The sequence below is a fragment of the Magnolia sinica genome, chromosome 1, assembly GCF_029962835.1.
Source record: "Magnolia sinica isolate HGM2019 chromosome 1, MsV1, whole genome shotgun sequence".
In the NCBI taxonomy this organism is placed as follows: domain Eukaryota; kingdom Viridiplantae; phylum Streptophyta; class Magnoliopsida; order Magnoliales; family Magnoliaceae; genus Magnolia; species Magnolia sinica.
The window spans coordinates 56,145,181-56,217,269 of NC_080573.1; the positions used below are offsets into that span (position 1 = coordinate 56,145,181).

General features: G+C 38.7%; 1 protein-coding gene and 1 long non-coding RNA gene across 2 annotated transcripts; both read right to left on the reverse strand.

Annotated features, from left to right (window-relative positions):
• Positions 1–37,589: 37,589 nt before the first annotated feature.
• Positions 37,590–38,855, reverse strand: LOC131244016 (uncharacterized). The gene is made up of 4 exons (XR_009170248.1): positions 38,789–38,855; positions 38,458–38,498; positions 38,035–38,087; positions 37,590–37,944 (listed from the first exon to the last, which is right to left on the reverse strand). It is a non-coding gene; the product is annotated as an uncharacterized LOC131244016 (long non-coding RNA).
• Positions 38,856–39,192: 337 nt separating this feature from the next.
• LOC131246541 (uncharacterized) lies at positions 39,193–52,961 on the reverse strand. Its single transcript, XM_058246776.1, has 8 exons — positions 52,850–52,961; positions 52,488–52,731; positions 52,004–52,047; positions 51,754–51,914; positions 39,771–39,864; positions 39,543–39,632; positions 39,336–39,462; positions 39,193–39,260 (listed from the first exon to the last, which is right to left on the reverse strand). Exons 1-8 carry the CDS (start codon positions 52,943–52,945, stop codon positions 39,193–39,195), a joined length of 924 nt encoding a protein of 307 aa, XP_058102759.1. The 5' UTR covers positions 52,946–52,961.
• Between the last annotated feature and the right edge of the window lie 19,128 nt (positions 52,962–72,089).

The window sequence follows — 72,089 nt, forward strand, 5'->3', positions numbered from 1 at the left end:
TCATATCAAGCATACATATGATGCGTATGGGCATGAATCATGAAGTTATACTAAGCATGTTATATGGTGATGAACTATCCTCACAACAAAGATGGGCCTAGACGACCTACACATAATAAGTATGGGCCTACCAATGGGCCCTAAGGAGAGTCATAATGTAGACATTTAACCCACATTATCCTTACAATGTGGACGTCAAACTATCATTGCTCCTAAGGTATGGCTCTCTATAAATATCATTATACAAACCATGGTGCAATCACACATTGCAATGGACCTTAAGTACATCCCGTTGGGCCTCGACCCATGGGCCTTAGATACATCAAATGGGCCGCATTACATGGGCCTTATATTCATCAAGTGGGCCACATCAATGGGCCACACCAATGGGCCTTATGTACATTGCAATGGGTTATAACCCATGGGCCTTGAATACATCATAATGGGCCCTCATATTGCAAGTGGGCCACATCACATGGGCCATATGCATAACAGATGGGCTACACCAATGGGCCCCATGTATATCAAATGGGCCACACCCAAATATAAGTGGTGACGATGATTTCCACCATTAAAAATTCCTAAGGCCCATGATAACAATTATTTCCCATCCAATCTGATCATAAGGTCACACTGACCTGAATTTAGAGGAAAAGCAAATATCATATTGGTCCAAACTTGGTGGCCTAAGGGTTTTAATGGTGCACGTTCAAACCTGATAATGTGGTCCACCTTATCCTAGATCTGTCTCATTTTGATCTCAAGCCTTAAAATTATCTGTCAAAATGGTTAGACAGTTTGGATGTAACACATGCATCAGGGTGGTTCCATATATGGACAGCGAGGGTGAAACAGGTGGGGACCACATAACTTGGTGACGTCATGTACACCATCTATATAGCTGGTGTGTGGCACTCTAGCCAACCTGCTTCATAAGGTGGGTCCACATGTGTGGCCCACCATAACATTTATTTTCCATCCAACGTTGATAAGGTCACACAGACCTGGATGAAGAGGAAAAACAAATTTCCTAATGACCCAAAAATTATGTGACAACCCAAAAGGGTTCCAATGGTAGACATTTAATCAACACTGTTTCCTATGATGTGGCTCACCTGAGTCTGTATATGGCTGATTTTAAAGGGGGGCCCACCGTTTGAAAAGGGGCTCACCTACTACATGGTGTGGACGTTTAACACACGTCATAGTGGGGCCCACGGCTGGGACCCTGCCCATCCATCCACAGCTGGGAGAGCAGCAGGACGCTGCTACACGTCCTCTAACGTCACCGGCAGTGCCTGCTACCTCTTACATATATATTTTTTTTTGAAAAAAAATAGTATTTTTGAGGTTTTTCATAGGTGGGGCCCACATCAGGGAAATTTGACCCAGCCATTGATTTCTACGGCTCATGATAGGCTAAATGAGCCCAATATTCAAGGTATTTTAGTGTATAAAAATATTAGGGTGGATTTCAATGGTAGAAAATACTGTTTTCTATACTATGGCCCTCCAGATAGTCAGATTAGCTTCATTTTTCAGCTCAACGCCTAAAATGAGTTGGGAAATAGGATGGATGGTGTGGATTGAATTCATACATCAAGGTGGAGCCTACACGAGTACCCACCCAAAAGCCATTTTGTTCCTGTTACTATTCGTACACCTCACTGTCTATTCAAGCTTCACGGTGTGGCCCTGTCCAATGTCCTTGGACGCTGGACGGTTTGAATATAACACATATGCAAGGTGGGCCCTAATTGCAGACGTGCTGCCTAGGTGGGCCACCTAATGGTTGGATGGTAGTACACACATCAAGGTGGGGTCCATCCTAGTGGGCCACACAATTGCATAATCATATAAAAGAAAGAGAGAGAGAGAGAGATGTGTGATGGAGGGACCCTGGTACTATGGGCCCTCCCTTCCATGATCTATAACATACATTAAGTGGGTCTCATTACATGTGGGGCCTACCGATCAAAATCAACGTTGGAGACCCTTTCTCCACCAAAATGCAATGGTTTAGATGACCCTATTCATGCAAGGAAAATAGACATCATGATGGGTTCATGGAGAATGGGCCCATCATGGAACGATCGTGAGGATCAAGGTGGACCATCAGCCACATCTAGGGTCCAAAGTGAGATCCATATCATCAATCGGTAGGCCTCACTTGGCCCATCATAAAAACTTAAAAATCTAGCCTATAAAGCACCCACCGTTTAATCTTCTTGGTCTGATGGAACGCCAATCTCCTTGTGTTTCACTTTGATGGATGATGATGAGAAAGGAATGGCTAGGATGGTGGATTTTGGGAGAGGAAGTGGGCCACACACACCACACTTTCTCACATGGAAGGGCTTGGACGTCCACTCTTTTGCTTGGAAATTTTTTGTTGCTTGGGGATTATTAAGAGAAAGAGAGAGAGAGAGGGGGGTGGTTGTAAGAGAGGTGATGGGTGATGGATGTGAGGTGAGTGATGGGTGAGGTGAGAGATTTGTTGACTTTTGGGGTAGATTGCTTGACTTGTGGAGAAAGAAAGCATGGGTTATGTACTTGACATGAGGTGATTGATTGATTGTGTGATTGATTGATGGGATATGTTGTAGAGATTCTCTTGGGATTGCAAATGCGCGGTGTTTTTCCTCGAACTGAACACAGGTCCACATCTCTTGACTAGGGTATCAGATCAGTGTGCAAGACGTGGTGTTGGAACGCGGTGATGGTGCGGTCAGAATGGTATAAGTCTCGGATTAAGCTGACTCAAATCTACGGATACGACTTAGGGTCACGCGCAAACATTAATTATAGGTCACAGGTTGTCGAAATTCAATGAGAAGGATCACAGGAGTCAACGGAATAGTACGGACTAGGATATGGGTCTTACACATTTGATCAGACCTGATGTGATATATGAGGCCCGTTGTTGAGGCTTACCTTGTTTTGATGTATGAGGACCATTGTTGAGGCCCACCTTGATGTATATGAGGCCCATGTGATGTAGCCCATTTGACATATTTGAGGCCCATGGGTCGAGGCCCAATGAGAAGTATATAAGGTCCATTGCATTGTGTGATTCCACCATGATTTGTGTAATGATATTTATGGTGGGCCGTGCCTTAGGAGCAATGATGATTTGACGTCCACATTGTAAGAATAATGTTGGTTAATTGTCCACATTATAACTCTCCCTAGGGCCCATTGATAGGCCCATACTTGTTGTGTGTAGGCCATTTAGGCCCATCTTCATTGTGAGGATAGTTCATCACCTTATAACATGCTTACTATAATTCCATAACTCTTGCCCATACACATCATATGTATGCTTTATATGAGTAGTGACTGATAATAGCATATGCCATTGGGCAAACCATTCATGGGACTCCTTATCAGATGGAGTGCCCCACATTATCACATGGTACGCGCAGGATTGTTGCATGACTGGACGGTGTGACTCATACATTTCGCATGTGTGACATGATCATTGTACACCCTAGCGACATCAAGGTCGTGGCCTCCACAGGCACATCGTGGATGGCCGTATTGGATACCGAAAATACTTGGTTCTAGCACTGTAGGCACTTAGGATGTCCTTGGGTGAAAGTCCCAGAACTTTTTTGGTACTAGGAGATGCTCCAACTTCTAGACCGAGTGGAAACACAAGCATATGAGTGCCGAATACTAGTAGGCCACATCTCCCATTGTGTCATAGTCGGTTGGAACGGAGTGTGGCCTTATCCGCCTGAGTGAGGGGCTTGTAAGCTAGGCTGAGTTTGACCAGCTCATAAATGAGTTCGCCATCGATGAGCCGGGTAGGTATTGGCAGACTACTAGTAGATAGTGTGGTCTATTCCACTTATCGGGTTGTATGGCTAGGGAGGCGGCAGTCAGTGTGAAGTGTATTAGACCCCGGTGATATCCCAGAGAGGAACTGTACTAATATATGTACTTGATGATGACTGGTATGCTTATATTGAATCTTGCATATGACATTTGGCTATGTAAGCCTCACATCGCATGGCCTTGGTATGGATAATAGCATTTATGCCTTGCATTGCATAGCCATGGTATGGTTGATAGTATTTATGGACTTACCAATATATTTTCGCATTACTCCGATATTGCATACTTGACATTTGCCTTGTGCACACACTTACACCACCCTCTAAGCTTTTGTAAGCTTATGCATGACCGCTGCGTGTAAGTGTCGTTGGATCGTAGCAGCGCTGAGGCAGGAGTGCGTATCGGATTATTTTAGAGCATTTTGATCACCTTGTATTTCCCTTTCCGCATTGTACTTAAAGTTTTTGATATAGTAGATATGTGGTGATATTGTTTTGTGACTTGGTTATGCTTGTAGTTATGCTCCATTACAAAAAAAAATTATACTGAAAATCCTCCTTGTAGGATCCCAGGATCGAAATCTGGCATATGAGTGCCGGGATCAAAGAATGGGGTACTACGGAGGCTGTCGGCACCGGATTTGGTGATCGAGAGTTTTGTGAGTCCGTTTTCTGAGTTTGGGGGCGTGACAATGTGTAAAAATGATGCTGATGTTGACACATGACATAAAAGATATTCAAGATACATGTGGAAGGGGTTAGGGTATCTGCTCGTCTTTAAATATTTTTGGTATTTTAATTCTCCTACATAGAGATGAATAGTTGCTCCAGTCACGTTAACCTTAAAGCACACTCTTATAAACAGAATCATATTTGATAAATTGTAACAATTATGTTTTTAGCTAGTTGCATATGGTGAGGCCACGTGGATGGATGATTATTCTCTCTTCTTTCTTCCTGAAATCTATAAATAGCATAAGTAAATTCAAGGGGACCGACTCTATTAACCCAACCACAAACATCACTATCAATCTAGCATAATGCAATGTATCTAGGTTTAATATCACAGCTCTGCAGGAACATGCCCTTAACATAGATTTAGATTTAGTCTGTCCATGTGCACACGTCGGACCGACTTAGGTCTTAGTCAATAATTGTAATCCCCTTCCATTTGTGTTTGCGTGCTAGATTTGAAGGAAAATAGTATCTTAGGAATATGTCCCCTATGATCATACAATGGGCTAATCATAGTCGTAATTCTTGGCATTCTCTACTTTACTCACCAACACACTACTCTTAAAATCACCATGCTACTCTCAGCCATGTGAGCGATCTTGTTGTAGTAGTAATTCATTCACATCTTCTCACTACATCCATCTCTTCTCCTTTTACATTTTCACCATGCAATTATTGCACCTTCAAAAGTCATTGGATTTCCAAGAAAAAAAAGCTCATTGGTTCGTAATTATAAATGCTATGTTGTAAATCTAGCACCCAGAGTTGTCAAATTTTGTTGTGCTAAATCATTTAGAATCTGTATCATGTGTTGATGAGATGAATAGATCAACTTCATGCATTTTAAGGTTGTCCACGTCTTCGTCGAACTTTTCTACGTATTCAAGTTGAAGAATGTTGTCGAAGTTTAAGATTTTAAGCTCAAGTATAAGTACAAGTTCAAGGCTCAAGTTCAAGTTTAATTTTCAAGTTCAGTACCTTAAAAAAACTCAAGAACTCAAGCCCTAGTTCAAGCTCAAGTTTAAGATTTTGAAGACAAGCTTCAAGTATTTCAAGTGAATGAGTTAGCAGAGTGAACGATGTTTCAATTGTTCAAACTCACAAACAAGGTTGGATGACCCTAGATTAACCATAGGTTGTTTCATATTCATTGCATATTTTAAGTGAGTCATTTCATACGTTTATAGTCATTTCCTCGACTAGTCCAATCTTTGGCTTAACTAGTCCAAGATTTGTTATGAATTCTCGACCAGTCGTGGAGACTGCTTGACCAGTCGTGGAGACTGCTCGACTAGTCGAGTGAACAGTGCTTGACCAGTAATGTAGGCTCGACTCAAAGTCTAGCAAGGTTTTTTGGTCCCACTCGACTAGTCGAGCAAGCCACTTGACCAGTCGAGTAATGATCTTATCTTATCGCTCTAGAAATTTTAAAAATTGGTTGGTCCTTCGACCAGTCGAACCGACCCTTAGATCAGTGTAGTGAATGGTATTTTCACCTATAAATAGAGGATGAATTTTTGAGTTTTTCATTCATTACAAGCCAAATCAAGCCATCACTTTGAGAGATAAGTTCCTGCATTTGTTAACATATATTGTGCTCATTTTAGATTTATTTTAATACCTTTTATTATTTGATTTTGTGATCGCCATTCAACTCTATTTCATTAAAGAAGGGAATTGTGATTTACCCTCTTTTGAGATCAAAATCAAATCAAGCTAGCCCGGGTTGATTTAATTTAAAATTAATTTAGACCTAGAAGCCTTTCACTTATGAGATTGGACATTGAACATCTTCGTCTACATCGAATTGGTTCTACCAGGCTTCATCAGAAGAAGAATCTTTAGATAAGTACAATTTAATTTTCTGCATTTTTGTTTGTGAGATTCAGCCAGGAAAAAATCATTGAGGGGTTTTTGTAATTGTGAAGCCCATTTGAAAGACACAATTGTGAAGGTTTTAAGGTGAACATTGGAAAGCCTTATTTAATAATGAAAGCCAATATCCCATGTGCGTGGATATTGGGAGTGGAGTAGTTGTGTGCTTGTTTGCTAATAGTTGGTGTACACACAAATGAACAACTATAATTCTTGGAGTTGTGGTGGATTATTGGATTTGTTTATGTGTGTGAATGTTGTAATTTACTTTATGCACTTGTGGTGAATGGTGTAGCATACTTTATGCACTTGTGGTGAATGTTGTAATAACTTAGTTTATTTCCTTTACCTCTTTATTAGTCTGGGTTTTTGATACTTACAAACATTCTAGTAAGGTTGTCCTGCCATAAGCCTTTGGTTTTTGGTGATAGGTTGTCCTCAGAACTCAATTTGTATCAACCTCTCATGACTAGTGCATTTGAGGTTGCTATTTATTTGTGCTATTTTATTATTTGATTGTGCTATCTATCTTTTTATTCTGCATTTTTTTTAAATTTGGCATAGTCCTATTCACCCCCCCTCTAGGACTTAGAGCTTAGCCTTTTCAAGTAGTATCAGATCCTAATAGCTCCTTTTTATTATTTGGATTTATTTCCTGAGCTAACTGATTTGAGCTTATAAGATGTCAAATTTTGATAGTCTCTCAATTACTAGGCCTCCACCTTTTGATGACTCCAATTATGCCTATTGAAAAACCAGAATGAGGATTTTTTTAGGGTCCATAGATGAGAGCGTGTGGCAAGCAACAGTGACCAAATGGACCCCTCTTACTCATGAAGTAACTGACACTGATGGAACTAAGACTATAAAAGAATCACCATATTTTTTATGGACCACTCTTCAGAAAAATGAGAGTAGTGCCATTGTAAAGGCTTTAAATGCAATCATTTGCACACTATCACTGGATGAATTGAAAAGAATTATATCTTGTGATACTGCAAAGCAAGCCTGAGACATTTTAGAAATGACACACGAGGGTACGACTATAGTCAAGAAATCTAAACTTTAAATCCTCACTAAGCAGTTTGAGGAGATACGTATGGAAGAAAGTGAAACTTTCATGCACTTTTATATTAAGTTAAATGACATAGTCAACTCTATGTGGGGTATTGGTGATAACATCTTAGAAAGTAAAGTCCGTGCAAAGATATTGTACTCATTGCCTGATAGGTTCAATTCTAGGGTGACCGTCATTCAAGAACTTCGTGATACAGATAATATGCGGGTTGAAGAGCTTGTCGGTTCTTTACAAATCTACGAGTTAAATTTTAAGGCTTTTAAAGGTAAGTCCATCGCTCTTAAGTCTTCTAAAAATATTTCTTAAGATAATGCTAGTAATTTTGATTGTGAAAATTCTGAAGATGATATGGCACTATTAGCCAAGAACATATGAGAATTGCTATATAGTTAGTGATTCAAGCTCGTGTTACATGGTCCAGACCGATGAGATCGATTTCGGGAATAAACGCCTAGGACATGTACACAACCATAATCTTTATAGACTGATCAAAGGTGAAGTAATAAGAGGTCTACCCAAGATTAAAAAAATATATAAAATTTATGGTGAATGTCAGATTGGGAAACAAACTAGGAGTGCTCACAAGAAAGTGAACTCCAGTGCCACATTCAAACCCCTTGAACTCCACATGGATCTCATTGGACCTACTAGAATGAAGAGTCGAGGTGGTAAGAAGTATATTATAATAATAGTAGATGACTTTACCAGGTATACATGGGTAGTTTTCATGAGAAAGAAATCTGAAACTCTCGATGAAGTGAATAGGATATTCTAGCGTATCCAAACTGAGAAGGGATCACATGTCTCTAAAATCCATAGTGATCATGGTCCGAATTTGACAATAGCAGTTTTGAGAAGTTCTATAGCGATCATGGTATATCGCATAAATTTTATGCTCCTAAGACACCTCAATAGAATGGGGTTGTTAAAAGAAAAAATCGTGTGCTTCAAGAGATGTATAATGTGATGTTAAATAGCATGAAACTTTCTAAAAATCTTTAGGCTGAAGCAGTGAACACGGCTTGTTATATTATTAACCGTGTATACTAGAAAATCAAATAATAAGACTACATATGAAGTATGGTTCAATAAGAAGCCTACTATTAAATACTTTCGAGTTTTTGTCAGCAAGTGCTATATTCTACGGGACTGAGAAAATTTGGGAAAATTCGACACTAAAAGTGATGAAGGAATTTTTCTAGGGTATGCTCTAAATAGTTGAACGTATTGTGTTCTCAACAAGAGGACTGGTGTAATTCAGGAGTCCATTAATATGGTTATAGATGATCCCCTGAATATACCTGTCTCAAGTTCAGAAGATGATGAAGTCTCTTTGTTTGATAAACCGGACTCTTCATCTAGTCAAAATAATACTAACCTGCGGTCAGTTAAAGACCATCCAACTAATTAAATACTTGGAAACCCTCTCACTAATATGCACACTCATAGACAATTAGAAAACATTTGTAACTATGTGTGCTTCACGTCCCAGATTGAGCCAGAAAACGTAAAAGAAGCACTTGCTGATGAAAACTGGATAATGGCTATGTAAGATGAACTTAATCAATTCGTAAGGAATGATGTATGGTACTTAGCTCCTAGACCTAATGATAAATATATTATTGGAACTAAATGGATTTTTAAAAATAAGTCTGATGAATTAGGTAACATTATAAGAAATAAGGCTAGACTAGTTGTATAAGGGTACACTTAGAAGGCATCGATTATGATGAAACCTTTGCCCCAGTAGCTCGTCTTGAATCTATCAGACTGTTCATATCCATTGCTTGCTACAAAAAATTCAAAATCTATCAAATGGATTTTAAGAGCGCTTTCTTGAATGGTGATTTGCATGAGGAAGTATATGTTGAATAGCCTAAGCGTTTTGAAGATCCTAAACATATTGATCATGTTTATCGCATGAAAAAAGCACTCTATGGATTAAAACAAGCTCCCAGGGCATGGTACAAGAAATTGACTAAGTTTCTACTGAGTCATAACTTTGTAATGGGGATTGTTGATAAGACACTGTTCGTAAAGAAACACAATGATCACATATTGATAGTACAGATATATGTTGATGTCATTATCTATGGATTTACCTGTTCTAACATGTCTATTGAGTTTGCAGATTTAATGAAGTCCAAATTTGAAATGAGCATGGTTGGAGAACTCGACTACTTTTTAGGTCTACAAGTGAAACAACTTGAAGATAGGATCTTTATTTCTCAAACTAAGTATGCTCTAAACTTGGTGAAAAAGTTTAGATTTGAGAGTGGTAAAAACTTTGATACTCGTATGAGTATGACTCTGAAGCTCTCTAAGGATTCGACAGGTAAAAGTATAGATCCTAAGTTGTATCGCAGTATGATAGGTAGTTTATTATATTTAACTGCGAGTCGACCTGATATTGCATTCAGCGTAAGAATTTGTGCTAGGTATCAATCTGACCCTAAAGAATCTCACCTGATTGTTGTTAACCGTATTTTGAGATATGTTGCAAGTTCAACCAATCTTGGCCTTTGGTATCTACTAATACTAATATTCAATTGGCCGGTTATACGGATGCTGATTGGGCTGGTAATATTGATGACCACAAGTTTACCAGTGGTGGATGTTTTTATATCGGGAACTGTCTAATTTCATGGCATAGTAAGAAACAGAGTTTCGTATCGCTTTCCACAGCTGAGGTTGAGTATATTGCAGCTGGTAATGTATGCACTCAACTTGTGTGGATGAAGAAGATGTTAAATGATTATGGATTTGCGTAAGATTCTTTAGTTCTGTATTGCGATAATTCTAGCGCAATCAACATTTCTAAAAATCCAATCCAGCATTCACGAACTAAGCATATTGACATTAGATATCATTATATTCATGAATTAGTGGAAGATAAGATTATTTCATTAGATTATATTCAAACTGAAAATCAACTTGCAGACATTTTCACAAAACCACTTGACAGAAACAGGTTTGCTAAATTGAAAATTAATATTGGTATGTGTAATGTGATCTAAGTAAATTGTGTTTGCTTGTACTATTGTAACACCCCAGGTTCCCGAAACCCGAGTACACTACTCGTGTTCCAAGAATCCGAGCATTAACCATTGAAAACACTCAAATTCCATGTACATTTTTTTTCTTTTTATCAGAGTTAATAAACTAGAGGGACAAAAACAATTAAGTATAAGGGGGAGTCCAAATATACATCACCAAATGTTCTTGTGGTCACCCAAAACCTTATACAAACCAATTTCTTAACCTTTACAAACATAACATTATAAATTAAATGCAAATAAAATCAAGAATAGAGAGTCGCAAGATCATCTGGCTTCTCCCATTCCACATGAATACCAGCATACGCATCCTCTGCATCTCCTGAACACTGAATACGGTTCGATAGCATCAATGGCTATCCAGTGAGTTATAACCCCCAAGATTTATCGTATCATCAAGATAATTAAGCATAGTTTTCATAAATAGCATATAACAATTATTACACAATGATAATCATAGAAATCAGGTGAGGTTCATCAAGTACACATTTATTAAATAAATCACACAAAATAATTTTGTTAAATGCATGGATGTATGCACATGCTCACAGACCTGGGGATGCACATCCAGCTGGTAAATAGTCACCCAAGGAGAACTAATCTCTTGAAAAAATGCTCAAAGGTACGCCCAAGGAGAACTAGCCACCCAAAAAAGACTATCCAACGTGGCCACCCATGGAGAACTAACTACACGAAAAAGACCATATAATATAGATCACTCAAGGAGGACTAAGCACCCGGAAAAGTCCATGCAACAAGGACACCCATAACGATATGAATGCACAAAATAATAATTTACGATCACTTGGTAAAATACTCTATGGTACAACCCATAGTGATCCAAGAAAAGCCCCATGTCTTATATCAACCATCCGGTAAAGTCCGCATGCCATGAAAATGCATGATTAACCTAATCATTATTATTTCAATTTCAAACAATCATTTTAAGAAAGCTCAAAGTCACTATGGGGGGTTTGTCACCCAGGATAAGCCGACAGCTCAGGCATAGTGTCTCATTCCACCATCCATGGCTCATGAGGCTAATGAATAGGATGTTTAAAGGTAACCTATTCAACTAGTGCCAATTATAGTTTAACAAGTTGGACTTATCATCAAAGGATTATTTAATAATAATTCATTAAAGCCACAAGCGCAAATAGCCAATCTGAAGGATGTAAATAAAAGGGATTATCCCAAAAGCCACTTAGGCAACAAACGATCCATAAGATGATAAGTCCACAATAAATGTTTCATTTAATTTATTAGACAAAATGGCTACTAGTTCTAGGACCTCTAATCATTCCATCAAGTGATCATGAATAATAAATTAAATCATGTATGATATTATCAAGATAACACATACATATCTAAAGCATACATTTCAAATCAGGTTAGAGGTATTTAATTTATATCGAATCACATTCATCAATTATCTTAAGGAATCAAAATTAATAAGATATATTAAGTAATTAATGAGATAAATGAGTCAGGATAAATAACAGATCTAATCATCAAGATGTAGAAAAATGTTGAAGGGTAATCCTCACCTTTGGGTCGAATCCCTCTCTTGTTGTTGTTAGATTTACTTATTCTCATTTTGGGGTCGAATCCTACAATAAATCACAAGAATTGCATGATTAGACCACGGCATTACACTCTATAATCGATTAAGTTCAACCTTAATGCTTCAATCAAGTAGAATTTGGATATTCCACCTATGTTTTAGTCTTAGGTTTGACTCTTAGGGATTTTGACTCCCACATTCAACATAAACATAAAAGTTTAGAATAATAAATTAATTTCATTCTTAAAATGATATAAGATGTCTCACCCAGTCGACTCGAATACACTTCTATTTGATTTGGTGAGATTTGGCAAAACCCAAGGGGCGTCGGCATGACTCCTGTTATGACTCACTTCCATGCCTCTGCTCTAACAACACTAGTTAAGCTGACTGGACTCGACCCATGCTAAGCCCGACTAGTCGTTAAAACAGTGGGTCGACTCACTGAGTCAACTTAGCTTGACTCACTCTCCCTCTCTATCTCCTTTTCTTTTCTTTCTTCTCCTCTCTTTCTTCTCCTACTCTTTCCTTCCCACAACTAGACCACGTCTAGTCTTGACCAAACTCGTCAAACTCGAGCAGTTGGATCAACTCGCCATAGTCAACTCAGCTCGACCGGAAACAATGAGATAACAGAACCTACCTCATGTTTCACTTCCTCTTCTTCTCTCTTTCTTACTCTCCATCATCTTCTTCTTCTCCATTCAATTCACATCCATCCACTTCGCTGGTCTCAACAGAACTCAACTTGGTGGAATACAGTGAGTCAGAACGACTCAGTTTCGGACCCAATTCGATTCTTGATTGAGTTTCTCTATAATTTACTAAAGATGCACCATCAATGGAGCATTTGTGATTGGAACGCAATCCGTTGGACGAGAATGGCCTGCAACTGAGTCAAACAGGTTCGGACTCAGCAAGTTACTGAGTCGACTCACCCATCCTACCATTTCTCAAGCTTTTCTTCTTCTCCTACCTTTTCTCTTTTCTGGCTTCCTTCTCTTTTCTCCCCTTGAAACCTTGCGAATAGACCAGGGAAGACTTAGACTTGAACTGTGTCGTCTTGACTCAATGCGACACAACTTACTGATGGTAAGGTGGAAAATGGTGCTACTCTCTCGATTTTCTCTCATTCTCTTACCAGCTTTCCTTTTTCCCAAAAAGGGATGCCTTAAAAGATGGGCTTAAATAGGCTATGCTAACCTATGTCTAGATGTTTCTCTTGCACTAATATGCAAATTAGTTATAGGTTTAGTCGCATAAGCCAACAAGATATGAGATGATTTTATTGTATTCTGTTAGCAAGGCTGCGATCGGACTATTTAGATGATCATCTGAGGCTATGAGCCACCAGATGGATGGTTTAGATCAAGGAATGGGGCCCATTTCCTAAAGATGGGTGTCCACCATTAAACGGAGAAGAGGATGGGGCTGCTCATGGTGGATTTCTATCGGCCCCATCATTCTTCAAACCAATGGCCATTAAAGGTGCAGATAGGTCACAGTGGCCTTGTGGGATCCATCTCTTGAATGACGGATGTGGTTTTTGGGTGGTTTGAGCTAATCCTACGGTTGTGAAAGAAATCTTCCAATGGTGGTTGGAACCCTAATCGTTTCCTGGGAAGCTTCTAGGCTCTAGTTTAGGGCTTACCTGGATGCACGGGATTGGTTAGAGGAGCCGCGTATGGTGAGGGTGGGATTCCACTCTCCACGCCAATAGCCGAGCTGAAACAGAAAAGATTTTGTCGTAATCCTTTCCAGCTAACAAAACCCTATCTTGGAGGGTTGGGATCTCTCGAAATTGAGGGCTGTGATTGTCTGTGACAGTAGCACGTGGCTTGCTAGCTCAACTAAGAGTAGAATTTCCACTTTCGAAACACCGAGTCGCACGCAACTCACTTTGCTGTTGAGATTGTGAGTTCGCAGGTGTATGGATATCGTTGGAACTATTAGGGTCTAGTCGAATTTTTTTAAACAAGATGAACGGCTTGGATTTCTCTAGTGATCGCTTTTAGTGGACCACAGCCAACGTGCATGGATGATGCCCATTCAAATTGGGTTTGGGAGGGAACGAAAGCAGAGAAAAATTTCTCTCTCCTTTTTTTTTTAATATCAATGCTTGGGTCAGTACTCGTCTGACTAGTTGGCTGGTTCAGTGTATTGCAAGTTAATGTGCAGGCTGGTACATACATAACTAGGGTGGGGTCCATTGTAATGTTGGTGAGAAATCTGCTCCATCCATTTGATAATATGGGTCCAATTAGGGCCCTTGGCCAGCAGTCAGGCAGATCCAAGAATCAATGGGCCATAAATATGCATTTTAGCCTTCTAATTATAGATTCTTGTCGATTCTATGGTTAGATCGCATTTGATTTGATCGTCAACGGTCATCAGGGTTTGTAGTCTAATTTTGAGTAGATTGGGCAACCCTATAACTTGATTAAATGGGCAGTTATGCGATTAAATGACTAGATCAATTCATAATTAATCCTCTAAGGTCCAGGGGTCCTTTAAACAATCTAGATGAATCTAATGACTGGTTTTAATGGTCAGACCCTTTATCGAATAATGCAAACTCTAATTCTAATTACTAATCTCACACCCCTCGATTAATTGATAATTTGATGACCGAGTCTTGAAGTCCTACTATAAAATTATTCTAAAATTGATTCCTATTGGTTCTGAGTGTCCTAAATCTTATCTAGGTGGGAAATCTAGCTTTGATTTATAATTAAACAGTTAGATGGTTAGATTTATGGATAAATATTACTCTTAATGTATAGAGTGTAAGTGAACGACTCAAAAAGCTAAGTACTTTTGGTAACACCCGAGTTCTTGAAAGTACGGGGTGTTACAATCTAACCCCTTTAAAGAAAATCTCATCCTCGAGATTTAATAACGCTTATTCCAATTAATAATATTATAAGTTCATTTAGGTGACAATTAATGATAATACATCATCTTTTACTTTTAATTATAGTTCCCCACTCTCTATAATAATATACAGTTTTTTATCTTTAGTGTTCAAGCTAACACGAACGGGTAGTTGTAGTAGGTTTAAGCCCGATACATCGATCCTCTGTCCGCACAAAACAGTGGATTTACTGGTATCATTTTCTAATCCTGGCGATTCTCGATCTTTTGCTTGATCAGGGCATTGAGATTATTGGGACTTGTTAGGATTTAAAATTTGGATTAAACTGCATATGCTTTGCTGAAATATGATTCCATCAATCTGTGATCCCGATTAATTTAGACTTCATGTGATCTTTTATTCTTGTAATAAGAGTGCTCAAAGTTTATGTGAACAGGCCCAATTGATCATCACTCTCCCATCGTGCACCTGGTATTCCTAATGCACTACCTCAAAATTTCAGGGCCTAGAGTTCTATAAGAAAGTTCGAGTTTAATTTTATTTTTTTCTAAATTCATGTAGATTCTCAAATCCATGCTTAGTCTAGGGTTCAAAATTTATCCAAAATTTTGTAAATTCACTTTTAGTACTTCCAACTACTGGAAATCATGAGAAATGTGTCCTCTAGCTATAGAGTTGTATCAGAGGATTTCAAATTGCAATTCCTAGTATGATTCCTTAAGTTTGGGGAAGGTCTATGTCTGATATAATGTTCAATAGGGATGTTAAGGAATGTCCTACGATGCCTAAGTTCATTAAATTTATTGAAGGTCAAAACAATCTCATTATAACTAAAGGAAAATTTTAGAAAAATTTAACTCTAGATTTCTAAGAACCGTTTCTTAGGAGCTAAGTCTAGGGAATATTCTTGTTTGGTCTATGCACAATATAGTGGGTATTTATCCTCCCACAGTACCTAGGTTTAATTCCTAAGTTCAAACTACTATTCTAGTAGCTTATAAGGGCATCCAACTTTTTTGTTTCTAAGTCCAAATGACTCATCCTAGAATTTCAAAGGAGCCTAAGGTTTTAAGTTTCTATGTTCTCAATTCCTCTTGATTCTAAGGGATTTCTATACAAGTTTGAGTGGCTAACCTAATAAATTCTAAATAAACTTAAGTTTGGTTTATGAGTCCAGATAATTAGTAGTTCATAATGGGGACCTAAGTTTAGGTCTCTACATTCTCAAGAATTTCTTCAGGCAGCGTAAGATTCGCTTAAGTTCAAGTATCCAATCTCCAACATTTTAACTTGAGACATTGAAGTTTGTATAAGTTTCCTTCCCAAAGGAAAGGTTTGTCTAGACTCTCTCTCTCTAATACCATCTGTAGCAACTCGGGTTCCCTAAACCTGAGTGGACTACTCGTGTTCTAAGAACCCGAGCATTAACCTTTGAAAACACCCAAATTCCACACACATTTTTTTCTTTTTATCAAAGTTAATAAACTAGCAGGACAGAAACAATTAAGTATAAGAGGGAGTCCAAATATACATCACTAAATGTTCTTGTGGTCACCCAAAAACTTATACAAACCAATGTCTTAACCTTTACAAACATAACAGTATAAATTAAATACAAATAAAATCAAGAATGGAGAGTCGCAAGATCATCTGGCTCCTCCCATTTCACATGAATACCAGCATATGCATCCTTTGCATCTTCTGCACACTGAATACGGCTCGATAGCGTCAATGGCTATCCAGTGAGGTATAACCCCTAAGATTTATCGTATCATCAAGGTAATTAACCATAGTTATCATAGATAGCATATAACAATTATTACACAATGATTATCATGAAAATCAGGTGAGGTTCATCAAGTACGCATTCATTAAATAAATCACACAAAATAATCTTGTTAAATGCATGGATGGATGCACATGCTCACAGACCTAGGGATGCACATATAGCTAGTAAATAGTCACCCAAGGAGAGCTAGTCACCCGAAAAAATACTCAAAGGTACGTCCAAGGAGAACTAGCCACCTGGAAAATACTATGCAACGAGGTTGCCAAAAAAGAACTAGCTACCCGGAAAAGACCATATAATATAAATCACTTAAGGAGAATAGTCTCCCAAAAAAATACACAAAGGTACACCCAAGGAAAACTAACTACCCGAAAAAGACCAAATAATATAGATCGCCCATGGAGAATTAGTAACCCGAAAAAGTACACAAAGGTACACCCAAAGAGAACTAACAACCAGGAATTAATCAATTTACTATCGAATTAATTGACGAATCTACTAAAATCAACTAATAAATTCATGGTTGAACTAGAAGAGTTTATATTAAATTAGAAGACCAAATAATGAGTGGCCTAATAGAAATAATTGATAGATCGGCAGATATAGGTGATTCGATGGTGAAGGAAATTGGTACTTTCATGATCATCTCATTAAGCTCTGAGCAAGTGATTACCTTTTTACTTTCTCAGCAATAACCAAAGTGAATAGATCAAAGGGATTATTGTTAGTGCTATGGTCTCATGCTCCTTTGGTTGTCAAATTTTGTTATGCCAAAACTCTATTTGTGTCTTGTGTTTGTATGTTGTTATATATGTTCTAGACACTACTTCATAAGTGCTTCAAGTTAAGTACAATGATCGACTTTAAGCCAAGTCAAGCCATGTACTATAAACATCAATGTTCAGAGCTACATCAATATAGAGTACAAGACTCAAGTACATTTCAAGACTTAAGAGCAACTCAAGTTGAAGTTTGATGTCAAGCTTTCAAAGATCTCAAGATCAAGCTACATCAAGTAGAGATCTCGAGCTTTGTAAAGTTCAAAGGTCAACAATCATTTGATAGAATAGAGGTTCAATGTCCATATTTCATGTCCCAGGTATGATTGCCCTTAGATTGACCTTAGGGTAGGTCATTTTGGATACATAATTCAAACTGTATGTTTATATATGAATTTGGTCTATTCTAAGACTAGTCCTGGACCTTGTTCGACTAGTCTTAGCACTGGTTTGGCCAGTCCAAGAAACTCCATGACCAGTCCTAAGTTGTTAAAGATTTTCATAATTTTTTGGTTAGCCCACGACCAGTCGTGGGTCCTTGACTCAAACTACAGCGACCATCTCATGCAGTTTACGACCAGTCCTGGGTCATCTATGACCGGTCGTAGGTGGTCCATGACCAGTCGTAGACACCCCACGACCAATCGTAGAATGGTTTTCAAAGATCGCGCTTAAAAATTCAAAATGCCGTTGAAGCTACGACCAGTTAAAGTTTCCTTAAGACCAATCGTAGATGTAATTTTTGCTTCTATAAATTGAGTAAGAATCTCAAAATTTCATAACTCAATTCAAAGAAATTCAAGGCTCCACTCTGAGATAAGTTAGTGTTCATTTTAAGCTACTTTGTGCATAATTAATATTTCCTTTCGTTAGCTTATTTTTATTTGATTTTGATATACATTCCAATCTGATTTGAAAAGGGAAAATTCTATAATTCCTTCTTCTTGGAATTAAAATCAAATAGAGCTAGCCCATTTGATTTAATTTAAAATCAATTAGAACTTAGAACCATTTTAAGTGAGTATTGGACATTGAACGTTGATTCGAACTTCTACTCCGATTGGTTCTTCCGGGCTGCTACGAAAGGAGAAATCCAAGTATTTTACGTTTATGTAAAATTTCTATTCTTTTGGTTTTTGTTTGAGATTCGCCAGAAAAATCTCATTGTGTGGTTATCTGAGGAGAGCCAGAAAACTCAGATAGTGTGGGTTTTTGGATTGTGTAAGCCCAAGTTAAAAAGACACAATTGTGAAGGTTTTAGGTGAACCTGTGAAACCTATTTTGTTAGTGAACGCTAATATCCCCTGTGTGAGGATATTAGGAGTGGAGTAGCATTCTGTGTGGCTGTTGTGAAACAGTTGGTGTACACACAGGCGAACCACTATAATTCTTTGTCTTGTGGTTTGAATGCTTGCTTAAGTTTTATATCTTTTATCATTCAAGTTTGTGGTATGTATGTGTGGATGTGAATGTTGTAAAATTTACATTTCAAGCAAGTGTGTGGAATGTTGCAATAATTTAGATTTAAATTCCTGCAATTTATTTCAATTCCTTACTTTTTATTTATTTCTCTTCAGATTGAGTTTTTGATACAAAGGATGTTCTAGAAATAAGGTTGTCCTGCCATAAACCCTTGGTTTTTATGGTGTAAGGTTGTCCTTAGAACTGAATTCGTATCGACCTCTCAATACTTGTTTATTGAGGTTGATTTTATTTTAGCGTTGTGAATTGATTTATTTTATTTGGCTATCTCTTTATTTTATGTCATTGTTATAATTATAATTTGGCATAATCCTATTCACCCCCCCCCCCTCTAGGACGTATAGCTAGGCCGTTTCAAGTGGTATCAAAGCCTAATAGCTCGATCTTATTACTTTTAAATTGGATTTATTTCCTGAGCTAACGATTTAAGCTATATAAAATATGTCAAAATTTGATAGCTTATCAGTCACTAGGCCTCCACCCTTTGATGGCTCCAACTATGCCTATTGGAAAGTTAGGATGAAGATCTTCCTCAAATCAATGGATGAGAGTGTGTGATGGATGAGAGTGTGTGGCAAGTCACAGTAACTGAATGGAATCCACCTACAAAATCAATGAGGGTAACTCCTTATTTCTCTTGGACCACCCTTCAGAAAGATGAGAGTAGTGCTAATGCAAAAGCAGTAAATGCAATCACTTGTGCACTATCACTAGACGAGTTCAAAAGAATCATATCTTGTGATACTACAAAGCAAGCCTGGGATATATTAGAAATGACACATGAGGGTACTACAATTGTTAAAAAATCTAAAGTCCAACTCCTTATAACCAAATTTGAAGAAATTCATATGGAGGAAAATGAAATGTTTATGGACTTTTACATAAGATTAAATGACATTGTAAACTCAATGTGGGGTCTTGGCGATAAAATCCCAGAAAGTAAAGTGTGTGCAAAGATACTACGTTCTCTTCCTGAACGGTTCAACTCTAAAGTAACCGCGATCCAGGAACTTCGTGATACGGACAATATGAGGGTAGAAGAACTAGTTGGTGCGTTACAAACCTATGAGTTAAACTTTAAAGCTCCTAAAAGTAAATCCATCGCTCTTAAATCTTCTAAATGTATTTCTCAAGAAAACTCGGATTTAGAAAATTATGAAGACGATATGGCTCTTTTAGCGAAAAAGTTTTACAAGATTATCAAAAGCAAGAAAATGATAGATTTTCAAAAATCAAATGATAAGAAAAGATCTAAATCTAAATCTAAAAATTGAAAGTCTTTGAAAGATAGTCAATGTTACAACTGCCAAGAGTATGGGCACTTAGCAAACAAATGTCCTAAAAAGGATAAAATAAAGGAAGGGTATGTTGGCTACTTGAGATGAATCGTCTGATCCTGAAGCTTCTTCTGAATCACAAGATTCTGAAACTGAGTCGAGCAATGAAGTTAAAGCGCTTATGACTCTAGCCAAGTTCACTTTTTTAGATCATGATGATTCAACTAGTGAGGAAAATCTGAACTGTGAATATGAAAATGAAGAGGATCTTCAAGATGCTTATAATGCCCTATACAAGGAAAGTTGTAAAATTGCTGTCAAACTTAAACTTCAAAAAGAAAAGTTTTTTAAACTCAAAGAATGTTTTGAATCACTTGTTTTAGAAAAATCCCAAATTACAGATTGTTTTGAAAAATCAAAATTCGATTTAGAATTCAAAACCTCCCTGATTGAAAATCTGAAATCTAAAAATGAGAAACTTAAAAATGAAGTATCTTCTCTTCTGAGTTTAAAGGACACATGGAGATATGCCTAAGGTGATCCAAAGTTAGAAAAACTATTATCCAGATCAAGAAAATGTGGCAATCGATTCGGGTTGGGCTATGATAAGAATATACCTCCTAAACAAAAGAATACTCCTCCTAAGTTTGTGAAAGGAGAGACCTCAAACTCAAAAGGGAAAAGTACTTATCAAGGTTTTTCTAAAAATATAAAAACTTTTCAAAAACCTAAAAGCAGCTATGTCAACTTTAAAAATCAGAATCGAAACCTACTAGCTGAAAAGATAGTTGATTTACTCAAGGAGCTCTTAAAATCTAACTCAGTAGGTCATTCTTACAACAATAGACAGAAGAGGACCAACTATACTCCTAAACCTAAAACAGTTCTGAAATGGGTTCTTAAAGTTGCCTGCTTGGTTGCCCACAATGTTTTTAAAGCAACAAGCCATTCAAAGTGGTACCTAGATAGTGGATGCTCCAGGCTATGACAGGTGATAAGTCTTTATTCACCGATCTAAAAGATATGACTGATGGGTCAGTCACATTTGGTGATGGTAGCAATTGCAAAATTATTGGTAAAGGTACGGTCTAACTCTATAGCCTCCCTTTATTTAAAGACGTTTTATATGTTGAGGGGCTAAAACACAACCTATTAAGCATATATTAAGTATGCGATAACAACCATAGTGTGAAATTTTCCAATCAAGGTTGTGAAATAATAAACAAAAAAGGTTCTATTATATTAACTGGTCGCAGAACTTCTGAAAACTACTATATTGTAAGCGATGGTAGCTCATCTAATCAATCGTGCTACATGGTCCATACTGAGGAGATAGATTTATGGCATAAACGCCTTGGACATGTACACTACTGGAATTTATACAGATTGAGTGAAGGAGAACTAATTAGAGGTCTACCAAAGTTGCAAAAGGTAGGCAAAATATGTGGTGAATGCCAGTATGGTAAAAAAACTAGGAGCTCTCATAAAAAGGTGAACTCCAATGCCACATCAAGACCACTCGAGTTGCTCTACATGGATCTTGTAGGACTAACCAGAACGGAGAGTCGAGGTGGTAAAAAATACATCTTGGTTATCGTAGATGATTATACCTGATTTACTTAGGTAATGTTTTTAAGGGACAAATCTGAAACCCTTGATGAATTGAAAAAGATCATCAAACAAATCCAAATTGAAAAAGGTTCTCATGTCAGTAAGATCCGTAGTGATCATGGATCTGAATTCAAGAATAGTAGTTTTGAGAAATTCTATAATGATCAGGGAATATTGCATGAATTCTCTGTACCTAAAACACCACAACAAAATGGAATTGTGGAAAGAAAAAATAGAGTGCTTCAAGAAATGGGAAACGTAATGTTAAATAGTATGAATCTCCCTAGAAATCTTTGGGCTGAAGCAATGAATACCGCCTGTTATATTATTAACCGGGTTTATACTTGTAAATCTAATAATAAAACGGCTTACGGACTTTGGTTTGATAAGAAGCCTACTGTCAAATACTTTCGAGTTTTTGGCAGCAAGTGCTATATTTTACGTGACCGTGAAAATTTAGGAAAGTTTGACACTAAAAGTGATGAAGGGATCTTTTTAGGATACTCTTTAAATAGTCGTGCATATTGTGTACTGAACAACAGGACCGGTGTGATTCAAGAGTCCATTAATGTGGTCATTGATAATCAATTGAATACACCTGCCCTTAGTCCAGATAATGATGAAGTTCTTTTAATTAACAAACCAGATAATTCATCAAATCAAGTTAATTCTGAATTAAGGACTGTTAAAGATCATCCAACTACTCAGATTCTTGGAAACCCTCTCACTGGTGTGCGTACTCATAGACAATTAGAAGACATGTAATTATGTATGCTCTACATCCCAAATTGAACCGGCTAATGTAAAAGAAGCTCTTTCTGACAAAAACTGGATAGTTGCCATGCACGAAGAACTTAATCAATTTGTTCGTAATGATGTCTGATATCTCGTTCCTAGACCTAAAGATAAACACATTATCGAAACAAAGTGAATTTTCAAAAATAAGTCTGATGAACTTGGAAATATAATTCGAAATGAGGCAAGACTGGTTGTACAAGGGTACACTCAAATTGAATGTATTGATTACGATGAAACCTTTGCCCCAGTTGCTCACCTTGAATCAATCAGACTTTTTATATCCATTACATGCTATAGAAAATTTAAGATTTATTAAATGAATGTAAAGAGTGCCTTTTTGAATGACGATTTACATGAAGAGGTATATGTTGAATAATCTATAGGGTTTGAAGACTCTAAGTTAACTGATCATATATACCATCTTAAAAAGGCTCTCTATGGTCTAAAACAAGCTCCCAGGGCATAGTATGAGAAAGTGACTAAGTTTTTACTTAGTCATAGTTTTCTAATGGGTAGTGTCGATAAGACGCTTTTTGTTAAGAAACACAACAATGATATTTTAATGGTTCAGATCTATGTTGATGATATTATTTATGGATCAACTTGTACTAACATGACTATTGAGTTTACAGATTTAATGAAATCTAAGTTCAAGATGAGCATGGTTGGGGAATTAAATTATTTCCTAGGGTTGCAAGTAAAACAACAACCTGATGGAATTTTTATTTCTCAAACCAAGTATGCTTTGAACTTGATTAAAAGGTTCGGATTTGAGAATAGTAAGAATTTTGATACTCCCATGAATACAACTTTAAGACTCTTAAAAGACTCTGTAGGTAAAGATGTAGATCCTAAATTGTATCGTAGCATGATTGGCAGTTTACTTTATTTAACTCCTAGTAGACCTGATATTGCTTTTAGTGTTGGTATTTGTGCCAGAGATCAATCTAATCCTAAAGAATCTCATTTAACTATTATTAAGCGAATTATGCGATACATTGCAAGTTCTGCTAATTTGGGTCTTTGGTATCCATATGATATTAGTGTTCAGTTGGCTGTGTATTCAGATGCTGATTAGGCTGGTAATATAGATGATAGAAAATCAACCAGTGGTGGTTATTTTTTATTAGAAATTGCTTGGTTTCTTGGTTTAGTAAGAAGCAAAGTTCTATATCACTTTCCACTGCTGAGGCTGAATACATCGCAACAGGAAATGCATGTACTCAGCTTGTTTGGATGAAATGTATGTTAAGCGATTATGGAATTGCACAGGACTCAATGGTTTTATATTGCGATAATTTCAGTGCAATAAATATTTCTAAAAATCCAATCCAACATTCACGTACCAAGCACATTGACATTAAGTATCATTACATTCATGAATTAGTGGAAGAAAAAAAAATATCAGTGGAATACATTCCAACCGAGACTCTACTTGCTGACATTTTCACTAAACCGCTCGACAAAAGAAGGTTCAATAAATTAAAGTTTGACCTCGGTATGTGTAATTTATATTGAATATTCTTGCATAATTTTAACATATTGTATATATGTTTATGTATTTTTGTGGTTAAATTTTAAATTCGTTGAAAAATGAAATTTTTGGCCGGTACTCGACCAGTCGTGGTGCGACTAGTCGTGTATTTCCCAAGACCATTCGTGGCACGCGCTGACCTCTTTAATTTAGGGAAATCTCTCTTCTTCCTCATTTTCACTTTTCTCTCCAACAAGTCGAACTACGACTAGTCGAACCCTAGTATTCGATTCAACCAGGTTAGAGCATTTTGCTTGTCTTTCTTATAGATTCATGACTTATTTTCTTCAATTTCTTCATTGGAGTAGTTGATTGACCTTTTTGGGGTTTTCTTCTCCATTTGCTTATCTAGAAAAATCCATCTCTACTTCTTTGAGATTTCTTGTTTTTATTCAAAAATCTGGACTCTAGAGGGAAAAAGAAAAATACTAGAGGTCCCTCGTCATCCAGATTAACTCCTATTAGAAGACGCCATCTTCGGTCTCCCGAAGATGATCCACCTTATGTGCGTGATTTGCGTCTGCATAATGTCATTGTGGAAAAAGCCGTTGATTTAGATCACATCGCTCGTTTCGGTCTCCTTCCTCTTCTCCAATCTGTAGGTTGGGATAACATCCTACATTGGGGTGGGGTGGGGCGGTATACCAATCCATTGCCAGAGCATGTTTGCATGCATATCTGAATTTTTTATTGAACAATTAACTTTCTCTATTACTACTAGAGAAGGGCCTTTTCTGTTGATCGTCCTTTAATTTCGGGCCTTATGGATATACCGTTAATGATGATGGTATTCCACCTAGCACTCTAGTTGAAAAAGTTTCTAAATTTGAAAAATGTGTTTATACTAGAGCACTTTGTAACATGGATGCTCAATGGATTCGAACGGGAATGCCCTCACAACCAAATATTTGTTACCCAGATATAGAGTTTTACATCATATCTTTACTTTTAATCTATATCCTCGTTCGAGTAATAACAAAACTGATTGTATTCATGGTTCGTATCTTGTATTTTATCATCATTGGTGTAAATGTTTGTCTGCCCTTCTTTGATATGCCATCCATCACTCAGTTTCATATCCATCCAGGTCATAGTGATCTTCCCTTTGCTTACTTAATGACTGTGTTAGTTACTCACATGCTAGTTGCTATGCCTGTTAGAGAGGCTCCTATCCAACACCTTTTTTTCAAAAACTCCAACTTAAACAAAATGAAGTTGCGATTAGCTGAGGGCCAAGTAGATGTTGGAAAAGGTGGAGCAGCAGGTGTGAATGAAGAAGAGGGTGATAATCTTCCTCTAGACGATGTTAATATGAATGATATATTTGATGAAATAGAATCTGATTTTGGAAATGATCCTGACTTTGTGCCTTTTGGCTTTGATGAAAGATTACGTTCTCTTGAGGAACAAGTGGCTAAAATACGTGTAAGCCAAATTTCTCAATTTGCTTATATGTGTAAGTATATGCGGCGCATTACTAAGGGTTTGCACAAAATTGATCCATTTATTCCTGCTCCTTCAGGATCTGACTGAATGTTTTTATTTATTGGTCTGTAATAACTCATATACTATTTTGCTTTATCTTAGTTTGTCTAACTGTTTTTATTTTTCTTTGGACCTGATTGGTTTTTGATATTTGGATGTTTGGACTTTATTTCATCTCTTGCTTACTTTGCTCTCCTAATTATCATTATTATCCTTGTGTTCTTCCTTTGTCATTTTGTGACAAAAAGGGGGAGAAGACTTTTTGAAGCTAATTGGTTTTGGACTAAGTAGCATTTTTTTATTTTGAATATCTATGTATGCTACTCAGGGGGAGTACCAAGTATAGAGGAGTATAGAGGAGACTTGCCTCTAAATGAATGTGTGTGCTAGTTTATGATAACTGGTGCATGATTATTTGTTGAACATGTTGTGCTTCTCTTATTCTCTTTGAGAGTGTTTTGTCACGAATTTGACAAAGAGGGAGATTGTAAGTGCTATGGTCTCATGCTCCTTTAGTTGTCAAATTTTGTTGTGTCAAAACTCTATTTATGTCTTGTGTTTGTATGTTGTTGCTTCAAGTTAAGTATAATGATCGACTTCAAGTCAAGTCAAGCTATGTACTGTAAACATCAATCTTTAAAGCTACATCAATAAAGAGTACAAGACTCAAGTACATTACAAGACTTAAGAGCTACTCAAGTTGAAGTTTGATGTCAAGCTTTTAAAGATCTCAAGATTAAGCTACATCAAGTAGAGATCTCAAGCTTTGTAAAGTTCAAAGGTCAACAATCATTTGATAGAATGGAGTTTCAATGTCCATACTTCATGTCCCAGGTATGATTGCCCTTAGATTGACCTTAGCGTAGGTCATTTTGGATACATAATTCAAATTGTATGTTTATATATGAATTTGGTCTATTCTAAGACTAGTCCTAGACCTTGTTCGACTAATCCTAACACTGGTTCGACTAATCCAAGAAATTTCACAACCAAACCTAAGTTGTTGAAGATTTTCAGAATTTTTTGGTTAGCCCATGACCAGTCTTAGAGGTCCTTCAACCAGTCGTAGGTGTGTTCACGACTCGAACTTCGACCAGTCGTGGGTCCTCGACTCAAACTACAGCGACCTACTCATGCAGTCTACGACCAGTCCTGGGTCATATACGACTAGTCATAGGTGGTCCACGACCAGTCGTAGACACCCCATGATCAGTCATAGAATGGTTTTCAAAGATCGCGCTTAAAAATTCAAAATGCAGTTGAAGCTACGACCAGTCGTAGGCGTGATTTTTGCTTCTATAAATTGAGCACGAATCTCAGAATTTCATAACTCAATTCAAAGAAATTCAAGGCTCCACTCTGAGATAAGTTAGTGTTCATTTTAAGCTACTTTGTGCATAATTAATAGTTCCTTTTGTTAATTTATTTTTATTTGATTCTGATCTACATTCCAATCTGATTTGAAAAGGGGAAATTCTATAATTCATTTTTCTTGGAATCAAAATCAAATAGAGCTAGTCCATTTGATTTAATTTAAAATCAATTAGAACTTAGAACCATTTTAAGTGAGTATTGGACATTGAACGTTGATTCGAACTTCTACTCCGATTGGTTCTTCCGGGCTTCTACGAAAGGAGAAATCAAGGTATTTTACGTTTATGTAAAATTTCTATTCTTTTAGTTTTTGTTTGAGATTCGCCAGAAAAATCTCATTGTGTGGTTATCTGAGGAGAGACAGAAAACTCAGATAGTGTGGGTTTTTGGATTGTGTAAGCCCAAGTTAAAAAGACACAATTGTGAATGTTTTAGGTGAACCTGTGAAACCTATTTTGTTAGTGAACGCTAATATCCCTTTTGTGAGGATATTAGGAGTGGAGTAGCATTCTATGTGGCTGTTGCGAAACAGTTGGTGTACACACAAGCGAACCACCATAATTCTTTGTCTTGTGGTTTAAATGCTTGCTTATTTTTTTTTTATCTTTCATCATTCAAGTTTGTGGGATATATTTGCGGATGTGAATGTTGTAAAATTTACATTTCAAGCTAGTGTGTGGAATGTTGTAATAATTTAGATTTAAATTCCTGCAATTTATTTCAATTCCTTACCATTTATTTATTTCTCTTCAAATTGAGTTTTTGATACAAAGGATATTCTAGAAATAAGGTTGTCCTACCATAAACCCTTGGTTTTTATGGTGTACGGTTGTCCTTAGAACTGAATTCGTATCAACCTCTCAATAATTGTTTATTGAGGTTGATTTTATTTCAGCATTGTGAATTGATTTATTTTATTTGGCTATCTCTTTATTTTATTCTGTTGTTATAATTATAATTTGGCATAGTCCTATTCTCCCCCCCCACCCCCCCCCCCCCCCCCCCCTCTCTAGGATGTATAGCTAGGCTGCTTCAATTATCCCAAAAGCCACTTAGGCAACAAATGATCCATAAGATGATAAGTCCACAATAAATGTTTCATTTAATTTATTAGACAAAATGACCACTAGTTCTAGGACCTCCAATCATTCCATTAAGTGATCATGAATAATAAATGAAATCATGTATGATATTATCGAGATAGCACATACATATCTAAAGCGTACATTTCAAATCAGGTTAGAGGTATTTAATTTATATCGAATCACATTCATCAATTATCTTAAGGAATCAAAATTAATAAGATATATTAAGTAATTAATGAGATAAATGAGTCAGGATAAATAGCAGATCTAATCATCAAGATGTAGAAAAATCTTGAAGGGTAATCCTCACCTTTGGGTTGAATCCCTCTCTTGTTGTTGTTAGATTTACTTATTCTCATTTTGGGGTAGAATCCTACCATAAATCACAAGAATTACATGATTAGACCACGATATTACACTCTACAATCGATTAAGATCAACCTTAATGCTTCAATCAAGTAGAATTTGGATAATCCACATATGTTTTAGTCTTAGGTTTGACTCTTAGGGATTTTGACTCCCACATTCAACATAATCATAAAAGCTTAGAATAATAAATTAATTTTATTCTTAAAATGATATAAGATGTCTCACCCAGTCGACTTGAATCCACTTCTGTTTGATTTGGTAAGATTTGGCAAAACCCAAGGGGCGTCGGCATGGTTCCTTTTATGACTCACTTCCATGCCTCTGCTATAACAACACTTGTTAAGCTGACTGGACTTGACCCACGTCAGGCCTGACTCGTCATTTAAACAGTGGGTCGACTCACTGTGTCAACTTAGCTTGACTCACTCTCCCTCTCGATCTCTTTTCTTTTCTTTCTTCTCCTCTCTTTCCTTCCTCCTCCGGCTTCTCTGTTTCTCCCTATTGGAAAGTCCAGCAGCTTGCTGGACTCAGCCAAACTCAACTCAAATCAGCAAAAACTTGGACCAACTTCCCACAATCGACTCAGCTCGACCGGAAATAATGAGACAATAGAACCTACCTCACGTTTCACTTCCTCTTCTTCTCTCTTTCTTACTCTCCATCATCTTCTTCTTCTCTTTTGTTTCTTCTTCTCCATTCAATTCACATCCATCCACTTCGCTGGTCTCAACAGAACTCAACTCGGTGGAATACAGTGAGTCAACTCGGCTGCATCGTGGAGTGCCCTAAATGACTCAGTTTCGGACCCAATTCGATTCTCGGTTGAGTTTCTCTGTAACTTACTGGAGACATACCATCAGTGGAGCATTTGTGATCAAAACGCAATTCATTGGATGAGACTGGCCTACAACTGAGTCAAACAGGTTTGGACTCAACAAGTTACTAAGTCGACTCACGCGTCCCACCATTTCTCAAGCTTTTCTTCTTCTCGTACCTTTTCTCTTTTCTGGCTTCCTTCTCTTTTCTCCCCTTGAAACCTTGCGAATAGACCAAGGAAGACTCAGACTCGAACTGCGTCGTCTTGACTCAGTGTGGCAAAACGTGTCGACGGCAAGGTGGAAAACGGTGCTACTCTCTCGATTTTCTCTCATTCTCTTACTGGATTTCCTTTTTCCCAGAAAGGGATGCCCTAAGAGACGGGCTTTAATAGGCCATGCTAACCAATTTCTAGATGTTTCTATTGCCACTAATATGCGGATTAGTTACAGGTTTAGTCACATAAGCTGACAAGATATGAGATGGTTTTATTGTATTCTATTAGCAAGGCTATGATCGGACTATTTGGATGATCATCTGAGGCTATGAGCCACCAGATGGACGGTTTAGATCGAGGAATGGGGCCCATTTCCTAAAGATGGGTGTCCACTCTTAAACAGAGAAGAGGATGGGGCTGCTCATGGTGGATTTCGATCGGCCCCATCATTCTTCAAACCAATGGCCATCAAGGGTGCAGATAGGTCACAGTGGTCTTGTGGGAGCCATCTCTTGAATGATGGATGTGGTTTTTGGGTGGTTTGAGCTAATCCTACGGCTGTGAAGGAAAGCTTCCAACAGTGGTTGGAACCCTAATCGTTTCTTGGGAAGCTTCTAGGTTCTAGTTTAGGGCTTACCTGGATGCACGGGATTGGTTAGAGGAGCCACGTATGGTGAGGATGGGATTCCACTCTCCTCGCCAATAGTCGAGCCGAAATAGAAAAGAATTTGTCCTAATCCTTTCCACCTAGGAAAACCTTATCATGGAGGGTTGAGATCTCTTTTAATGAAGGGCTGTGATTGTCCATAACAGCTGCACATGGCTTGCCAGCTCAACTAAGAGCGGAATTTCCATTTTCGGAACACCCAGCCGCATGCAACTCACTTTGCGGTTGAGATTGTGAGTCCGCAGGTGTATGGATACCGTTGGAACTATCAGGGTTGGGTCAAAATTTTCTTCTGAACAAGATGAATGGCTTGGATTTCTCGAGTGATCACTTTTAGTGGACCAAAGCCAATGTGCATGGATGATGCCCATTCAAATCGGGTTTGGGCGGGAACGAAAGTAGAGGATTTTTTTCTTAAGCAATGCTCAGGTCGGCACTTGTCTAGCCAACTAGCTAGTTCAGTGTACTGCGAGTGCATGTGCATGCTGGTACACACACAACTAAGGTGGGGTCCATTGTACTGCTTATGAGAAATCCGCTCCATCCATTTGATACTAGGGGTCCAATCTGGGCCCTTGGCCAATAGTCAGGCAGATCCAAGTCTCAATGGGGCATACATTTGCATTTTGGCCTTCTAATTGTAGATTCTTGTCGACTCTATGGTTAGATAGCATTTGATTTGATTGTCAACGCTCATCAGGGTTTGTAGTCTAATTTTGAGTAGATGGGGCAACCTTACAACTTGATTAAATGGGTAGTTACGAGATTAAATGACTAGATCGATTCATAATTGATCCTCTAAGGTCCAGGGGTCATTTAAACAATCTAGATGAATCTAATGACTGGTTTTAATGGTCAGACCCTTTATTGAATAATGCAAGCTCTAATTCTAATAACTAATCTCACACCCCTCGATTAATTGATAATTTAATGACCGGGTCTTGAAGTCCTACTATAAAATTATTCTAAAATCAATTCCTATTTGTTTTGAGTGCCCAAATCTTATCTAGGTGGGAAATCTAGCTTTGATTCATAATTAGATAGTCGGATTGTTAGATTTATGGATAAATATTTCTCTTAATGTATAGAGTGTACGTGAACGATTCAAAAAGCTAAGTACTTTTAGTAACACCCGAGTTCTTGAAAGTACGGGGTGGTACAACTATATTTCATGTTTTTTTTTTTGGAATTTTAAAAATAATTTTTTTTTGAAAAAAATGGAAATTTTTGGAGTTGTATGACCATTCGAGTAGCTCTGGTTTGGGGGTTTTAAATGTGGAAAAAGCACTTTTTTCTCCATTCTCTCATCTTCTCCAATAAGCCCTCCTACAACCGGTCGAACTCAACTTTGATTGTAACTTGGTTAGTGCATCTTTTCCATTTTCCTTTTAGATTTAGAATCTTTGCACTTCTATTTCCTTGATTTTGAGGTTTATTTCAAGATTTCTAGTGGTTTCTTTGGTTTTATAGCAAAAAATCTGATTTGGTGAAACCCTTCATTCCTTTCTTATATTCCTTTTGTGTATTTGATGTTTGTTGAGAGGTTTTACTTTGATTTTACTTGGAGTTTATGTGTTGGGATGATGCATGTGGACCCCACCTTAATGATCATCAGCACCGGGGCCCCCTGACCTATGTATTTTATATCCTAGCCATCCATCTGTCGGCCCAACCATGCTGACTATCCATATCGTTCCCCTCCTTGAGGCTGTAGGATGGGCTAACATATTGAATTGGGGCAGTCCTGCATACTGGTCCATTGCACAGGCCATGTATGCATGTATCAGTGACTTCTCTGTTCAAAACTTAACCTTTACTGTGACAACTAGAGAATGTCCAGTTTATGTAGACCATCACTTGATCTCTGGTTTGATGGATATTCTTGTGAATGATGAAGGAATACCTATCTCTACATTAATTGTGAGACCATCTGAATTTGAAAAACATATGCTAACTAGAGTGTTATGTAACATGAATGCAGAATGGAACTCTGGTATTGCGCTCAGTTCTAAAAATATGTTACCCAGATACAGGATTCTTCATCGTATTTTCATTTCAAATGTGTATCCTCGGTTTAGTAACAAAACTGAGTTAACATCTTTCATGGTGTACATTCTTCACTCAATTGTTTTTGGTATTCAAGTGTGTCTTCCGTCTGTTATTTGTTATATCATAATTCAGTTTCGTCTCCATCCTGGCCATAGTAATATTCCTTTTGCATATCTGATGACCGCCTTAGCTATTTATAGTCTTGTGGTCATGCCTATTGGAGAAGCTCCTATTTCCTATCTACCCTTCAACAATTCCAACATTAACAAGATGAATCTGAGGTTGGTACCCGGTCAAGTTGATAGGGATGCTGGAGGAGCTGCTGAAGAAGTTGGAGAGGAAGATGCTTTACCTCCTGATGATGTGAACATGGATGATTTATTTGATAAATTAGAATCTAATTCTGAGGTTGATCCTGACTTTCAGCCATCTGATTTTGATGAACGGTTGAGAACCCTAGAGGAAAAGGTGGAAGGTTTGCATGTATCTCAGGAGACTCAATTCAAGTATATGTGCAAATACCTTAGGCGCATTAACAAGGGATTACATCAAATTGATCCATCTATCCCTGCTCCATCTTCTGGTTCTAACTAGACTTTTTATTTTGAGCATGTATTAACTCTTATCTTGATTTGTACTTAGATAGTACTTAGACTTGTTTTTATTTGCTACTTTATGTGGATATGACTTTAAGCTTCATGATTATATTTTGATGAACATGTTTATATTATTTACTCTCTTATTTCTTATACTTCTCATATCTATTTGATTATATCATCAGATTATATTTCTTTCCTTTGTCATATTGTGAGAAAAAGGGGGAGAAAATGTGGAATGATTTTAATGCTATATGATGATTGATTGATGGGGATGTGTGATTGTGGACAATATGGTGTATTTTTTTTATTATTTATTTTTTGGATTGCACATGTATTTGATTTATATAGGTTCTACATATCACCTCGCCTGGATTGAGGGGGAGTAATGGATTGAGGAGGAGAGTAACTGTTGCACATTGGTGCATGATTCTTTATTGTGCATAATTCTTTATTTGGTAACCGGTGCATGATTCTTTATTTGGTTTTGTCACAAATTTGATAAAGGGGGAGATTGTAAATGCTATATTGTAAATCTAGCACCCAGAGTTATCAAATTTTGTTGTGCCAAATCATTTAGAATCTGTATCATGTGTCGATGAGATGAATAGATCAACTTCGTGCATTTTTAAAGTTGTCCACATCTTTGTCGAACTTTTCTACGTATTTAAGTTAAAAAGCGTTGTCGAAGTTCAAGATTTCAAGCTCAAGTACAAGTTCAAGGCTTAAGTTCAAATTTATTCTTCAACTTTAGTACCGTAAAAGACTCAAGAACTCAAGCCCTAGTTCAAGCTCAAGTTTAAGATTTTGAAGACAAGCTTCAAGTATTTCAAGTGAATGAGTTAGCAGAGCGAACGATGTTTCAATTGTTTAAACTCACAAATAAGGTATGGATGACCCTAGATTGACCATAGGATGAGTCATATTCATTGCATAGTTTATGTGGGTCATTTCATAAGTTTATCGGTCATTTTTCGACCGAAGGGCCTGGGCGAGCTATCAGTAGTTGGTAAGCTATTGTGCTGACAAGCTACTGTGCATGCAGTAGGGGTTGAACTTGTCCCACATCAGAAAATTGTAGGAAGTTGTGGTGGTTATATGTGGAGTTCACACCTTAAGGATACAACGCATTTTGGGGGCAACCCTGAGAACAAAGTCGTGAACCCTCTAGGTAAAGCAAACAATATTGTGTCCTTGGGTGGGTCGTTTCATATGGTATTAAAGTCGATGACGGCTCTGCCCTCTGTGGGGGATACTGTGATGCCCTGTCACTATTGCACATGTGGGTGGGCACACGTGGGCGGACGCTGATGTGGGCGGGGCTTAAATGCCTGGGTGAGCTACTAGTGGTTGGCAGGCTACTGTGTACGCAGTAGGGGTTGAACTTGTCCTAGATCGAAAGAGTTGTCTGAAGTTGTGGTGGTTATATGTAGGATTTTCACCTTGAGGATATAACGCGTTTTGGGGGCAACCCCGAGAACAAAGCCGTGAGCCCTGTGGGCAAAGCGGACAATATTGTGTCCTTGGGTAGGTCATTTCTAGATTGTGTCATATTCATTGCATATTTTATTTGGGTTATTTCATAAGTATATAAGCCATTTCCTCGACTAGTCCTACTCTTTGTTCGACTAGTCCAAGCTCTGACTCAACCAGTCCAAGAGTTTCTCGACCAGTCTAAGGTTTGTTGTGAATTTTCAGAATTTTCTATTGGACCCTCGACCAGTCGTGCAGGCTCGACTCGACCGATCGAGTGAATAGTGCTCGACCATCGTGCAAGCTCGACTTAAAGTCCAAGAAGGTTTTTGGTCCCACTTGACCAATCAAGTGTCGTGTTCGACCAGTCGAGCAAGTCACTCGACCAGTCAAGTAACGATCTTGTCTTATCGCGCCAGAAATCTTAAAATTTGGTTGGTCCTTTGACCAGTTGAACCGACCCTTAGACCAGTCAAGAGAACAGTATTTTCAATTATAAATAGAAGACGAATTTCAGAGTTTTTCATTCATTCCAAGCTAAATCAAGTCATCACTCTAAGAGATAAGTCCCTGCTATATTGTGCTCATTTTAAATTCATTTTAATAGCTTTTGTTATTTGATTTTATGATTATTCAACTCTATTTTATTAAAGAAGGGAATTATGATTTACCCTCTTTTGAGATCAAAATCAAATTAAGCTGGCCCATGTTGATTTAATTTAAAATTAATTTAGACCTAAAACCCTTTCACTTGTGAGACTGGACATTGAATATCTTCGTCTACATCAAATTAGCTCTACCGGGCTTCATCAGAAGAATCTTCAGATAAGTATAATTTAATTTTCTACATTTTGGTTTGTGAGATTCAGCAGGAAAAATTCATTGTGGGGTTTTTGGAATTGTGTAAACCCATTTGAAAGACACAATTGTGAAGGTTTTTAAGTGAACCTTAGAAAACCTTATTTCATATTGAAAGCCAATATCTCGTGGGTGTGGATATTGGGAGTGGAGTAGTTGTGTGGCTATTTGCTAACAGTTGGTGTACACACAAACGAACCAATATATTTCTTGGAGTTATGGTGGATTATTTGATTTGTTTATGCATGTGAATGTTGTAATTTACTTTATGCACTTATGGTGGATAGTGTAATTTACTTTATGCACTTGTGATGAATGTTGTAATAACTTAGTTTATTTCCTTTACCTCTTTATTGGTTCGGATTTTTGAAACTTACAAACATTTTAGTAAGGTTGTCTTGTCATAAGCCATTAGTTTTTTGTGTTAGGTTGTCCCTATAACTCAATTTGTATCAACCTCTCAAGACTAGTGCATTTGAGGTTGCTATTTACTTGTGCTATTTTATTTGATTGTGCCATCATTTTTTGTATATCTTTGTTATTCCGCATTTATTTTTTAATTTGGCATAGTCCTATTTATCCCCCTCCCCCTCAAAGACTTAGAGCTTGGCCTTTTCGCAAATCGGCTAATAGTGCACTTGACAATTGGCTGAATAGACGACTGATCGCGCTCCCAACCTAGCTCCCCTCTATCTCAACGCCAAGGGTTGGTGGTTTCAGTTTGAATTAGACCCAATTGGTTTTGACACGCCCGCAAATCTCATACGTGTACCACATGGTCGAAATTCAGACCAACACCATTTTTTGACACGCTCGGTGAGACAGGTGTGCAGTTGTCAGTTGAACGATTTGATAAAATGAGCAGTCGATCCACAATAAATAGTGATAACGTTGACAAACGAGAACTTCATCAGGGCCTCGAAGCATTCCAAATGCAAGCCGATCCTGGAGTTTCAGAACCAGTGCCTTCGGCTATCTTGGAGGTAGGTTCATCATCGCAAGCTAACTCCCTGGAACAAGTGACGTAGGCACTATGCATGCAAGTTTGCACACCATGTTTTTTTTGAAAAGATAAATCACATCCAGTTACATTCACGAAGGTAACCATTTATGAGAATAAAATTAACTGTATTTATTTTTCTATTTAAAAAAAAACGTACAAATAATTCTTTAATGCCCTCTTAATGGGAGTTTATTGCATTATCACAATTTACAGCGGAAAATAAAGCAATTCGTGTTGTTATCCTTCTTCTTTTCTTTAAGAAAGAATCTTAGAATGATTATCGGTCATATCATCAACTTGTAATTCACCTGCAATACCTGTATGGTTAGAGAGGGTCAATGCCCTACTCATAGTGATGTTCATCCATTAATATTAACAATAATTCAAGAGATTCATAGGAATAATGTGAGGGTTCTGATATGTCTCATACTCCACCACTATGAGTGGTATCAGTATGCGCAACCAATATATATATATATATATATATATATATTGCACGCCTAACAAAGTATGTGCGGTCCATCATACATAGTGATCATCACAATGTGGAATATAATTCATAGAAAATTCGACTCGCCCCACATTTTCACACTACGGAGATTCGCTGGCGTATCCAACGTTAGCGTGGATTTATGCGAACATCTCAAGGCGACACAACAACGCGATTGGAGGATTTACGTGACACGATGTGTTCATGGAGCGACTATTTGCGACATCCAATCTCAAGAAGTGATGTAACACACATGATGATTTACTTACGTCGATTGTGCACTACTCACCAACCCACGAGATTATATGCCGACCAAGAGGGCCGTTACCCGAAACGCATTACATTCACGATAATATATATGAACCACTATATATGAGGCCTATAATACATCACTTGCATCAATAGAGAAATAAGTCGAACCATAAGGGTTTTGGAATTCCAAGACACTTGCCCAAACCATAAAGGAAGGTAGCACAAGGCTAACCTAATAAAGGAGAAGAGTAGCAATAAGCTAAATCAATAAAAGAGGAATAACAAATAGGTTAACTCAACAAAATAAGGGGAGATGAGTAAAAGGTCATCTCAATATAGAGTGGAAGCACGCGTCGCTCTCAAAATTGGCAAAGGACAAAGCTTGTATCCATCACCACACATAAATTAATAAAAATCACTCATAATTAAAATTATACTTTAACCATAATTCCCAAAAGGATAAATAATTTATGGTCGTAAATCAATCAATTGCATGGAAAATCATAGTAATAAGAAAGTATGCAAAAATAAGATAAATCATATCAACTCAAATTAATCCAAGATCATCAATCCCATTCCCCTGTATGTCCAGCTCAGCCAAATACCTATAACCCATATCAAATTTTAGGATCTTCGACAAACAGCATAACTGGCAAAAGATTAAATAAAGGGACCTAGAAATTCTGAAGTATTCAGGTAATAACTGAAGTAGCACAATTTGAATCAGGAGGAAAAACTCTGATTACCCAAATCTGAAAGAATATTATGTTTCAAGAAAAATATCTTCTACCTCACTTGAACATTGGACAAACAAGCTACCTTTTTAAGATAGCTCAACCATAGTGAGAATGTAACATACATACCAGAAATGATGCAAACTTGATTGGCTGTCACCCTTGAAAGCTGTTTTAGAGACCGCTGCATCAAACCTGTCCATAAAGTATATTATCGAGACATTGTGTACATCCAGTAAATGTTGGAAATTACACAAGACCAGTTTTAACTTACATCCCTAGAGTCATTACTGTCAAGACACCTGAAACATCAGCCCCATCTTGAGCCTAGCAGAAAAACATGGTAGACATTTTATGAAGTGGTGAGGATAAAAAATGAATAGTAAAATAGGTGCCACCTTTGCATCAAATCCATCATATTTTACTATTCTTTTTCCATTGATATGGTATTTGGCATGAAAGCAAGCGAAAAGAAAGAAAATTATGCATTCTGCGGAACATTAATCTATTTTTGAGCAGGCCATTCCTTTTTAAGCAACTCATTGGATGGCTGCCGCAGTCTAATCTCCATGATTTTTTTTTTTTCAATTGGCTCATCCACGTGTTATCCCCAAATTAAAATAATAATCCTGATAAACATACACTAGCGCTACATGTACAATAGAGATGTCTTGTACATATAGAGAGAAATAGGTACCTTAGTCGGAGATACATATTATCATTTTGCAAGTCAATCTCCTGCATAGTAAGATGAGAAATAATAAAATCATGAAACAAATTTCTATTTTGGTGTGCATTTGGTTGAATCCAAATATCATAAAATTCATGATATTTAGTATACTGAATGTACTATTAGCAAATGAATGGCATCAGAACTACAAGAACGCTACAAACTACATACCATTAATACTGATGTCATCGTATGCATCTCTGATGGTATCAAACTCATTGATAGGCTACGTTGAATGATAAGAAGTGGGGCCAACCAATGTTGTAATGTAAGAATAGATGTGAGAAATTATAGTTACCCTCTGCTGCATATACTCTATTTCTGCAAAAAGCAGTTCATTCTGGTAGAATTCAAGAACATTGTAGAATCCATGAGAAGAGAGAAACATCAAGAAGAAGAGCTCTAGATGTACAGCCTAAGATGTACAGCCTCATAATTGAATGTTTGGAACCAACCCAATAATGCATAATGAAATCAATATGGTACTCGAGGACCTTTTTTTTAAAGGATGAAATCAATATGGTACTCGAGGACCTAGGAACACTCTGCTCCACAGCAACATTTTTGTGACCGAATGCAGAGAAAGCATTACATTTGTTCTCAGCAGAAGCAATCAGCTGAGTAGAGGCATATGCCTAAAGATTCATGTACTTAGTAGCAAGCAGATGTATTCATAGACTAATGGCTTGTAAGTGTAGCATCTTAATTACAAAGCATACTTACAGGGATTCCCAGAGCAACAGGATTAACTGGAGTATTGAAGGGTTCAGCTGCATCCGTTTTCATGATTTCCTTAATCACCTAGAGAACAAAAGGTCAAGTAGCACTCCCAAATAAGTTCATACCAGCTTCAGAGTTGAAGTCAAGTTCCCTTGGTGCCTCCTTGCACCACTCATCTATCATTGGGTTGAAGTCATATTGCGGTTCAGCCCATGCTATCCAGTCCACTATTGACTTTGCATTCTTCAAGTCCTGAGATAAGTTTTATGCCAAAATATGACTGCTAGCTTACTTCTCATCCAAATCATATTAATATTAAAAACGTGAGTTACCTCTAATATGACCTCCTTGATGCCCTCATGTTGGACTTTAACAACCACCTCCCGCTCATTGTTGAGAGTCGCACGGTGAACTTGCGCTATCTGCATTGCGAAATATTAATGCACAAGAAACTTATTATTCCAGCAACCACTTGCAGTAACTTCAAGAGAATAATTATCTCAATTACATGATGATAACAATACTCGTTGTCATTATCAACTTTAGTCTAAGAATCTTACAGATGCAGTGGCAAGAGGTTCTTCAGAAAAATCTACGAAAAGAGCATCCATGGGCTTCCCCAATTCTTTCTCTATGGTCTGGCAAACTGGGGAACTGGACATTTTATTGGACCTCCCAAATTATATTAGATTTTAAATGAATTGAAAATCGAAAAGCCAAAAGGCAAGAACCCACACTGGTTTTGTTTTGCAAATATCTAGGCCTGGAATTTTGAAAGTTCCAGAAGAGTCAATGGAACTAAACTTCAACCAAACTTCTAATAATATGTAAGGAACTTTAAACTAAGGGGGGGAAAAAAAATATCATCTAACAAGTAGTATGTCATTTAGGGTGTGTCTAGTATACCTAAAATTGCAAATGGACGGGATATCTCAATGGAATGAACCAGCATCCTCTCAGCTCTGAAATCGCAGATGCATGGGATTCTTGGGACTGCATTAACCAGAACCCAAGTTTTGCCACTGCCCAAGATCAATATCAGCACGTTCAAAAGCTTGAAGCTGTAAAGGGGCTAAAAATAGAGTGCCACATTTAAGATTATTCAATGAGTTCACATGTAAAAAGAGAGGTGGAGAGGACATGAATCTCACTTTGAACATAAATGGGTTTCTGTGATAGTCCAAGTGCAGACATATTTGCTCCCAAAATCTGCACTTCATCACGAGCATCTTCAAGGCAGCAAGATTTCTGTAGCATTGCTTGGTTTATCGAATTCAAAAATGATATAGGGGCTTCAATGACTCAAGAAAAAATTTCATATGCTCCACTAACAATGCACCACTAAAATAATTAGCTGGACTCATGTTATCAAGTAATTTGCAGAAGTAATTTATGTCTGAACTTTTCCGTCACTATAAGTCCAAAACAACTAAGCAAACTAAAATCATAAAATGAACATTCAAAACAGCTGGTAGTGCAGGAAATGAAAAGTGTAATGAAATGTCAATGCTTTGATACAAATAGACAAGAGAAGGATAAGATAATGAAAATTTTCACACTGAAATTTCATTAGAACCTCTCATTTGTGCAAAAATCATTGTAGAGCTTGGTATGGGGCACACCTTTTCAATTGTATCAACATTGAAGTCACTATGCCACTTCAGTTTTTTAAATACATATCCTTTGCTTTTTGCATGTTGAAAGCCCCCATTCGAAGAAAACTGTTGGTTTTTAGAGAGAAAAATAATTCTGTTGGAGCATAAAATTTGATTATAAGAAAAGAATCTTGCTCGCTTGCTTTCTCCAAAAACAAAAACAAAAACAAAAAATTGCAAGATGGAAAGCAAAATGCTCTATTGGTGGTAGAACTATTTTGGTAAGACATGTTTTATCAGGTACGACAGTCCATTCACCGTCTACAATTCAGTTCCATTATAGGTTATTTGGTGGATGTGCTTGCGAACTTTCCTTGGCAGGAAAAATATGTATATAAACAGCATTGTTGGAGTTGGAAGCATATGTCTTCTAAGATTTCAACGGGTCTTGGTATTCATCAACCTGTAGATGTTGCATGGTTTACAAGTTAGGAATTATTGGACACTGATGATAAATGAATATTTGTGGGAACAATTCTGGAGTGGGCAAATATGTGAAATCAGTCTTTCAGTGATCCAGAACTTTCATTTCATGGCTTCACATTGGATGGGTGATTGACCCAAAAATGTCCTCCATTGAAAATTCGAAATCCGTTCGACTCAAAGTCCAACAATGATGTATTTAGGATTTTCGGGACGCTCGACCAGTCGAGGGACAGGCTCGACTAATCGAAGGTTATGCAGATGGTACGCAGATTTCGCGCGGACTACGTAAATTTGAGGTGAATTCAAAGAGGTGAGGAAGTGGGGTTTCCTAAACTATAAATATGGGTCCATAGGATCTTTCTAAAGTATTTTAAGGCTTCCTAGAGGTATTTAAAGGGTTTCTAAAAGGGTTCTAGAGTCATCAAAGGGTGTAGCAAGGGTGAGATTCGAGGTTGTTCGAATCGGGTAAGTCCTCTCTCTTTGTAATATTTATTTTCATAGTGAAGATCTATTGTTTTGTGCCGTGGTTTTTTCCTGCAAGGGTTTTCCACGTTAAATCTTTGTGTTCTCTTGTATTTGCTTGGTGCTCTTGGATTGTTATCCTAAATCTAGATTTGTGTAATTCCGTAACACAAATCCCAACAAGTGGTATCAGAGAAATCGTTGAGGCACAAATCTGAATATGTAGGATTAGCAATAATGGGAAGTACTAGGTATGATATTGAGAAGTACTCAGGAAAAAATAATTTTGAGTTATGAAAGATCAAGATGATCAGTTCCTTAACCAAGCAAGGCAAGGATGGTGCTCTTGAGGCTAGAAAGTCTAATATGACTAATAATGAATGGAATACTCTTGATAAGAAGGCATTATCCTCAATCTGTTTATATCTCACGGATAAGGTTCTCTATAATATTTTGAAGAAGAAAACTGCGGCTAGTTTATGGGTGAAGTTAGAGGATATTTATGCGAAAAAATTCTCTGAAAATCACCTACACTTAAAGCGGTAGTGGTATAACTTTAAGATGGCAGAGGGTAGAGATTTGGAAGCTCACATCAGCAACTTTAATAAAATAGTTGGCAAATTGCTGGATATGGAGAAAGTTATCAAAGATGAGAAACAAGCATGTATGTTATTGAATTCTCTTCCGGCATCGTATGAGTCATTTAAGTACACAATGTGTACCATAAATAAAACCCTGAGTGTCGACGTTATTATCTCAACCATTCAAGGGAAGGCCATGAGAAAGCTAAACGGCGACATAGGGACATCTTCTGATACACTAATTACGAGAGGCAAGAATTCTGAGCGAGATACAGAATCTTCAAGACCTAGATCTAAATCCAAGGGCAAGGGCAAAGGAAAACTAAAGTGCTAAAACTGTGGGATGTTTGAACACATGAAGAAGGATTGTACCAATCCTAAAGTGAAAAAAGAAAATTCAGCGGCTTCTTCCAAGGAAGCCAATGTTGTCACATCTGATGAAGAGACAAGTGGTGGTGATGTATTATCTGTGTCCATGATTGGACACTTGCACGAAAATCATGAAGATGAGTGAATCCTCGACATAGGAGCATCATATCACATGACTCCTTATCGGAGTTGGCTGGCCAGTTACAGAGAATGCGATGGTGGACAGGTCTTTATGGGCAATGATAATGCCTGTAATGTTGTGTCTATTGGTACGGTGAGCATCAAGATGTTTGATGGGATGGAGCATACCCTGACTGATATGAGGCACATTCCTGATATGAAGAAAAGTCTGATTTCTCTCAGTGCACTCAAGACTATAGGGTGCAAGTTCACCGGCGTCAATAGTGTCCTTAAAGTAACAAAATGGGCACTTGTGGTTATGAGAGCGCAAAGGCACGAAAACCTTTATAGGTTGATCAGAAGCACTTAAAAGGGTTGAGCGGTAACGAATATTGAAGATTTCATGTTTACACGTATATAGCATGCTCGTCTGGGCCACATGAGCGATCGAGGCATGAAGGTACTATCTGATCATTGTTTGATTTCAGCTTTTAAAAATTTTGATTTAGATATATGAGAGCATTATATATATGATAAACAATCTATATTATCTTTTAAATCTGAAAAATATGTATGTAAAGAAGTGTTTGATTATATGCACTCTGACGTATGGGGCCCATCGTCAAAGGTTTCCGTCGGGAGTCGTCATGGTTTGTTTCATTCATTGATGATTACTGTAGGAAAGTTTGAGTTTACTTCATGAAATGTAAATCTGAAGTTTTCACCATATTCAAACAATGGAAGGTAATGGTGGAAAAATAGTCAATGTGAAAAATAAAGGTTTTAATGATTGATAATGGTGGAGAATTTACTTCTACTGAATTTAATGAATATTACAAGGATGAAGGGATCATTAGGCACACCATAATGTGTCACACGCCCAACAAAACAAAGGTGGTGAACGAATGAATTGTACTCACTTGGAGAGGGCTCGATGCATGTTAAGTAATGCTATTGGGCAAGGACTTATGAACCGAGGCCATTAACACGGCTTACTATTTGGTGAACTGGTCTCCTTCTACAATAATTGAATGTAAAATTTCAGAGGTAGTATGGAGTGGTCATAAGATCGATTACTCAGATTTACGTATATTTGGTTGTGAAGTTTACTCTCATATACTATCGGTTAAGAGAGATAAGCTAGACCATAGAGCCAAAAGTATATTTTTATTGGATATGACATTAGTGTGAAATGTTAAAGGTTATTTAACAAGGTCACATGCAAGGTCATCACTAGTTGTGACGTCGATTCGATGAAAGCTTCATATTTCACAAAAATGATCGGGAGGAACAAAAAGAACCCGAAGGTTAATCGTAGACGCCCGATTGACATAGATGATACTTAAGCAGAGACAGATGTGCGACAGAGGTACATGATTAGGTAGAGCAACCACCTATAAGAAGAAACCCACCTCATGATCGAAGGACCGGCAAGATATAAAGACGACTCTAATATTGCATATCTTTGTAAAACCCGTGTCCCAGTCCGTACCATTCCGCTGGCTTCTACAGTCCTTCCGGTCAAGTTTCGGCAACCTTCGCACCGTATTCGGCGTTTGCGCACGATCCTAAGCCAGGTCCCGTGCACCGACGTTGGCTCGATCCGAAACTTATGTCTTGGCGATCGCGTCATCGCCGCGGTTCCAATGCTGTGACTTACGCACCGAACCGATACCTAGGCAAGAAGATGTCGATTTGCGTTTATTCCGAAGAAATACCGCGCGTTGCGAATTTCGAGGGAATCTCTACAATTAGTCCCATCAATCAACCATTATTGTAAGCCTTACCTCAAAGTACTTCACCCATTCCCTCTTTTTCCAAAAGTCCACCATCTTTCCACCTCACCATTCCTCTTTTTCTCATTTTCAACCTCAACCATCCCTCTTCTCCACCAATTTCAAACTAAACCATACCCCTCATCACTCCTTTCTTACAACCATCACTCCACCCATCCCTCCACCCATTATTTCTATCTCTCCCTCTCATTCTCTAGCAACTTTTCCAAATTCCATGAGAAATTTCACACATCCAACACACTCTCTCAACTTCAAGTGTGGCCCACCCTCTCATCTCCAATCTCAACCATTCATCTTTCATCAACCTCCATTAAAAGTGAAGGTAAGGAGCTAAGGAGTCCAATGGAGAGCTAGGAGAAGAAAGATAAGGTGGGTGATTATCCATTATTTTAAATTTTAGGGCCCACTTGTTGGTGGGACCCATTTGGATGTATGTGATTTAATCAAGAGGGCCCATAGTGGCGGGGTTCCTCTATCTCACCGTGTATCTCTCTCTCTATCTCTCTCTCATTCTTTCTTTGTAATGGTGTGGATCCCACCGATATGTGTTACATCTCCCCCGTCCATCTACATCAGACGGTGTGGCCCATTCTATTATAGGTGATGATCCGCACCCTCCACTGTTGGGATGGGCCCAATGCATCTTTTATATGTATATATATATATATATATATGTATGATATATTTTATATAATATATGTATATAATATATAATATAATATGTACTTATATATATATACAATATAAGATAAATATTAAATGTATCTGTATATATATATTGGTGGGCCACATTCACGTGGGACCCACCACATTTTTTGTGAATATATACAAACCGTCCAGCGTCCCTGGATGCTGGACGTTGCAACAGTGGACTTTAACAAAAAAAAAAAGGAAAGGAGTGGTGGGCCTCTCATGCAGGCCCCACCTTAATGTTTCTATACAATCCAAACCGTCCATTCTCTTCCTCAGGTCACTTAAGGCGTTGAACCGAAAAATGAGATTGATTTGGTTTTCTGGCGGGCCGTGATATAAGAAACAGTATCCCTACCTTTGATTTGCTCCCTGATGCTCCTGTACGTCTGAAAAAGCTCAATATTGGACTCTATGGGTTGGTATCAAGCCACAGAGACCAATGGATGGAGTGGATCGTACTGAAGCGGGCCCCACCTAGGAAAAACCGTAGAAAAACCGATTTTCAAAAAAAAAAAAAAAGAAGAAGAAGCAAGCAGCAGCCGCTGCCGCGGTCGGGCTGGGCTCACGGCCCCAATTGTGGGCCCCACCATGATTCCTTTCGACCATCAGCACCGTGCATTTGATGGGTCCCCTCAGTCCACACGTCCACCCCGAAAATCAATCTTATACGGAACTCAGGTGGGCCATACCATTTAAAATCATGAGAAAACATGCCAAAACATATAAAATCACTTGGTGGGGCCTACGTGAGTTTTGGACGTTCCTGAAAATTGGTCTGGACCGTTAGTCCAGTGGGACACACATAATGGGTGGTCTGGATCAGTGGACCACATCACAGTGGGCCCCCAAATCATGACCCTATGAACATTTTTTTAATAAAATAAAATAAAATAAAATACAAAGGGGTTCCAGTGACCCTGTGACAGGTTGGATGGCAACAGACATCACTGTGGGCCCTACCCACCTATGGTCCACGTGAGTTGTTTGGATGGCAAACAAACATCGTAGTGGGTCCTACTCAAGGTCCACGTGACCTTAGGGATGGATTGGATTGCAAATAAATAAATAAATAAATAAATAAATAAATATTACAGTGGGTAATAAATATTACAGTGGGCCCTATCACATGACCTTATGAATGGATTGGATGGTAAGCAAATAAACATTTCAGTGGGCCATTTTGAAATATATATATATATATATATATGTATAAAATAAATAAATAATAAATATTACAGTGGGCCCTATCACATGACCTTAGGAATAGATTGGTCGATAAATAAATATTACAGTGGGCTCCACCCTGGTCCACATGACCCTATGAATAGTTGGTTGGAGAATAAACATTATAATGGGCCTTAAGTTGGGTGGAAAATAAACATCATATTGGGCCTTAGTATGGGTGGAAAATGAGCATTTTGGTGGGCCCCACTTATGTAAGTATTGTAAACCATACCCTCTATTAGTGTGGGCTCCATCATAATGTATGTGTTTCATCCCACTGTCCAACCGTTTTTGGAGATAATTTAAGGCCCATTATGGAGGCCCATCTTCATGCATTAGTGGTCCTTGTTGAGGCCCACCTTAATTTGTATTAGGTCCATCTTATGAGGCCCATTGAGGCCCACCTTGATATAGATATGGGGCTCATGCTATGTAGCCTATTTGATGTATTTGGGTCCTTGGGTCAAAGCCCAATTAGATGTACAAAAGGCCCATTACAATATGTGATTCATGGAAGGCCATTCCTTGGGAGCGATGTTGGTTTGACGTCCACATTGATAATGTTGGTTAAATGTCCGCATTATAGCTCTCCCTAAGGCCCACTGATAGGCCCAAACTTGTGGTAAGTAGGCCGTCTAGACCCATCTCCATTATACCTAGAACCCATCTCTTATTACATGTTTAGTATAGATGCATGATTCATGATCATTCGCACCATATGTATGCCTGATGTGAGGAGTGACCGATCATAGCATATACCTTTGGATAGACTATTTATGGGCTCCCTGATAGGTGGAGTTGCCTCATATAAGTGCATGGTATATACAGGACTGTTGCATGACTGATAATGTGACTCATGCACTTGCATTTGTGTGATTGCAGTTACTGTATGCCCTAGCGACATCAGGGCCATAGCCTCCATGGACACATCGTGGATGGCTGAGTTGGATACCGGAAATATTTGGTTCTAGCATACGGGCGCCATAGACGTCCCTGGGTGAAAATCCCTAAACCCGATGGTACCAGAGGATGACTCCAATATCGAGACCGAGTGGATATATGAGCGCACGAGGGCCGAATACCAGGAGGCCGCGTCTCCCACTGTGTCGTGGTCGGTTGGAAAGGGGTGTGGCCTTACTCGCCCGAGGGTAGGGGGCAATACTAGGCTGAGTTTGACCAGCTCACGAATGGGTCCGCTATCGACGTGCCGGATAGGTATTGGCAGACTATTGGTCAGGCGGATAGTGAGGTTTCTTACGCTCACTTGGACTGTGCGGCTAGGAGAGCGACAGTGCCATTTGGAGTGTATTGGACCCCGGTGATTATCCAGAATGAGAACTATACTGATACATGTTGAGGTTTGGTATGCTTGAGTTGCATCTTGCATCGCATGGCCGTGTTATGGCCGATAGCATTCATATCTTGCACCGCATAGCCTTGGTACGGCTGATTGCATTCATGTGCTCATCACCATGATTCCGCATCACTCTGACCTTGCATTTTGAGCACGTTTATATTGCGCACACACTTACACCACCCTCTAAGCTTTCTATAAGCTTATGCACGATTGATGCGTGCAGGTGACGCCAGGACGCAGTCGCAGCCATAGTCTGGCCATAGTTGGAGCGTGCAGTCGAGCTTCTGGAGTTTTGTTTCTTTTGTTGCATTGTATTTTCCCTTTCTACCGCATTGTACTCAAAAGTTTTTGATCATAGTGGATTTTGTGGTGGTGTTCTTGTGGTTATTGTTTGTGGGTTATGCTTTTGTTATGCTCATTATGAATCAGACTGATGATTTGAAACCCTCCTTGTAGTATCCCAGGATCGGAACCTGGTGAATGGGTATCGGGATCCGAGAACGGGGTTCTACGGAGGTCGGCGCCGGATTTCGCGATCGGGAATTTTGTGAGCCCGGTTTCGAGTTCGGGGCATGACATATGCCCTCATTACAAATGAGGGTGACTCATCTACTATTCAGAAGGCTCTTAGGAGCCTGATGTAGAAAAGTGAAAGGTGGCTATGGACAATGAGATGGATTCGTTACACAAAACCACACTTGAAAGCTAGTGGAGCTTCTAGTGAGCTGAAAAGTGATCGGATGCAAGTAGTTATTCAAAAGGAAACAGAATAGATACAAAGCTAGATTGGTAGTGAAGGGTTATATTTAGAGAGAAGGAGTTGACTTCACAGAGATATTCATGCGGGTGGTTAAGCGGTATCTATCAGATTCATGGTGGCACTAGTTGCCCAATACGATCTCGAGTGGAACAAATGGATGTTAAGACGCATTCTTGTACGGGAGTTGAAATGAACAGATTTACTTGAAGCAGCAAGAGGGCTACGAAGTTAAAGGGGCAGAGAAAAAAGTTTGCAGGTTAATGAGGTTGTTGTACGGCCTGAAACAGTAGTCTAGGCAGTGGTATAAAAAATTTGATTCTTTCATGTTGAGTTAGAAATTTACTCGGAGTGAATACGATCACGGTATCTATTACAAGACATCGAGTGATGATAGATTCATCATCCTAGTATTGTATGTTAATGATATGTTAATTGCCGGTCATTATATGTTTGAAATCAGCGTATTGAATACTTAGTTATCAAGGACATTTGAGATGAAAGATTTGAGGGCTGCAAAGAAGGTTCTTGGCATAGATATTTATAAAGACAGGAGAAGGAGTAAGCTTTAGTTATCATATGCAGAATACTTTGAAAAAGTGTTGATCAAGTATGAGATTGACTAGGCAAAGCCGGTAAGCGTTCCTCACATGGCTCACTTCATGCTTTCCTCAGAATAATGTACTAAATCAATTAAGGAAAAACAACTTATATCTTATGTGCCTTATTAAAGCACAGTTGGCAGATTTGATGTACACCATGGTCTATACGAGACTAGATATTTCATAGACTAGTGTTGTAAGTAGATACATGTCAAACCCGACAAGCAACATTGGAAAGCGGTGAAATGACTACTTTGATACATTCGAGGTATGAAAGACTACGTCTTAACTTTTGAGAAGACAGGGCAAAGTGGTAGGGTATGTGAATTCCGACTATACACGCAGTGTGGATTCCAGAAAGTCTACTTCAAGATACTCATTTATACTAGTAGGTGGAGCAATCGTTGGATGTCGAAGCTTTAGTCCGTGGTAGCTCTTTCCACGACCGAAGCGGAATATGACAATGACGAAAGCGTTTAAGGAAGATGTTTAGTTAAGAGGCATGATAAATCGGTTGGAACTTTATTAAGAGAACATGCCAGTTAACTATAATAGCGAGAGCGTTATCAATTTAGCTAAAAATTGTATTTATCACTCACGTACTAAACACAATGATGTTCGTCACCATTTTTTCGACGAGTGTTTAAGGAAGGAGGCATAAAACTAGAGAAGATTCACACCAGCATGAATCCGGCAGACATGTTCACCAGGTCGTTCCTATGAAAAAGTTCAAGTTCTGTGCAACTTCTCCGGGCTTGGCGATAATGTGAAAGGAGGACGAAGTGTGCATGAGAAGTATTGATTAAAGCTTTGATATGATGCAAAAATAAGAGAATATGTTAAAAAGCTACATAGTTGAAGATTGAAGACATGGTGGATATTGTTGTCCAAACAAATATCTCAATTTTGGTGTCCGAGGTGCTTGACCGGTCGGGGACTCGGCTCGACTAGTCGAAGGTCCCTGTTCAACTCGAAGTCTACCAACGATGTGTTTGGGATTTTCGGGAGAGGGACTGGCTTGACTAGTCGAAGGTCCCTTCGACTAGTCAAGCCCTCCTTTAACTAGTGGAGGGTTACGTAGATGGAGCGCAGATTCAGCATGTACTGCATAAATTTGATGCAATTTCTAGGGAGGTGCGTAAGTGGAGTTTTTTCATCTATAAATTTGAGTTTCTGGGGCCATTCTAAGGTATTATAAGGCTTCCTAAAGATATTCCAAGGGTTTCTAAAAGGGTTTTAGGGTTATCAAAGGGTATAGCAAGTGTGAGATTTAAGGTTGTTCGAATTGAGTAAGCCTTCTCTCTTTGTAATTTTTATTTTCATAGTGAAGATTTGTCGCTTTGTGTACTGATTTTTTCCCGCAAGGGTTTTCCATGTTAAATATTTGTGTTCTCTCGTGATTGCTTGGTGCTCTTAAATTGCTATCCTAGATCCGCTGGAGAGGGTAAATATATGAAATCAGTTCCAGTTTGTTTGGAAAACAAGGTGCAGACAACTAAGGGAGATGGGTTGGTGTTGCATGCTGATATGAATGCTGTTGTAATTAAGAAACTCCAAATGGATGGTAAGGAAGGGAGAGAAGATTGTTGGTTTGGAGAGGAGTCGTTTGTCAATTTTGTTTCGAACCAAACGTCTATGGAAAATTGGTCATCAAAAGGAATTATGTACAGCCCATATACAACTTATATATGCCATCATCCAAATAAGCAGACCTGTCTGACTTCTAGGCCAGTGCAAATACTTGGAAGTGCCTGCTAGGTGAGAGGAAATTTGCTCAAAAGAGAAACACTCAGGACTGAGCTACTATAGCTTTCATTAAGGCCAACACCATACATATGGGGCCAGTCTTTCAGTGATCCAGAACTTTCATTTCATGGCCTCACATTGGATGGGTGATTGACCCAAGAATGTCCTCTATTGAAAATTCCAATTCAACTAATCAGCGGGTTTTCCTCATTCCATATGTATTGTCAGCTAGTATTACTTACAAGCAGGACCCATCTGTAAGTGTTCTAGATCGCTTCTCTGGACTCACACATGTCCTACAAGAACACATTACCTGCGCGACCAATCTTTAAGTGTTCTAGATAGTTTCATGGATTGGTGATGGATCAAAAATCTCCCCCATAAAAGAATCCCAGCCATCCAACCGTCAGACTTCTTTTCCAATAGAAAACAAAATCAACAGTATTTAAGTAAAAAATGACCAACTTGACCCTTTTAGGTAATAGTTTCTGGCCCAAAACACAAGACACCCCACACCCAACATAGGCGTCTTTATGCCAATGTTAGTGGTTTTGGAATTTTGAGTATTCATGATGTTGAGGTAACTTTTTAAGCAAATACAGATTTACTCGTGATATGGCCTGTTCAACTAATATTTTTCCTGTTTTATAGTTTTGCTACACCAACGAGCTCATAGAAATTCGATTATTTAAGATAGTGAAAAGATTTAAGGTCTCCCAACTTATACTTTTCAATATGTTTGAATTCCTTCTTACCAGTCCAATAGTCCAGACATGGCCTTCCGACCAATCCAGCAGTATAGCATTTGCTGGGTCCCACAAGCCAAAAATGGATCATCCTCGACAATGAGAAACTGCTCGTCGAACTGACATGCCCTCTGCAACTTGAATTTCACATGAACATTTTTTTTATTGATCTAATGAATCACCGACATTAAAATTATATGATCAGATAATTAGGAAGCAAGAATGAAATTCCACATAATTGGGGGATTAGAATAAAAACGTACGGCTCAGCTGGGTCTGTGTTTCCACGTTCTCTGAATCTACCTGCATTAGTAAATTTTCAGAAGTTTAAACCCATATTTATTCATGATTAAATTGTAGAATTATTTCTAGCAGAAAGATTGTTCCATCCAAGCCCACCTGCTCAAGTGTGTTTATTTGCACCAACTATCATGAAATTTACACCATATTAGATTGCTTAATCATTAAATATCATGAGCTTTTGTTTGGTTTGCATTCTATAATCTATTATCTATACCTGTACCAATAATTTATCACACCAAATTTATCTAAATTTGTACCAGAATGATTTTTTTTTTTTTTTTTTTTTACGGGTTTATTATGGATTCCTAGCTGAGCCCAGGTGATGACTTCCAAGAGCTCTTCTAAGGTTCCATACCCACTTGAAATAGGAAAGGAAATAAGAAAACCTAAAGGCTTTAGGAATCTGATTAAATGGGTTATTGAGAGAAGAAGAATAGAACCTGGTAATGCGATGAAAGCGTTGGAATGGCGGGACATCTCTGCCTTCCTTTGATGCATGGTGCGTGTCCTGTCCTGCCTCTCTTGAGCTGGTCTTCGCTCCCACTCTGCAGTATTAGCCATCTCAGCTTCTATCCCTTTGACTTCAGGGATTTTATTAAGATTTTCATCAAGAAGATAGATGCCATCATTGATCAAGAAATTCAGAAAGTTCAAATACACTCCCTTCTCCTCTTCTCTTGCAATCTGAACCAATATGGAGAAAATAAATTCAATGCAGAACTAAGGATTCAGCAGTCTCCAATACTTGCATGCAAAAGCCTGAAAATTTTAAAAAGGGCTGCTATTAAGTAAATAATTTTACCTGCCTCCATGCATTGCAATGGCTAGACACATTCCATAGGTACTTCAGAAGTTCAGCAAAGTTATGGCAAATATTAAACTTGTCATAGAACTGCATGAGGTAAAATCAAATCAAGAAAAAATAAAAATAAATGACAACCATAACTGACGTTCAAGTTGTACAAAGAGCATTATAGTGTTTATACATGTTGAATTTCGATATAATCATAACAGCTTTTTTCAGGGCTGGCATGTTAGAGTTGGGAAACCAAATCCTTGGTTTCTTTACAATAAGGAGACCCAGATGCAAGACTAGCTTACACAAAAAATCTTGCCACAGTTCTAATGAGGTGATTACTGATTAAAAGAACACTTCAGTCACTGAACACGTATATCAAGAACACTGGTAGAGTCTACTTTCAGAGCAAGTTCCTAAAGAACCCAACATATTATACGATGCTACAGATCTAGCAACTTAAAACGAATTTTGTGGCATTATCATCAATATTAAAAAGTAGAGGAATGCAGGCACTTGATTTTAACAGGTTCTGTGATTCATTTAACAGGTACGGAAGCTATTGACTGTCCTTTTGAAATAAAAGGCATGTACATGGCTATGGATGGATTCGTCAAAATATTATGAAAATTATGAGAGAATGAAACTAACAGATGGTTCTCTTATTACTATTATTTTCAATGGTGAGAGACCAAATATATCAATAAAAAATGTAATAGCAACAGGGAACACAGACAACATTCCATATGCTAGAGTACATGTACATTGGCTTCTCATTCGGAAGCTCAGCAATTTGCAACAAACAGCACATACACTGCTCAAATTACAAGCAGGGAGCTGTCTAATTCACTTCCAATATAGACAATTTCCACTGGCATAATGGATCTGCATTAAAGCATAATCGACCCAAATTAGGCCCATAGTTTTGATGGAGGGATTATATTTCACAATGGCTATCTATTAATTTTCAGGCATTGACTAATGTGCATGATTTTGAAGCCTTTTGAATAACAATACCTCTGAGTATAAGAGCATCTATAAGCTTTTTATAGAACATGATTCCAGTAGGATTGACTTCCCTGGTTCTTCCACCTGAGATTGTTTAAGAAAATTAATAACATGTTCTAAAAAAATATAATACTAGTATGAAGTGAAAATTTTCTAACTCACGAGGTAATATTCTTGCCCAAGTAATCGAGAAACGGTAAGCATTTATACCAAGAGAATGCATAAAACTCTATGTCTTCCTACATCGAAAAAATACATCTCGAGTTTAATTGATGAGGTAATCCTCATATAGAAAAGGAAGGGAGATGTTTACCATGTAACGATGGTAATGGTCGTCTGTTGTATCTCCATTTCCTCCATCCACAATGTTTCTTGGATATGGTTGAAGGAAAATATCAAGCCCAAGCAACCCAAAAGAACTCAATACTTTTTAGCAGGGTTATAAAATTCATTGACTCAACTCAAAACTATGCAAAGTGAACTAGCCAGCTATCTAGTCGAGTCACTTTGCAGGTTCAGTAATGACTCACTCAACCCGACTTGATTCAAGTGACTTGTTTCAAGTCTTGATATGTTTTTAGGCCATATATCAAATAAAATTTTGTTGTTATATAGTTCTGTGAATTCCCATGCAATGGTTTGAAAATGATACAACGCATTAAACTTATACTGAAAAAACTATCAAAGTGCTAGGAAATGTATCTCCAAGGTGCAGGGAGCTTTTTCCATCATGAAGTGCAAATGCAAATGAAAGCAAATAAAAACGATGAGGGATTTTGCAAATCTTCCCATGTTTCTTCAAAAAGAATATTCAAATCTGGAGGGTAGATGGAAAAAGTAGTCTCTTGTTAGAATAATCTTTTTTCTTTTAAAGGAAAGATATAGATTCTTCAAAAAACAGAGAAGACGGGAGAAAGGAAAGGCACTTTCCTAGCAATAGAAAAGCAAAAATAAAAAATAAAAAGAAGAAAAGATTGAGTATATTATATGTAGAAGGTGCACATTTCATTAAAAGGAACTAGGGTGGCAAGGATCCACTTGTAGCTTCTCAGGATGCTACCTTACTTGATTTAGGAAATCTAACTGGAATTGGAGTCCTATCCTATCCAATTGGAAAAGAGAGATAATTGAATCTCTAAACTTCTCATGAACCTAATCTCAACGGATGAGAATTGTGAGGATTGGAAGTGATTCCATCACCAAACCATGCCCATGAGACAATGGCAAACAACAGGATATACCAATCACACAACCAATCATAGGAGAATTGTGAAGATTAGGAAGGATTTCATCACCCAACCAAGCCTAAGGGACGATAGTGAACAACGAGATTTACTAATTTCACAATCTCAAATCAGGAAAAGAAGATATTCAAAGCAATTGTAGATCTATTGTAATTTGTCACAACAAAGCATTAAAAAATAAAAATATTCCTTGATAAAGAACTAAAATCCATAAGGTTCAATAAAAACATGAATCAAAGCAAACAAAACATCCCAATCACGCTACAAGATTCATGTAAGACCCTACCTGAGTATCCATTTCATTCCTTTAGGTCCCATGGTCTTACCAGTCGAATCCTGGTGACCTGCGACCTGTGGATTCTGTTTGCAATCATCCTTAAGTCCCACATATAGACCCGACCCAGATTGACTCGAAACCTATGCCATTGCGACTGCATTGGTGTCGCGGTTCCAACGCCGCGTCTCATGCATAATCCGATATGTACATCTCAAGTTATGGGCCGCACATTATATGGGCCATTGATCATACTTGTAGGACCCACCTAGACCCTTACACGTTTCCCCATGTGGGCCTCACCCTAGTGCATTATCTCCCATGCAAGCTAGGAGTCAATCGGTCGAAGCTTTAGACTAGTCGAGGATCACAAAAATTCACTTCAAAACTTCAATTCTCTTCATTCCTCACTTGGTTTTCTTTGATATTTGGCATGTGAATTCTTCACTCTTGGTCTTCTAGGATCCAATCTTTGGCTTGGTGATTCTTGAGCATCAAATCCATGCTTTTAACATTCTTTTCAATATAAGCTCTCAGATTCACCTTGCAATAAAAACATATATAAAATAAACCATTAAAATTATCATGTTCATAAAACCAATATATAAATAAGGGAGAATATGTAATATTTTACACTTAACACACTACCTGGCTGACTCGTGGTTAGGTATAGTAGGCTCCCTATCATCCTGCGGTACAAGTGATGATCCACACTCTTGCCATTTGCATCTTTGGAAAGTTTAAGTGTGGTGCTTATGGGAGTGTGATGTGTACGGCTAGATTCAAGTCCAAATATTTTTATCAATTCCTTTGCATACTTAGACTGGCATATAAAAACCCCATTTGGCATTTGTTTCACTTATAGCCCCAGAAAGTAGTTGAGCTCACCTAATATGCTCATTTCAAATTCAGATTTCACAAGAGTTCAGCAAACTCATGTGCAACATCTTCACAAGTGGAATTAAATACAATCTTATTCACATAAATTTGGGCAATGAGTAAGGCATTACCAGTCTTCTTTGTAAATAGTGTTTTATCAACACTTCCCCTACAAAACTGGTGATCAAGCAAAAATTGCGTCAAGCGCTTGTACCATGCTGGGGCTACCTGTTTAAGACCGTAAAGTGCTTTGCTCAATCAGTACACATGTTAAGGATATTTAAGATCTAGAAATCCTTTTGTTTGTTCTACATATACTTCTTCCTCAAGTATACCATTGAGAAAGGCACTTTTTACGTCCATTTGAAACAATTTAAATTATAGTGCACATGTGATGGACATAAGAATTCGTATGGACTCAAGGCATGCTACGAGGACAAATGTTTCGATTTGTGAATATCCTTGCACTACGAGTCTTGCCTTATTTCTCACTACATTCCCAGATTTATCAAATTTAGATCTTCTTCTAGTTCCAATTCTAGTTCTTTTCAGAATATGTACAAGTTTAGTCCCTGTGGATTTAACCTCGTTCTCACGAGTTATTATTACATCGCGACCCTACACTTGGGGTTGTCACACCTCATTTCTCTCAAAATTTTGTAGTTCATCTTACATAAATCTAATCCAATATTCATCTTGGAGTGCTTCTACAACATTCTTTAGTTCAATTTTTGAGGTGAAGCAGAGATGACCATAAATGCCCTCAAGTTGACATCAAGTTTTCACACCTTCGTTAAGATCTTCAATAATTTGATTGAGAGGATGATCCTTAATGAATGGCATACTACTTGATGGTCGAGGTTTATGAGGAGAGGTGGACTTGTTTTTAGATTTCCCTATTATGCATGGATCCACATCGTCCTCTATATCAATTGAGGGACTACTTTCATCATGAGGTTGATCATCAACAACCAAACTGATAGTTTCTTGAATTGTGAATGTCCTCAAATTGTACAGTTTGTAAGCATGACTGTTTAGTGAATATTCAAGAAGATACCATCGTCACTTTTAAAGTCAAATTTACTTCGTTGTTCTCTGTCTCTAAGAATGTAACATTTGCTACCAAAGACATGAAAATATTTAACACTAGGTAATTTTTCACACCATATTTCATACAGAGTTTTGATTAATCCAGCTCTAAGATACACTATTGATTATGTATCAGGCAGTATTGGCAGCTTCGGCACAAAAGCTATTAGCCATATTCTTGCTATTAAGCATAACCAAGCCCATTTCTTTCAACACCCGATTCTTTCTTTCAACTACTCCATTTCGTTATGGTGGTTTTGGGGTTGAGATTTCATGTTAGATTCCTTTTTCATCACAATATTTTTAGAATCGATCATTCTTAAACTCCCCACCATGATCACTCCTTATGCATTTTATGCAATATCCATTCTCATTTTGGAGTCACTTTGTCATTTTCTAGAATTCATCAAATGCATCAGATTTTTTTCGAAGAAAGGCGATCTAAGTATATCTAGAGTAATCATCTACCACTACCAACCATCAAGATATACTCAATTCAACTCTAATGGCTTTCAAGTCAAGTAGAGGATCCAATCACAAGACTGCTCAATATTTAAACAAGATATAACAGATAGTCTATGATGGATGAACTATGTGAAGGTGTGTGGGATGTGCTTCTTATCAGTTCTAAATAATCATGTTATCATGCTTCATGTGAACATTCAAAACAAACACAATAATAAGAATATGCAAATAACAATCCCAAACATGATCATGTATAGTGGTTTGGCTATGTGCCTACTCCACTCTCGGTGGACGCACTCAACCCTTGAGTGTATCGAATTTCACTAACGGAGGTTTCAAATCAGGTTCACCTCAAACCTTTACAACCTACACAAGGTTGACTCTAGGACCTACACAAGGAACCTAGAAATGCCTGCACAAGGCAAAATTTTATGCCCTACACAAAAGCAAAGGTCCTACACAAAGCATCTAAGTTTATGCCCTACACAAGAGTAAAGGATCCACACAAGGAACCTCGGTTTTAAGCCCTACACAAGAGCAAAGGATCCACACAAAGAACTTAGGTTTTATACCCTACACAAGAGCAGATGATCCACACAAGGAACCTAGTTTAGACCACACAGGTCAAGGATCCACACAAGGAACCTAGTTTAGACCACATAGGCCAAGGACCTACATAAAGGACCTTAGTTTATGCCCTACATAAGATCAAAGGTCCTACACTAAGCACCTAAATGTACTCTTTCGTCGGAGGCCTCCTATGAGGGCTTGAAAGGTTTAAGATACACCTATGACCCAATCCTACACAAGGTATGATCTACAGGATCTCTGGACTCTAATGACCTACAAATGAGTAGATGAGCCCCGTTCTGCACGTTGATGAAGACAAGCTCCCTTGATGATGGAGATTCTTCAGCTCCCTTAATCCGCAACACTGATGATGCTCCATTATAATGCGACGGGTTGGGTCAAGGTTACGTTGGAATCTACTCTAATGAATGTTACTCATTTTAAAGACAGAGATTCCAAGCTTTATAAGCATTCAAGGGATCTTAGCTCAACGATTTGTCATTAAGTGGTAGCTGGATGATCCTTGAATGAGGAAGTTCATTCACCAATCCACTTTATTGAATATTAATGATGAGGGTAGATTGAAGGATGAACTCCCATGAGAAAAAGGGCTTAGGGATGATGATATACAATTACTCTCTCAAAGCTCTCTCTTTTTTTCTCAATCTAGCAACTAAGAACAAGCTCTCCTTGTAAAGGAAAAAAGCTCCAATGAAAATAAAACTGTCAATCTATAAGTGTTCAATGACATTGAACACGATTCGATGTCATCAAGCTCTCTGATTGTTCCTCTAGATGAGATATCGGTCATACTTCGAGATGTATGCCTCTAGATGAGATATCGGTCATACTTTGAGATGTATGCCTCTAGATGAGATATCAGTCATACTTCGAGATGTATGCCTCTAGATGAGATATCGGTCATACTTCGAGATGTATGCCTCTAGATGAGATATCGGTCATACTTCGAGATGTATGCCTCTAGATGAGATATCGGTCATACTTTGAGATGTATGCCTCTAGATGAGATATCAGTCATACTTCGAGATGTATGCCTCTAGATGAGATATCGGTCATACTTTGAGATGTATAGCTGAGTATTTAGCATGTACAAGAATTTGGAAGGGCCCAAGTAGAGCAATTCTGTATTGAAACTGAAAATACTAACAGATACATGACCAGCCATGCTGAGTGTTCACAATCTCAAGTGTATGGTCGCGATGTAGTAAAAACTCGTGAGAACGAGGTCGAATCCATAAGGACTAAACTTGTACGTATTCTGAAAAGAAGTAAAATTAGAACTAGAAGAAGATCTAAATCTAAATTCTGAATAAATGAGAGAGTAATTGTGAATAGTATTGGTTGAAACTTGTGAATTTAAATGTAGGAACTAGGGTTTAAAGGATCCACTTATAGCTATCAGGATGCTACCTGTCACGCCCCAAACCCAGAGATCGGACTCGCAGGAATCCCGATCGCCAAATTCGGTATCGACAGCCTCCGTAATACCCCATTCTCGACTCATAGCGCGTATACACCAGATTCCAATCTTGGGACCCTACAAGGAGGATTTTCCAACATACATTTATCTCGGAAGAAGCATAAATACAAGTTTACCCAAATCACAAAGGTAACATCATCATCACATATCAACTAATATAAACATTTGAATACAATGCTAAAAGAAAAATATATACCAACTTGTAATGCCTTGAAATTCGGGGGTCGAGCATAACTCAGCTCCCGAGTTCCAAAACATCACTTATTCAACATATTTGATGATGGATGTATGTTGTTTGTATTAGTGCATAAAACATGGAATAGATTAAGCCAAAGTGCAGATATAATTCAGGGATAAGTGAAGAAAGCAAGCGGAAGACTTAAAGAAATATATGTGTACATGTGCAAATCCCTGAAATACATACACATACCAGGTCGTAATGTAAGTGTTGCTATCAAAATTACAAGTATCAAATTACATCATTTAATTTCCAAAAGAAATCCCAGCATCCCGCGCATCAGAACGAGGCTCACTAGAACCCGTCAGAAAATTGTATAAAAGAGAAAGCAGCCTCATCATCATCGATCTCCCGCTCTGCCTCAGAAGTCGCATCAACATCTGCAACATCAGCAACTAAGACAGAGTCTGGTGGGTGTTTAACACCGCCCCAGAACGTGGGAGTGAGTGATCAACTCAGTGGAACAATAAAGCAAAGGTTAACATGTTATCAGTTCAATCAAGCAGTAATGATAAAGCAGAACAATTAAACAAGTCCTAAGTACTCTTATTAATGCAAAGGGTGTATGTAGAATGATGCGTGCTCTCGCGCGTACACCCTCAGTGTCTTCATCTTACGTTACGCATGACATCGCCTCAAAGTGCACCACATCTACAAAGCATATGCAAATGCGGTGCATGAACATGATTACCAGGTTGTTATTAGTCCTTTTCATACAGCAGGATTGGGAAGCTAAGATACCTCCCTCATGTCACCATCCAAACAGTGATCCATTCTAGGATCGTCAGTCCTAGACATCTCATATGATCATATGGTTTTAGGTCGTTGCAAAGGGTTCGTCACCAATCAATGCACGCCCATCATACCTTCGTTACTATACTAAGGCTCGTCACCTCAATGCAGTATCTAGGTATGCTCGAGGTCACTACAAAGGGCTCGTCACCAATCAATGTAGGCCGACAGCGCGAATATAGTGTCTCATACCACCATAGTCGGCTCACGAGTTTGGTTGCTCACTGGTCACTACAGGGAGGCTCGTCACCCCAGCGTAGGCCGACAGCTCATCCACGGTATCCCATACCACCATGTCTGGCTCATGAGTCTTAGCGGATCAAGGTACCATGGTTATCAGGATTTCATCGGTGAGTTCGGTACCCTGGATTCAAACAATAGCGCTCATATATGGTGAACATACATCGGACAATCGGGTTACTTGACGAACTCGACTAGCACGAGTGCACGTTGGGTTGAACGATATAGAGTGCGTAAACACTCCTCGTGGCCAAACCACTACCGATAACTCTAATACGACTCGGGTTTGTTTAATCACGTCCTACGTGGCGAAAGCAACCTCAGACACGAACTTAAGGCCGATTACCGATTTCCTGGACTAATGCATAGTCCCTCACACATTACACTACAACAGATATTCGTATCTACAATTTAGAATAGTAATGGAACAATAACTCAAATCATGTACTACACAAGCATTTGAAGAATATCAACTTAACATGAATGTAAGCATAAGTAATACTTGAATTTAAACAACGAGGAATGTAACTTACATGAAGGAAATCATACACACTAGTGAGAGAGTTGGGAATCGCTTCTTAACGCCCATACTAGGTTGATATATCACACTTTAGATCATTCAGACATTTCTATAAACACTTAGAATACATAAAGCAACATACATGACGTATGTTGAAATACACGCATTTGGACAATTCCTTTTGCCAAGGAGTTGTCACACATACATCTAGCATACATAAACGACAAATAATCATGGCAATCACATGATCATATTTTATACACATACGGTACTTTATACATACACATAGAATACACAAATCTCAATATAACACATGCATATTAGGAACGCAAAATAAACATAACATTTGGCATGTGAAATCTCATCCATAGTAAGAATAAATCATTCACTGGCATTGAAAGCCTTGAAAACCATAACCTATACGATTAAAGTCCGCACCTTAAGCCAGAAAAGAACACCGAACTGATTTCAGACGATATGTCTTCGTCAACGGCGACAGGATAACCTAAGACAAGAATAGGAATGAGCTACAACCACACAAAGACTATTCTAAGCTCTAACACAGATTAGGGTTAGGTTAACTTATCCAAAGATGAACTCAGAATCGCCAGAATAACGATTCAAAGTGAAGGTTTAAGGATGAAGAAGAACAGGAAAGATTTTAAGATGATTCACCAACTTCTCTCTCACTTTCTCTCTCTTTTCCACTCTCTTTCTTAAATAGGGTTAGAAAATTCGTATGGAAAAGAGAGCTAGGGTTTTAAGGTCTATAAATAGGCCTAACATTGATGAAAATAACCCCAGGGCCAAGGTATACTTAGGGTATAACCAAAATCAGCCTCTCACGATCCAACGAAGCACTTCTGGTAGGCCTATAACCACGAAAGGTTGGACTTAAGCTCACTGACCATGGATCTAAGTCAAGCTGAGTTTTCGTACCAATCGGATCTTCAGATCAGCCATGGCGGACCACACTCAATTCAACGGTCACCGAATCTCGATCAGGTCCACAAGCACAAGGACATGCCCGGGCCACCTTTCCTGATCAGAGGGTGAAATTGGGTCAGAATCCAATGGTCAGATTGCTTAAAATCATCGTGCAAGTAACACGACTCAGATTTTATAAAATCTTATTAACTTTCCAACCGCTCTCACACTCTTCACTCTAGACTCCAACAAATCGACCCAGAACATCAACTAGACTTACTTTTTTGAGGTGATGACTAAGCCCAACATGGTGACCGCAACAGCCTAAGATCATCTGTATCGGACTTTCGACGCGTGGTCCAGGTCCGATCCAGAACTTCCAAAAATTCCCAAGAACAACTGGATTTAGAGATGGATCTCAGATTTCAGAGTAACATAGCGCTAACTATTCTACAGGTTTTGAGTCAAGCAGATCAAATTTAAAGTGATTGATGCAAATTTCACAAGCAATCGAGTATAGGGCAAATTACCCCAAAAACAACTACTAAGGAAAATAGAGGTAGTACTCGGGTCTTGGCACAAAATTTTTCGAGTCATTACAATCTTATCCACATTACATGCTCCAGGCTCCACGCTGTTGCATCCTAACATCACCTGCACACATCTATCATGCATAAGCTTATAGAAAGCTTAGAGGGTGGTATAAGTGTGTGCACAAAGTAAGTGTCAAGTATTCAATACAATGCCATAATCATACAATATCTGAAATACCAGCAAGTCCATGAGTCATACAATATCAGAGTACGTAATACAGATCAACTATGCAAATGAGGAGTCGTAAAGAGCCAAATATCAGATGTTGAGGATGCAATGCAATATACGGTGCTAATGAGTTCATGAATACCATCAACCATATCTAAGCCATATAAATGCGAAACATAGTAACCCAAAATGTCATATGCCGCATATGTAATGCAATATGCGGCAAATGGAATGACCATGTTGGAGTGTGAAATCGGGATGATAATACGTAGTATCACAGGCTATGGGGTTCACCATAAGGGACTTCTATCCAAATTAATCCCATACCTAAATTTGGATAGATAGACTTAATGTGGTAAGCTCCTCATGTTAGTCGCGCGCCTAACCAAATCCTGGCCATTGCGAAGGTACGCTTATCAAATTAGTTGCGCACCCCAGCGTGAGTGGATAGTGAATGAATGAATGAATGAGTAAGATCGAGTATACAACTCCTACTCAATAAGTCCACATATCAATCTTGTACATCTTTAGGATCATCAACGGGGTCTAGTATACTCTATATGCAATCGCCACCCATTGGATGCACAACCATGCAAGTGGAAGAGACCTCACTATTCACATGTCAATATCGGGTCAGACTAACAAGGCCTGACAGTAGGAGACCCATTTACGAGCTGGTCAAACTCGATCTAGCTATGCCCCCTACCCTCGGCGAGTAAGGCCACATCCCCTCCCAACGACTACGACACGGCGGGAGACGCGGCCTCTCCTGGTATTCGACACTCGGTGCTCATGTATCCACTCGATCTTGACGTTGGGGTGTCTCTTGGCCTCGGAGGTTTAGGAATTTTCACTAAGGGACATCTATGGCGCCCGATGCTAGTAATAGATTTAAAGTATCCATCTGACCCTCCACGACATGCTTGTGGAGGCTACGGCCCGATGTCGCTAGGGCGTACGGTAATCACAACACATAATGCAAGACACCGAGTCATACAATCTAGTCATGCATCAATCTTGTGCATATCGTGCATTCATGTGAGACAATCTCCGCCTATCAAAGATCGAGATGATGCGTATGGGCATGTATCATGAGACTATGCTATCACATACTCATAATCGGTATCGACAATCGACACCCATAATCGGCATTGATAATTGGCCTCGACAATCAGAATCTACCTCGGCAATCGGAATCGGCCTCGTCATCAGAATTGGCCTCGACAATCGGAATCGGTCTCGACAATTGGAATCGACCCGATAATCGGAATCAGCCTCAATAATCGAAATCGGCCTCGACAATTGGAATCAACCTTGACAATCGAAATCGGTAAGAATGGGCCTAACAAGGCCTAAGGGAAGGTCACAATGTGGACATTCAACTATCATTACCCATTAATGTGGACATTTAACCAACATTACTCCCAAGGAGTGGCCCACATAGAGCCAAACATATAACGGGCCCATGGCCTCATATAAGGGCCTAATATATATCATCATGGGCTACATCACATGAGCCTATATACATCACAATGGGCCGAATCATATAGGCCTAATACACATCACATAGGCTTAATACACATCACATGGGCCACATCACGGTGGGCACATCACATGGGCCATATATACATTACCTCGGGCCTCACACAAGGACCTAATATACATCGCATTAAGCCACACTCATGGGCCTCATATAGATCACTTTGGGCCTCATCATATGGGCCAATATACATCACTTCGGACCTCATCAAATGGGCCGCAATATACAACACCTCAGGCCTGATTACATGGGCCGCTCATACATCATAAAGGGCCTCATCCTGGCCCGGGTATCGAATCGGTACGCGAGACATGGCATCGCAAGGGTATAAGTCTCGGTCGAGCTGACTCTAAACTATAGGATACAACTTAAGGTCATGCGCAACTACTATCTACGCATCACGGGTCACTGGATTCGACCGGGAGGACCGTGAAAGCCTGTAGAATGGTATGGTCTAGGATACGGGTCTCATAGCTCTCCCCTCCTAATAAAAAATTTATCCTCAAAATTTACAAAATAGACAAGGGAAGAGGAAACGTCATCAAGTATATATGTCAAGGCTTAATTAATCTATAAAAGGATAAAGATAGCGCTCTCTAATCTCAACCTCGCCCTCCCAAAACGCATCATCAACACTATGGTGATCCTACTGAACCTCGGACCCTGGATTAGAGATGATCAAAATAAGAATGCTATGCAGCCTCACGGTCTCAATGTTATGGAGCTATATCAGAAAGTCTCTAAGTTATTCGAACTTGGGGATCTAATCATTCTAAGTTCTCAACAATCATAGAGTGAAGCGTAACTATCAGCAGATATGTGATGTTATCTTCAGGTATTCCCAAGTTATGATCTGATACCATCTTGTAATATGGACCAAAAATACATCACAATGGGCCTTATCATATGGGTCTAATACACATCACATGGGCTGCATCACAATGGGCACATCACATGGGCTATATATACCTTACCTTATGGCCTTATACAAGGACCTAATATACATCGTATTGGGCCACACTCATAGGCCTCATATAGATCATAATGGGCCTCATCATATGGGCCAATATACATCACATCGAGACCTCATCAAATGGGCCGTAGAGTCAAATATGCCTAGTTGTTCTTTGTCTCTAAGAATGTAACATTTGCTACCAAAGACACAAAAATACTTAACATTAGGCAATTTTCCACACCATAACTCATACGGAGTTTTGTTCAATCCTACCCCAAGATATACTCTATTAATTATGTAGCAGGTGGTGTTGACAACTTCAGACTAAAAGCTTTTAGCCATATTCTTACTATTAAGCATTATTGAGCCCATTTCTTGCAACACTCGGTTTTTTCTTTCAACTACTCTATTTTGTTGTAGTGTTTTTGGGGCTGAGAATTCATGTTAGATTCCATTTTTACCACAATATTTTTGAAATTGCTCATTCTCAAATTCCCCACCATGATCACTCCTTATGTGTTTCATACAATATCCCTTCTCATTTTAGAGCCGTTTTGCCATTTTCAGTAATTCATCAAATGCATTAGATTTTTCTCGAAGAAAGGCAACCCAAGTAAATCTAGAGTAATCATTTACCACTACCAGGAAGTATCTCTTTTTGCCATGACTCTCAACTTTGGTGGGTCCCACTAGATCCAAATGTAGTAAGTTAAGTGCTTTGGAAGTTGCTATGGTGGTTGTCGTTTTGTGTCCAACTTTTATTATTTGCCTTTAAGACAATCACCATACACAATCTTTTCTTTCTTTCCAATCTTAGGAAGTCCTGTCACCAAATTTTTTGAGTATGGCTTGGCCAAATTCCTGTAGTGTACATGTCCGAGTCTTTGATGCCATAGCTTAGACTCAGTATCTAAAGTCATGTGGCATCTCATGGATGGGGCACTGTCTCCTTTACTATCAATCACATAACAGTGATCACTAGTGTGAAAACCTTTCATAATTAGTTTACTTATGAGGTTTGAGATCTTGCACATATCTTTGGAGAATGAAACTGAGTGTTCTTTGTCATAGATTTGGAAAATGCTTAGAAGATTGTGTTTTAATCCTTCTACGCAAAGAACATCCTCAATTTTGGGCAACCCCAGCCCAACTATTGTTCCCTGTCCAATTATCTTGGCGGAGCTCCCATCACCAAATGTGACCAACCTACCGTCAAATTTTGAATAATCATAAAACTGGGTCGGGTCATTAGTCATATGTCTGAAGCAACCACTATTAAGATACTATTTTGAACTATTGCCTGCATTAAGTGCGGTATGAATTATAAGGCAGTCATCCTTATTTTTTATTACCCACTTGGTTGTCATCTTCTTTAGAGATGATGTTTTCTTTTGGTTTTCTCCTTGAAGTTGATAAACAAGGGGTTCTTTGGATCTTTTAGGTAATTGAGCCAAATTTCCTTTTTCATCAATTCTTTGGTCTTCTGATTCAGTTGAGCTACCTAATAACTTCTCCATCCTTTCGATCATTTTGGGTGGAGTGGGATATTGTCTTTTTTCTTTAGATGTTCTCTTTGAAGTGCTCTTTGACTTTTGTGCTACTTTTCAGTTATTTTGAATTTTCCTATATGTTTTAACCCGGAAGTGAAGTGGGACTCACCAAAGGTTAAGCATTCAAATTTGTAATGTCCCAAATCTCCATATGCATGACAAGTAGGAGTGTTTCTTGTGTTGCTTCCCGAGGCAACAAATTTAGTCACAGGTGATGCAAGAGAAGGGCTTGATTTGTATGATTCATATCCTAGGCCTCTCTTATCCTTAATGTTCTTCCCAACCCTAGAAGTCTTCCTAGTTTTTCATTGCTATGGGAAAACTTATGACTAAGTTCAACTAAATGTTTAGATTTCTCTACATCTATTTTCAGTTATGATTTTCAGAGTTTGGATGTGATTTTTCTAATTTTAGTTTGTTATTTTCAGATTCTAATTGATTTATTTGTCTATTTAATTTTTTAATTTCTAAAACCTGACATATTGCTATCCTCTCAAGCTTGTCATTGTTGGCACGATATTGTTGAAAATCATTGATCAAGTGAGTATTTATGTTCAATGCTTTGTTAAGATCTTTTTACAATTGTTTGTTTTTGTTTTCAGCAATGCCAAGCTTTTTAAGGGCATTGATGCTATGAGTATAGAGTTGATCATAGGCATCATATATGTTTTCTTCTTCTTCTACATCTGAGATGAGTGTTTCTTGCTCACTTATCTCCTCAGTGTCAGTTATCTTTCGAATAACAGTAGTGATGGAGGCCATGAGTATTTTTAGTGACTTTTGCTCTCCATCCCTTTTGAGTTTAGTAAATTCTGTGCAACCCGCGACCTGTAGATAACATTTGCGCGCAACCCTAAGTCACATCCTGTAAACCCGAGTCAACTCAACCCGAGACCTATGCCATTGCAACCGCTTCGTCGCCGTGATTCTAACGTCACGTCTTGTACGCCAATCCGATGTCTAGATAGTGAGATCCAGCCCTCACATTATCCCGACCATTCATCATACATTGTGGGACCCATGGTGTCCACGCCCATTTCCCTAGGCAATCATGTGGGTGATGTCACCCTAGCTAGCTTAGGTAAGATGACATCATCCTACCCTCATAGACCCCATGCCTCTTACACCCCTATGAGTGCTAGCCCATGATTCTCTTACACCCTATCCTACCTAGCTAAGAGAGAGGCTAGCTACCCTACTCCCCTACCCCACTAACTTTCTCTCTCTCTTTCCCTCTTTCATTCTCCCATTTCCTCCATTGTTGCAAGTGCTTAGACGTCCCCAGCTATCCCAAAAATCAGCCCCTTGCATGCTCCTATACCCCCTCATCCAACCATCTAAAGACAATTTCAACCATTGAAACATCTTCCTTAGCCTACTAGGATCCCATTGGTGAAAGAAGGAGCTTGAGATTTGAAGGTGGGTGCTCTTTAGAGTTAGATCTTACTCTCTTCCTTAGATCGCTTTCTTTTCTTTGCATGGGGACTTAAAGGACCCACCAATCCATGGTGGAGATCCTCTATGATCCCTTAGATGTGGCCTTTGGCCCATCTTGTTGCATGCATGAGCCATGATGGGACCATTCTCCATGAACCCCACCATGATGGGTTTTACTTCAATCTATACCTTTTAAGGGTCATCTAGACCCCTGATTTGCATGGTGGGAATGGTATCCCCACCTCAATTTTTTTTTATGTTATATATTGGGCCCATACATGTATGGGACCCATATGTGATTGTATGGTGTAGATCATGTGAGGGACTCATAGTGGTGGAGTCCCTCCTCTATTGGCCGATTCTTTCTCTCTCTCACCCTACATCTCCTATTTTTCCTAATGATCATGGCACATCTAATGTGCTCAGTACATCCAGACCATCCAACAGGTTGGGACGCCCCTGCTATCCCATTTTCTGAAAGCAGGCCAACCCACCTTGCTGCCCTGTCTTGCATGCAAAGGTATGATGCATGTGGATCTTAGTCTGAGTGTGTGGGGCCCATCTAGGTGGTCCAATCTTGATGTACATAGTGTTATTTTTTTTTTCCAGCAAGCTTTTAGCCTGGAATTGGACAGTAACATGTTGCTGTCCAGATTTTTCTCCAAGCCCATTTGATGTTTATAGAGGGGTTTTGCTTTGATTTTACCTAGAAATTATGTGTTGGGATGATGCATGTGGACCCCACCTTGATGATCATCAGCCCAGGCCCCCCCTGATCTATGTATTTTATATCCTAGTCCTCCATATGGAGCCACTCAAATCATTCTGAAGGTCCCATGGACCTTGATGGTAGGAAAACTCAAATTTCAGCTTGACACCTGGTGGGCCACACATGTCGACCCACTAGATGTATGTATTTACATCCATGTTGTCCATCTATAGGGTCCACCCCGTGCGTGCGTACCAGACCGTCCATTAGGCTGCAGTGGGACCCCACCTTGAATGTATGTGTTTCAACCATGTTGTCCGTCTAATTGTAGGATGTGGGACCCACCCCACATGTCGCACGTGTGGGGGTGGGGCCCACTTTGATGATATATATTCTAAATCCATACTGTCCATCGTCCAACAATGGATGGTGGAGCTGCATGATGTATGTGGTGTACCTAAACCGTCAACAAGGACATGTGTTAAATCCACATCGTGCATCCGCGAGGCCCACATGATCGTGCGCCCCACGTGATGTACGTGTTTAATCCCAGCCGTCAAGCCCTTGAACATCCAGTTCCACTCCTGGACCTTCGCCGCCCAAAAGTCCAGCAGAGGCCCACCTCCTTGTATGATATACACCACCATGTTGAGCAGAATTTGGGCCCCTATGATGCCTTATTAGGCCCAACTTTCATCTGATTGTATAATGGAAAGATTTTCTAGATTTTATGGATGTTTAATGGGCCGGATGGGCTGAATATCCAGCCTTAGAATTCCTATAGTGAGGTGTTTATCCATCCATTATGATGGACTACATGGGTTGACTTATAAACCACTATGTTGAGTATATTGTACACTTGGCCTAACTATATTTTTGGAGCCTATGGGCTGCCTAAAGAGGCCCACCATGTTAGATGTGCTAGACATAGCCTACCTCATCTTTCTGGGCTTTGAGCTGCCCCATGTGGCCCACCTTGATGTACGTGGTGTATGGGCTGACCCAAGAGGCCCAATATTGATGTATGAGATTAATTGAGAGAAGCTTTTATTTCCAACCATTTTGAGGGCTATGGGATGTTTCGTATTAGGCCCTAGTGTGAGGCCCATTGTGAAGTGTATTAGGCCCTTGTGTGAGGTCCATTGTGAAGTATATTAGGCCTTTGTGTGAGGACCATTGTGAAGTATATTCAGCCTTTGTGTGAGGCCCATTGTGAAGTATATTAGGCGTTTGTGTGAGGCCCATTATGTTGTATAATAGGCTCTTGTGTGAGGCCCATTATATTATATATGATGCCCTCGTGTGAGGCCATGGGCCCCACTATATGTTTGGCTCTATGTGGGCCACTCCTTGGGAGTAATGTTAGTTAAATCTCCACATTGAATGGGCAATGATGGTTAAATGTCCACATTGTGACCTTCCCATAGGCCTTTGTTAGTTCCATTCTCATCATTCTCTAAGTAGGTTGACCCAAATCATTGGGCCCCATTGATATTTGCATGATCCATCTATTTGTATTAGGCTAACCCAAGATGTTGGGCCCTCATTGGTTGCTAGTAGGATTGTTTTAATCTTGGAGTCCATCTAAGACTTATTTGGGCCCCCTAGAGAATCTAGTGGGCTATATGATAGTAGGGAGAAGGAAGCTCATTTTAGATCCTTAGGAATATATGTAGGCCACCTAGGCCCAACCTTGATATGAGGAGAGTACATCATTAGAAGAAAGGGTATTACCAGATCGCCATTCAGCATTGAAACCACACAGAAGGACATCGGATCTGATCAATAATGTGCAAATAGGCTGTCCTTCTGTGGACCTTACCATGTCTATAGGCCGATTATCGATGCCGACTATGAGTATGTGATAGCATAACATCATGATACATGCTCATACACATCATTTGTATGTTTATTATGAGGAGTAGTGATAATAACATTATACCATTGGACGATTTGTTTATGGTAGGTGGAGTTGCTCCACATGAGCACACGATATGTGTAAGATTGATGCATGACTGGATTGTATGACTCATGCACCTTGCATTATGTTTGTGATTATCGTATGCCCTAGTGACATTAGGTTCGTAGATAGAGGTATAGTGTGGATGGTAGGATTGGATACCGAAAATACTTGTTAAAGCACGGGGATGCCATAGATGTCCCAAGGTGAAAGTCTCCAAATCCTTATGGTACCATGGATGATGCTCCAATGTCTAGACGGAGTGGATATATATGAGCGGGGCCGAATACCAGGAGGATGCGTCTCCCACCGTATTGTGGTCTGTTGGAAGGGGTGTGACCTTACCCACCAGAGAGAAAGGGGTTATTGCTAGGTTGAGTATAACTAGGCTCGTAAATAGGTCTGCTATTGACGTGCCGGATAGGTATTGTCAGACTACTGGTCAAGAGGATAGTGAGGTCTCTTCCGCTTACATGGTTATGTGTCCAGTGTGGGGCAATCTGGTGTATAGTGTACTAGACTTCGGTGATATTATAGAGATGAGCTATATTGTTATGTGAATTCAGATGAGGATTGGGATGCTTGA

Coding starts and splice junctions, on each gene's coding strand:
- LOC131246541 (XM_058246776.1), bottom strand. CDS start 52,945: ATGCAGTTCTATGACAAGTTTAATATTTGCCATAACTTTGCTGAACTT. Junction 52,048..52,487: donor CGCTTTCATCGCATTACCAG/GTTCTATTCTTC, acceptor TTACTAATGCAG/GTAGATTCAGAGAACGTGGA. Junction 39,865..51,753: donor ATGTCTGGACTATTGGACTG/GTAAGAAGGAAT, acceptor TAAAATGTCCAG/TTCCCCAGTTTGCCAGACCA.